The sequence below is a fragment of the Citrus sinensis genome, chromosome 5 (genome assembly GCF_022201045.2).
Source record: "Citrus sinensis cultivar Valencia sweet orange chromosome 5, DVS_A1.0, whole genome shotgun sequence".
Lineage (NCBI taxonomy): Eukaryota > Viridiplantae > Streptophyta > Magnoliopsida > Sapindales > Rutaceae > Citrus > Citrus sinensis.
The window spans coordinates 32,231,951-32,302,127 of NC_068560.1; the positions used below are offsets into that span (position 1 = coordinate 32,231,951).

Sequence of the window (70,177 nt, forward strand, 5' to 3'; positions counted from 1 at the left end):
CCTATGTACCACAAGTATGTAGAGGATAATCTACCATGAGAAGAAGGCTACCTTAAGGGGTAGAGTGAAAGCTCCTGACTATGGTTGAAAAAAAAAAAAGAAGAAAAAAAAAATCAAGTGCATGTGCTGAAAAAAAAAATCAAAAGAAAATGCACATAAAAGCCTGTGAGAGAAAAAAAAATTGGAGATCAAGATGATAAGATTAGTTTGACCTACTCTGTTCTTTGTTTGAGGCGAAGGCTGTTGATGTTGAGGATTTTGGGAATGGATTTGATTGAATTGATTTCACACACACACTACAAGAATCAAAAGAAAGGTGGGATTGACTATTGAATTAAAGTTAGAACTTTGCTAATATTTAAAATTTTCTTTGAGCTATATAATTTTTGCAATCTTTGAGGCTATTTTTCATGGTTTATTTAAAGTTTTTCGTTCTTTTGATTTAATTTAATTTATTATTATTATTTTTTTTAAATGATGTTTGTGGGTATCATCACTGAAGCCCTCACGAGACTACAACTCGTCCACTAGGGCCGCCTAGGGGTTTAAAGGCTTGTTGCATACGCTAAATGCAATCGCGATTACCTGCGAAAGTGGTTTAGTTAGGATTTACTTTTTGTTTCATTATTTTTATTTTTTTTTTAGTTTTAGTTTTAGTTTTGCTCGAGGACTAGCAAAATCTAAGTTTGGGGGTATTTGATGAGCATATAATACATACATATTTTACCATTAATTAAATAATTGTTAGTTATATTTATTTGTTATTTTTAATTAATTGAATTATTTTATTGAATAGGAAATGAATTGGAGATTATGGATAAAAAGAGCATAAAGGAGTTCAATTTGTAAGCATTAAAGATTAATTGATTTTTGGAAGGAATTAGACATACATGCATGTGGAAATCAAGCCAAGGAACCGAATTCAACAAGTAAATTCATCATGCACATGCGGACAAAAGAGAGAAATTGATTTTAGCTTTAAGAAGGGACCCCACTTGGCTTTTACAATTGGAAAAAGGAAATCCTAGTACAAGCTTAATTGATGAGCACGTGAGTGAGAGTAAAGAAAAATAAAAGGCCAAATCCTTTAGGCTTTAGGATTGACAAGGTGGGGCCCATTTTAAAGGCTATATAAGAAAGCTAAGCTCTTGGCTTTTGGGGAGAGTAGCCGCCAGTGGAGGAGAATTCGGCTTTGGAAGAGAGCAATCCGCAGCAGCAATATTTCGGCTTCCCATGGCTGATTTTACTTCTTTTGTTGCTCTCAATTCAAGTATGTCTAGTTAATTTTCTTACACTGAGGTTAAGGATGAAACCCTATTCAATAAAATAATTATCTTTTTATTTAATTAATTCCCTATATATGTTCTTTGATGATTATGGTTTTTATTTCACATGATTAATTGGATGTTAATAAAATCTTTTCATCAATTCTGTCATGCATTATTGATTGTTAGGATTAATATTCGATTAATTCTATGCTTGGATCTATAAAGTTTATACATGATTATCTTTGATTTTATGTCTTTCATTAAATTGTTTACATGGAGTGCTTAGGAAACTTTGACTCTTTGTTATTCAATATGTTTACATGAGATTCTTAGATGTCATATTACTAAGCAGAAAAAGAACCTACATTAGATTTAATTACTTGGGCGTAATTGTTATATTCATGAGATGACATAGATTGATTTCGAGTTGTCACTCTAAAATTGGGGATTAATTAATAATTAGATAATTACTAGTTGAATAGTGGTGGATTCTGAAACCTTGGTAATTCTTATCTTATTGAATTCTCCTTTATTTTAATTGCTTCTTTAGTTTAATTGGTTTAATTTTCTTAAAAACTCAATTTACTCAACTAGATTAGAATTAATATTAATTTTAGATTTAAATTAGACTTTTCAATTTATAACAATCCCTGTGGGATCGACCTCGTTACCACTATTCTATCTCTAGATTCGTGCGCTTGCGAGTACATTAAAATTTTCACAACAGTGCATGTTTGATTCATCAACCTCCCACTTTCTCTCCACTGAAATGAACTCCATAATGTGAAATCCCCAACCAAATACAGGTATTTTCATCAAACTGCTCTTAAGGATATACTTAATATATCCATGGCATCCCTTTCGCAATGCGAAGTCCCACAAATACATCCAGTCTACCTCAGTTCTGTGGTTTACAATAAGCAAAACACGCTCCTTTGCAGGAACAGACTCTCCACAAAAAACAACTTTAGTCTTGTTTATTTTTTCAAAGAGAAAAGGCCACAAAGCTAGCCAAGCACCAAAGAAAAAGGAGCTAATTTCCTGCTGTAATGTATGCTCAAAAGTCGCAACACGATAGCACTTGGAAAGCCACAATATATTATCATCGTAAACGCTGTTGAAAGCAGAACAAGTAAGCAAATTAGACCCCTGAACACACTAACTGGGGTCAATGAACGGTGCTTTTTTACATCCTTGGCAATTAGAGCACTTTTAACATCCATACGAACCAAAATCTGATTAGAAAAACTCCCCGTCAAAGAGCTGAACCTCACTCCGAAAAATATCTACTATAACAAAATTGTTCAAGAGACGAGCAAGCTCCCAACAATAGGGGTTTGTGTTAGAGTACTGAAAGTCCAAGTGCTTAGAAACCAAACATTGACCTGTTCAGCCAATTACGAGCTTGCCATAATGAACAAGAAACCATATATTCACCCTGCAGAATGAGAGTCAAGAAGACACTTAGAGAAATACTAAACGAAAGCTAACAAATGCGACGAAAATATCAGAATACAGATATGTAAGCAAACTAATAAATTAGTGAAGATAAAAGACTAGCTGTTAGCTTTGATCTTATGATTATTCTTAAAACAACCAAACAAACAAAAGCATTATACACTTAGCTACGGGATCCGAATCCAGGTATCGTGGTCAAATAACTAAATCAATGCCAGAAATGGGAAAAAGGAGCAAAAGCAAACAAATGTTTCTTATATACGGAACTGATAATGCAGCTAAAGTGCATGAATTCGATCTTCAGAAAGATTAAAACTGTCTTACATTCTTTTTTATTTTCTAGCATTTTCTCGGGAACCAAACAGAGGTTGGAAGGTTTTAACTGAAAATGAATAGAGAAAGGACCCTTTCAATAATTGCGGTTGAGTGTCTGAAAATGAGTGCTGTGCTGCTGGCTGCATCTTTGTTTGTATAGTTTCCTGTTAAGCGTGGGGGAGAGGCTTATAAAATTATATAAATCATTATTATTTATTCGTTTTATTTTTATCAAATTTGAAGAGTCTTCAAAAAGAGGCTTCTAGCAAATTCAAATTAATTAAATGCACTGCCACTGATTTTATTGATTTTGATGAGTGATGACCGCGTGGTTGGATCTTGGATGATTGTCAAAACTGCCCGTTTTCTATTAATGCGCAGTGAAATTGGTTGGGAGAAAAACTTAGAATTAAGAGCATAACCAAAAAATTATCCAAATAAGATTTTATTACTTATTTAAAGAGTCACATTAGTATTTAAAGTTTTAAAAAACATTTTAATTAAAATTCTTCAAATAAGAAATGATATTTTCTCTTCAAATTTGGAGAGTTATTTTCTCCCTCTTCAATTTATATTTTATTACTTTTTATTGGAGAAAGAAAGAGAGGTGATTTAATTACTATTGACTTTTCCTTTAAAAAAATAGTTATTTAATTAAAATAATAATAACTTATTTCTATTTGAAGAATCTTTTGAAGAATAATATATTTTTCACTCTTCTATTTGCCACATAAGTAAGCAAATAGATATTTGAAGAGTAAAATTTATAGGGTCTTTTGGAGATATTCTAAGATGGTCGGATCAGATATTAATAGGTTTAATTGTCCTGAGCGAGACATATTTTGATCAACTTTAAAAATATGACATGTTTTAAAAATATTCAAGTGCGTAATATTTCGTTAATTTTTATTTTTAACTTTAACCGGTCGAGAGTAAAATTAGAAAAAATAATTTTTTTCATAAAACAGAAGAAATAAAAATATTAGATTTATATATTGTTTTACAATTTATAAGAGATTTGCTTATTTATATTTACAAATCAGTTTGATAGAATAAGAAATTTAAAAAAAAAATTGTTTGATTTAACCAAAAAATTGTCCTGTTAATTAAACTTAGATTTAATTTTTTTTTATATTTTTCTATTTTAAAAATTAAAATAAGTGAGTAGGGACAAAATATGATTTTATAACTAGTTATATGGGTAGAAATATTATTTTGTAATAAATTATAATGGTAGGAATGTTATTTTGTAATTAATTGTAAGGGTAAAAGCATTATTTTGTGACTAATTTACTATTTCCGTTAAAATTAACAGTAAAAATTTACGAAATGTCAACCGCTCTAGTATTTAAAAAAATGTCACCTTTTTTAAATTTATCAAAACATGTGTTACCCAAAGGTAATTAACTCTTATTAATATTCTATTATCTTTAATTTAATATGTGAAATATAATACCCATTTTTATTTAAGAAGATGGAGTAGTGAGTTTTAAATGGATTATGTTTTAAATTTTTTTTTTTACAAAATATAAAGGTAAAGGGATGGGCAAAATCTAAATTAATTTTGTTAGCCCATGCTTCCCTAAATATTCAAACTTAGCTGGCACAAAAAAAAAAAAAAAATTCCAATACATTATCCCACAATACACGCAACTAAAATACAAATGTTCACATATGCTTAAAGTAAACATCTAAGTACACATGTACTTTATTTATAAAAAAAAAAGATACATGCACATGAAGGTTTAGTTTAAGGCATGTTTAAATTAAACATCTAAGTGCAAATATACTTGAATGTTTACTTTACAAGGCCCCAGCTACCAAATTCTACATATTTTAAAGTGCACATATATATACTCGTTATTAAACATATAAATACAAAAATTATAGAGGTACGATCACTGTGAATTACATGTATATACATTATATACATATGTATACATAAATTTGAAAGTAATAGTCCAATTGAAAACGTTACTAACATCGGGATGAGCGACACTGCCAAGTGATAATGGTGAATCTATAAAATAGGCCCATCTCACTCAATCAATCTCACGTCATATGCAATTAAAGCGCTTACGTATGCTTAAAGTAAACAACCAAGTACAACTTTTGTAGACTTGAAAGTTTATTTTAGTGTGTATAAATATTTCTATTTTAAATTTCAACTGTATGTAGAATGAGATTAACCGAGTAATAAATGTCTATTTCATAGAAGTAAACATAAAGTACCCATGTACTTTTGTACACTTAAAGTTTTGTTTAATGCATGTTTAAACTAAACATCTAAGTAGTCATATACTTGGATGTTCACTTTTAAGACGTAATGTACTGCACCTACTAAATGGATGATGTTACTAACATCAAGGTGAGCAACACAACCAAGTGACCATAGTAAATCTATGAAATAGGCACATACCACTCTTCATCTCACACTATATGTAGTTAAAGAATAGGTGTTGACATATACATAAAGTAAACATTCAAGTACATATACATCAAATGGAGATCCGTACGTAACACATAAAAAGCACAAAATTATTTACCTATCACAATTGTCACTTTCTCTACTATTTAATTTTCTACACAGATACACATCTGTTAACTCTTCTCTCTAACCTCTTCCCACTGTCTCTCCTGATCAGGAAGCTCACGCCAACCTGTAATTTAAAAATAACAAATAGGTATTGAACAATTAGAAGTGAAAATAAAGAGATAAACGAAAAACTGATGAATTAGATTAAAAAATTCAATAATCAAGGCATAATCATGGAGAACTGTCACGCGTAAAATATTCTTAACAAATGTCATCATACTAGCCTTCACGTGGATGACATAAGGCTCAGCAAGTAATTTACCATATCGTGCATCTTCTAGAGTAAACAACTTGCCCACTTGTGTGGTATAAGTCTCATCACCATAGCCGATGATGACCCCTGTCATGTGACTCGCCAAGTTAAGGACCTTCACAAATTGTTGCTGCATGTCGGCTTATAAATTGTCGAAGATTAAGTCGATTGTTCTTGACTTCACGCTCCATTGATGCATACGAAGCATTTGACATGGAAAACCCACACTCATTATTTCCAGTGTCAACGCACCAAATTGGTGGCACGGTATCACCCTCCGATTCTACTCTAATCTTGTCATCAAGATGTCTTGAAATGACTAGGGATCGCAAATATCCAATTATGGATGGATAATATCCATCCAAACACAAATCTATAATTATCCATAATGGATATATCCATATATATATCCAGTATTTAATATTGGACATGGATATGAATTTTATCCATATAGTTATGGAGATCCATGAATATTTTATTTTTATTATATAAAAATAATAATATCAAATAATTAAAATTTCAATATCAAATTTGGTTATTAAACTATTCATATTAATAATATATATATATATATATATAATAATAATAATAATAATAATAATAATAATAATAAAAATGGCGGTCCAGTAACTTTCCAGCGAAGCCGACGGTGATCCGGCGACCTTCTGGCAAGGTCCGACGGTAAATTCCGGCAACCTTCCGGCAATGTCCGACGGTGGTCCGGCGAAGTCCGGTGGTGGTCCGGTGACTTGCCGGTGGAGGTCAATTTATAATATTAAATCAATAAAATAAAATAATAATTATTAATAGTATTAAATAAGTTAAAAAATTAAAGAGTAATTTTGGAAACTATAGTTTTTAATAGAAGAGAAATTTAAATTTTTCACTAGTTAATATAAGAGAAAATTAGATTTTGTTTTTTTTTTTATTTTAGTTTAACAATATAAATTTTTTTAACTTTAAATGGATAAATTAATTGGATTTTGGATATCCATTAAATATCCATACCCATCCAATATCTAATTGGATATTTTTAAAAATATTCATATCCATATCCAAGAAGATTTTGGATGGATATTATCCAATCCAATTGGATTGAATATATGGATATTCAATTTGGATAGACCAATTTGTCATCCCTAAAAATGACCTCCCCTCAAGCCTTGAACCGTAATGTTTAAGGGTCTCACTGACCTGCACCAACCTACAAAAAAAAAAAATTAAAGTTAAAACATATCATTTGCAATAGAATAGTATACCAACCAATTTGAATTAGATGCACTCACTTAATAATGCTCGGATCATCAAGATCAGTCTCGTCTTCATGAAACAATTTTGACGGGTTACACAATTTCTCCAGTTTCTCATAAGATTGTGAAAGGAAGATTACGCATGGAAAGTTTACAATGTAGTGCCATAACATGCTACAAAGAACAACCATTGATAAAATAGTACTGAAAGTAAACAAATCATTAATCTTATCTACCCTATGCCATTAGCATAATGCTGCAAATATTGCCGATCAAAACCTTGTGTGAATGTTTATGTAAACAAGCCAAAAAGCACAGTCACACACAACTTAAAGGTATGGTTAATGCAAAACTTAGTTTATAATATGCACATGACAGTTGTTTTATTGGAGCATATGTTTGGTGTGAAATCTTAGAATGTAGAATAAAGTTCAATTGCATAAGAAGAAGCATTTGAATTTTCTAGAAAGGAATCTATAAACATAACCATGACCATTTTCATATGAAGCAAAACATTTTTATTGTTGGACCATCTTATTTTCACACAAATCTTGAACTAGATATGTTTAACCGCAAGAGTTTCAAGCTAAATGATACATAAATATCCCGAAAATTTTATTCATTAAGCAAGCACTTCTTCTAGCTTTAAAAATCTCCCAACATGTACAAGTCAATATGGACCAGTCAAACACCAAACTTAATATACGAAGAACAGAGAAAATCAAGTGAATAAAGTATTACAACAAAGAATAAAAAATTAAATAAAAGGAACCTGACTGTGAAGAAAAATAATGGAACCACTATCAAGGATAAACATAAAGTACACATGTACTTTTGTACACTTAAAGTTTTGTTTAGGACATGTTTAAACTAAACATCTAAGTACTCATATACTTGGATGTTCACTTTTAAGACGTAATGTACTGCAACTACCAAATTCTATTAATTTCAAAGTGCACGTATATGAACTCATAAGCAGACTTATAAACACATAAATTATAGAGATATATAACTATACATTACATAAAATATATACATATATAAGTACATATAAATATAAAATTAATAATATAATGGATGATAGATGTAAAAGTAATGATCTAATGTATGATGTTACTAACGTCAAGGTGAGAGACACTGTGAAATGATAGTGGTCAATCTATCAAATAGGTCACTACCACTCAGTTAATCCCACGCTATATGCAGTAAAATCTAAGTACACATGTATTTTTGTGAACTTAGAAGTGGTATATGCAGTAAAATCCAAGTACACATGTACTTCTAAGTTCAATGCATGTTTAAACTAAACACCTAAGTAATCATATACTTAGATGTTCACTTTTAAGACGTTATAATGTATTACAACTACCAAATTCTACACACTTCAAAGTGCACATATATGCACTCATAAAGAAAAATATAAACATATAAATTATTGAGATACACCACTATACATTACATATAGTTATACGTATATACGGATGTGAAAGCAATAATCTAATTGATGATGTTACTAACATCAAGGTGAGCAACACAACCAAGTGACCATAGTAAATCTATGAAATAGGCACATACCACTCTTCATATCACACTACATGCAGTTAAAGAATAAGTGTTGACATATATATAAAGTAAACATTCAAGTACATATACATCAAGTGGAGATTCGCACGTAACACATAAAAAGCACAAAATTATTTACCTATCACAATTGTCACTTTCTTTACTATTCAATTTTCTACACAGATACACATCTGTTAACTCTTCTCTCTAACCTCCTCCCACTGTCTCTCCTGATCAAGAAGCTCACGCCAACCTGCAATTTAAAAATAACAAATAGGTATTGAACAATTAGAAGTGAAAATAAAGAGATAAACAAAAAACTAATAAATTATATTAAAAAATTCAATAATCAAGGCATAATCATATAGAACTGTCACACGTAAAATTTAAAGCAAGAAATATTATCTGTCACGCGTAAAATATTCTTAACGAATGCCATCATACTAGCCTTCACGTGGACGACATAAGGTTCAGCAAGTAATTTATCATATCGTGCATCTTCTAAAGTAAACAACTTGCCCACTTGTGTGGTATAAGTCTCATCACCATAGCCGATGATGACTCATGTCATGTGACTCGCCAAGTTAAGAACCTTCATAAATTGTTGCTGCATGTCGGTGCCGCTCCAGAAACCCGCATCATACCTTTTTATAATCTTCTGGTTGGAAGGCTTGCTCTTCACAGTTGCTCTAGCGTGCCGCAACCAAAACGGAGTCGGAGGTGGGAATGACAGAGAGACAACTACCGCCATTGGTTTCTGACCGGTCTCTCTAACGATATACTCCAACTCTGAATTTAAGATAGCAGAATCTTCAGTTGCATCCATTCCAGTGAGCGGAGTGATAAATTGTCGAAGATCAAGTCGATTGTCCTTGACTTCACGCTCCATTGATGCATACGAAGCATTTAACATGGAAAACCCCCACTCATTACTTCCAGTGTCAACGCACCAAATTGGTGGCACTGTACCACCCTCCGATTCTTCTCTAATCTTGTCATCCAGATGTCTTGAAATGACCTCCCCTCATGCCTTGAACCAGAATGTTTAAGGGTCTCAGTGACCTGCACCAACCTACCAAAAAAAATTTAAAGTTAAAACATATAATTTGCAACAGAATAATATACCAACCAATTTGAATTAGATGCACTCACTTAATAATGCTCGAATCACCAAAATCAGTCTCGTCTTCATGAAACAATTATGACGGGTCACACAATTTCTCCAGTTTCTCATAAGACGTAATGTACTGCAACTACCAAATTCTATTAATTTCAAAGTGCACGTATATGAACTCATAAGCAGACGTATAAACACATAAATTATAGAGATATATAATTATACATTACATAAAATATATACATATATAAGTACATATAAATGTAAAATTAATAATATAATGGATGATAGATGTAAAAGTAATAATCTAATGGATGATGTTACTAACGTCAAGGTGAGAGACACTGTGAAATAATAGTGGTCAATCTATCAAATAGGTCACTACCACTCAGTCAATCCCACGCTATATGCAATAAAATCCAAGTACACATACATTTTTGTGAACTTAGAAGTGGTATATGCAGTAAAATCCAAGTACACATGTACTTCTAAGTTCAATGCATGTTTAAACTAAACACCTAAGTAGTCATATACTTGGATGTTCACTTTTAAGACGTTATAATGTATTGCAACTACCAAATTCTACACACTTCAAAGTGCACATATATGCACTCATAAGCAAAAATATAAACATACAAATTATTGAGATACACCACTATACATTACATATAATTATAAGTATATACGTATGTGAAAGCAATAATCTAATGGATGATGTTACTAACATCAAAGTGAGCAACACAACCAAGTGACCATAGTAAATCTATGAAATAGGCACATACCACTCTTCATCTCACACTACATGCAGTTAAAGAATAGGTGTTGACATATACATAAAGTAAACATTCAAGTACATATACATTAAGTGGAAATCCGACTTAAAGGTATGGTTCATGCAAAACTTAGCTTATAATATGCACATGACAGCTGTTTTACTGGAGCAGATGTTTGGTGTGAAACCTTAGAATGTATAATAAAGTTCAATTGCATAAGAAGAAGCCTTTGAATTTTCTAGAAAGGAACCTATGAACATAACCATGACTATTTTCATATGAAGCAAAACATTTTTTATTATTGGATCATCTTATTTTCACACAAATCTTGAACTAGATATGTTTAACTGCAAGAGTTTCAACCTAAATGATACATAAATATCCTGAAAATTTTATTCATTAGGCAAGCACTTCTTCTAGCTTTAAAAATCTCCCAACATGTACAAGTCAATATGGACCAGTCAGACACCAAACTTAATATACTAAGAACAGAGAAAATCAAGTGAATCAAATATTACAACAAAGAATAAAAATTAAATAAAAGGAACCTGACTGTGAAGAAAAATAATGGAACCACTATCAAGGATCAACCTTCGCCGTTGATGTTGAAGTTCAGTTTCTCCAGCACCACTAATGAAACCGCACCCCTACTTCCTCTCCTGCAATTCATATCCACATACGTCAAAAAAGTTTCTAAAAACTACAGTTTATTGTAAGCACACACATGCAGAACCATTTATTATAAGCAATTAAGCACACATTTAAATAAAAAAATTCATTAAAAAATATTTAATACGTATGCTGTGAAACATATGCATCAATCAATAATATTGGGCTGTGTGTCACAGTGCAAAAAGCAAGTGGCTTACAGCAAGTTGAAAAATTCACCTCAGGATAATAAATATATTTAAACAAAATTTTCCACTAAAATACTGAACTACAACTACTCGTTATAGCTTTGGTTATGGCAGCCCTCATCTAACTCCATTGGCAATGGAAACATGCCATTAATACCGTATCAAAATGTAGACAAGACAAGCCATTATATATAGTCACTTTGCACCGTTTATTCAACATACAAGTTGAAGTTAAGTGCGCACAGAAACAGCAGGAAATAAAAAATGAAACTAAAAATAGCAGAAAAATGAACCCAAAAATAGCAGAAAATGAACCAGGAACTTGAAAACAAAAAAAGAAAGCATTAACCGAGAACATGCGTCTATTGTTTATAATAACAATAACTAATAACAATAATAAAAAATTAATAAGTAACCCACTTAATGCATAGATGGATTGGAAGCGGTTGGAGGTGATAGCAGCGATGGAAGCGACGGCAGCTGGATCGGAAGTGAACGGGTGTCGGCGGAGTGAGTCAGCCGTGAGGTGAGTGAGGGTGTCGGTGGAGTGAGTCAGCCGTAAGGTGAGTGAGGGCGTCGACTGGACGGCTGAGGGCTGCGCTATGATGGAAGGCTAGGCGGTGACATATCGGGAGAGCAACAACAAAATAAAAAGGGTATTATATAGAGATGGCAATGGGGCGGGTTCGGGTCGGGGATCATGATCCCCGAACCCGTACCCGATTTAGAAGTAATCCCCAAACCCGTCCCCATACCCGAAAAATTATAATTGGGGATGATTTGGGTATACTCCGAAAATCCCCAAATTGAGTGGGGATTAAAACGGGCCTGATCCCCATTTAAATTTTTTAAAAAATTAATAATTTTAAATATTCAGAATTTCAACAAATTAAAGATTTCATATTATGTAGTTGGACCTAAATACATTAATCATATAAATTCATGTTAAACAATGAATGTTAAAGTAGATTTTGCTGCAAAATCTACTTTGAAAATATTAATTAACCTTATAATCATAATTAGGCATGGAAAATTACAAAATCCATCAATTTTATTGCCAGCTAATTAATAAAAATATTTGTATTATAAATAATCAAAGCTCATATCGTTTTATCTTGAATTTAAGTTATTTAACAGTCAAAATTTTGTGCATGTGTGCTTGTCGTTACTTCAAATTAATTATGATATCTCATTTTTCCCTGTTAATCAAATTCATGACTCGTGGATGGAAAAAGACAGCACTGGTGAATGAATTTTGAACTATTTTGTAAACATATGGACTCCGTTGTGCATGAAACCGCAGGCAATTAATTGGCCTTCTTCAACTCTTCTTATTATTTATTTTTTATTTCAGTTACAGTGATTTTATATGTTAAAACGCTGCAGAAAAAGGAAAAAAAATTACCTTAATTGATGAAATGACTGAGAAGGCGGTTTGGCCGTGAGTTAATGATCTAGAGTTTTGTTATATTTTTTTTATTATTTAAGTTTTTTATTATTTGATTAAATTAAAATATATTTTGATTGAAAAAATTAGTTCGGGTTTGATTTCGGGTTCGGGGTCCCGATAAAATCCCCAAACTCAAACCCGCAATATATTTAGAGTTTGGGTTAATTCCTGAAATAGATCCGTTTCTAATTTTAAAATTTTTCGGGGCCCCATACCCAACTCAAATTAATCGGAGACCTGTGGGTATGGGTCTCCACAGAAAATGTTGCCATCCCTTATTATATGTGTATTATGAATATGAAAATGAAAATGCTGCGTGGAATAGAGTACCGAAAGGGCCCTTAGACATTTGGAATCCACAATGGCATCTACTCTTTTTATTCGCCAGGAATTTTGGCTGATTCAATGGACCTTTTCCTCGTAATATCTAAACTATCCTCCCGGTAGATATTGAATAAAACTTAAGAGAGGGGTAATTCTGACTTTCTGCCTAATAGGAAATAAGGAAGTGACCTAAAATTCAAGTGACCAAGACAGAGTCCATATGTGATGCATATTTCTTATGTCTTTATTATTATTAATATTATTATTATTAGCTAAAAGCCTAAAGCGACCATAAAAATATTCAAAATTTTCAACTTTGTCTGCACAGGAAAGCATTTCCCATTTCCCGGCTTCTTCATCCAATTCCAACAAAGAAATATTTGTCAAAACCCGTCACATGATTTCTACTTCTTCAAATACCCTTTTCATAGTTGACCGTCATTTCATCGTTTTCGCCGTTTAAGGAGCCCCGAAATAATCGCTCTTGTTTTCTGTTGAGGATCCAATTCTCTGTCATTCAGGTAACCTGCTCACTGTTTGTTTTGAAGCGTTGGAAAAATATTTTATTTAATCTGTTATTACTAGTTAATCACTGACTTCCGTGTTTTAAAGAGGTTCTGTTTTGATCAGGTGAAGTATGTTGGGTTTGTCAAATTGAAGCCTGTGATTGATTTTACTCACTGTTGTTGATAACATCCACTTGTAGATTTTGACTGTTTGAATGTCGGAAAAAATGATAATTTTAATTCCTTGATTGACTAGCAGTATAATACATCGATCTTAACTAATTGTCTTAGTTTGACTTTCAGAAAAAAAAAAAAAGGACCACTAAGCCTATGCTTTGCTTTGGCTGAATGATCAAGCATTGTCAATGTGTATTCATTCTCAGTCTTAAGTTCGAACTAACGGTACTGGGGTGCCTAAATGCAGTTCAGATCTTGGCACTTTTGCTTTCGCTTGATTAGTTACCTTTGACTCACAGGAGAGTGATCATTGAGTATAGGAATTGTTTTAGTTGTACTCTATGCAGGCGTAAGGAATTCTGAGTTTCTGGTGTGGAGATGATATTGAATTGAATAACAATTACTTATCATGATGGACTTGTGAACATAAACAAACTGAATTCCAATAAATATATAAAAGATGGACAGAGAGAGAGAGAGAGAGAGAAGAAGCTAAAGTTTGTGTTCCTTTATCTAATTAAAAAATAAAGAAGTAGGGCACGGCTTATGTATTTGTATAATTTTTACAAGTTTAACTATAAATTGCTTTATCCTTTACGTTCACATTGTAGGTTACTTGTATGCTAAAAGTCGAATTATGTTGACATCAGTTTAACAGATCTATTGCAAGTTTCTTATATGTATTTTTGTTGCAAGACAATTGTGTGTGTTTCTCATAATTGTTGTATTTTGCTTAAATGATGATGGATTTAGTTGTTTTCTTTTTTAAGCATGCTTTAATCATCCTGTATAAAGATGAAGATGAGGAAATACTGAACATTGAGATGGTAACAGCCACTGTTGGCAGTAATACCAAAGGTGTGAAATTTCCAACTGTTTACCTACTGGGAGACTTGTAAACTATGAGTGCTGATGCAAATAAATCTACTACAAATGGGTATGAAAAGCCTTTACCATCGGAGGAACAGCAAAGAAAGGTATCTCTAGTTACTGTGCTGTCTCTATGTCACAAGTTCTTGTTCTGAAAATGCCATGAATGTTTCATGATAAGCTTTTAAGCTGACTTTTAAAATGTGCAGATTAATGAAGTGAGGAGGTTGCTTGGGCTGTTGTCTGGTAGATTGTCCATTTATTGCTCTGATGCTTCAATCGCAAGGCATTTAAGGGCACAAAATTGGAATGTCAAGAAGGCAACTAAAATGCTGAAAGTAACTCTAAAATGGAGAGCTGAATACAAACCTGAAGAGATTCGTTGGGTATGCAGTATGCTACCATCTATCTTGCCTGACATACTGTAACCTTCAAGCCAAATCCTAGGAATGTGTGCTAGGTTCAAATTCCTTATTCTAATTGGATCAAGTTTTCATTTTACGATACTTTTGAAGACTGTGCTGCAGGGTCATCAATAGTAAATGATGCCTGTCTTATATGTTGTCTCTGTCATTTTTTTCACTTTGTTTATGACCTTTCACAGTCCATTATAAAACAGCCTTGGATCAGGCTTAAAAGGACTCTACTGGAACTAAGATTACTAAGTTGAAAAGATTCATCTCGCGGAAGAATACTTGGGGGGTAGATCCTTCTTTCACCCTAGAGTCAAATATTTATATCAATGTCTGGGCAAAGGTGTGATGCTGGAACAGTTATCTGTGTCAAGTCTATTCATAAAAATTTTATCTAGTCAGTTTGCAAGTTTACTAAACCTTTCAGCCAGTGTGGTTGCCGGCCTGGTCAAATTTTGTTTACTTTGGGACGTTACATTGCAGAAAATGGTGTTTTATAACTTCATTTCTTTACTTTTGTGGCGTAGGATGAAATTGCTAATGAAGCGGAGACCGGGAAGATATATAGATTGAATTATGTGGACAAGTATGGGAGAGCAGTTCTCGTCATGAGACCTAGTTGCCAGGTTCAACGTTTATCTGAGAAATCTTCTCTCTCTCTCTCTCTCTCTCTCTCTCTCTCTCTGGATGTGTGTGTTTGTGTGTTTCCATGTGTGATGATTATTTATAATTAAGCTATTTCTTAATATTTTAAAGAAATTTGATCTGTGTAGAAACATCTTGATGACGTGCTCATATCCAATATTAAGAATACTTTCTAAATCGTGCGCTGAAGGATTTAGGAGTTCCTCCTCCTGAGTTTATGTATTTTTTTTTTTCACCTCCTCTTGTGAAGTCTATGAATCAGACAAACTAACTATCACAAATTTCTCATCTGATGGATTACTGTGTGAATTGTAGTTTTTCCTTTTCTGAGCACACATTGCATACTTATTTTTATGTGAAAGATAAATATTAGACCAATATTTGGTTCTACAACTAATGCATTCATGTTATGTATTGAGAGTAAAATTTTGGAGAAAATTGCTTAGGCTTAAATTACTTTTGGCTGCAGAATACAAAGTCAACTAAAGGACAAATTAGGTATTTGGTGTATTGCATGGAGAATGCAATTCTAAATCTGCCACCTCACCAGGAGCAGATGGTCTGGTTGATTGATTTCCAAGGTTTCAATTTATCCCATATTTCAGTGAAGGTAACGCGGGAAACAGCCCATGTTTTGCAAGACCATTATCCAGAACGCCTTGGTTTGGCAATACTGTATAACCCACCCAAGTTCTTTGAGCCATTCTGGACGGTAATCTACTCTAAACTCAGTCCGTGATTCCTTTTTACTTCTAAAGAGAAAAATGGTGAATTTTTCTTGTGTCAGAAATATATGACTGTACAATGTAGCAATAACTTAAAACATTCAATATTTATGTGTTTGTATACTTCATTATGCTTCCATGTGTTTGCTTTTGGTTTTATGTGCTATGTTATGTTACACATTGTCAATTTTATCACTGCAGGTTGTTAAACCATTTCTTGAGCTGAAGACTCAAAACAAAGTCAAGTTTGTTTATTCTGATGATATAAACACCAGGAGAATAATGGAAGACCTGTTTGACATGGACCAGTTGGAGTCTGCATTTGGTGGAAATGATCGTGTGGGTTTCAACATCAATAAATATGCTGAGAGGATGAGAGAAGATGATAAGAAAATGCCATCTTTTTGGGCAATGGAGACTACTCCCTCTGAAGCCTCACAACCTTCCTTGACGATGGCTACATCATCTGATTCTCCTAACTTGAATTCTGATTCTGATACATCTGACCATGAGAAGAATGACACTTCCTCACAGCGGGGAATGGAAACAGAAGCTGTGTCATCAGATGAGAAGGGTCTCACCATCGATGGTAGCAAGAACATCGTTGGGGAAGTACATTAGATTAGGGTGATGCAGCTAGGCTTTTGCCTAGTCCCCGTAGCTGTAAGAGTATGATGATCAGATGGTGTTAGCCATGCTGACTGTTTAATTAACATTATCAGTTTGAACACAAATCAAGAAAGTTCCTCTCATGTTTTAATCTAAGTACTGCATACATGAAGCATGATTTTTCCTCATGCAATTTAATCGATGGAGCGTTCTGCTTCTATTGTTTCTGTCGGGGCATGGTTTAAAGAAATTCACACAATTTTTGTTTAACCACTCTTTTTGGTCCTCGAAGAAAACTCTATGTACGAAGCTTGTGCCCCGAACAATACGTGCATCACTGATGGTATAACACCCGGCGGGGAATCTTCGCGACTGATTGTTTATTCTTCACAGTTTCAATAAGTCGTTTTATAATCTTATAATGGCAATACCTATCTTACATTAAATGTAAGATAAGGGGATCCATCTTTTAAAAGTTAAACTAATAAAATATTATTTCTAGAGAATATGGATTTCCACTTGCACTTGGGTTGGGCCTTAAAAAAAAAAAAAAAAAAATATATATATATATATATATATATATATATATATATATTTATAAATCTCTCCCTTGCTGCTGACGCACGCAACGCTCAATTCCAATTTCAAAATCCATAAACTGTCCGGCCTTCGACAATCCCCCTCTTCTCATCTTCTTTCACAATGACAGCACGACCCTCGTAGCACAGCCAGACGGGTTTTAGATTGAACCGAAATAAAAACTTATCGGGTTGCAATTTTCAACCCATTCGGATTTCATGTGTTAATCCAAACCGAACTAAATCCAAAATAAATTTCAAGTTCGGTTCGGGTAAACTTGATCCGAATGCCCACCCCTTTTACAGAAGTGCGTTTTTAATTTTTAATTTTTAAAAATTCTATTTTCAGCTCATAAATAGTAGTAAAATAAAAGAAATTTACGACCAATTTGTTATTTTTTACTGCCAAAATATAAAAGGTCAGTAAATACCCATTTTGACCTTGCAGCTGATTTAATTCCCTACAAAGTGGCAGTAAAGTTTTACTCATTTGCGAGGAGATATTTTTCAGCCACAAACATTCCCCACAAAAGGCCCTTTTGTCGTAGTGAGGGGTAGGAAAATTGGATTTCGGTTCAGGTTGCTTGGGTTTTGATTTGGGTTACAATCCGATTCGATTGGAAAATTGAATCCAATTGGATTTTCATTTTGATATCTCGATTTGCATCCAAATCCGTAAAATTTTTTAACGATTAAGATATGGGTAAAATCCGCACTGGATGCGGGCAGATATCTCGGATGTTCGGATCCGCAAATTTTAAAATTAAATAATTTTAAATATAATTTAAAAATTCAACAATTTAATTAATAATATCAAATAAAATTCAATTATAATCCAACAATTAACAATTTAACATAAATAACATATAACATCAACATAAATCCACAAATAAAAATATTACAACATAAATCAAACATAAAAAATAACTAAATTCAAGTGCATAACTATTAAAATCCACAAATAAAAAACATCACTAAATTCAAGTACACAACTATTAAAATCCACAAATAAAAATCCACAAGTAACATTAAATACAATCAAACAATTAACCACAATACCAAATTAGTAATCAGAAAAAAAATATGTTGAATCAACAAGAAAATTCAATTAAGCCAGCAACATTTTCAAGATTAAAAAAATTTACATTAGATTAAGCTCATTAAATACAATCAAACAATTAACCACAATACCAAATTGTTAACCCCCCAAAAAAAAGCCATGCATTTAATAGAAAGAATAAAAAATTAATTGAAATAAGGGAGCAAAATCTAATTACCGGCAAATTAATTCCAAGCACGAGAGGCTTGAACGCAACGACAAGGGTTAACGGTTAAAGGACAGGTGGACAGCGTCACATCGAGGCTTCGATGAGCACCACGGCGCTTCTCCGACGAGTATCGGCACCGCGAGGCTTGGACGACGAGGCTTTAACGAAAGATCAGGCGAGGCGGGCTTCGACGCGAGTCCCCAACGAGTTGCGACGAAGACAACGACTGGTCGAGAGTGAGATTGAAAGGTTAGGACTTACAGCTACTGGTGAGGTGAGTGTGTATGGGAAAATTGAATGAAGGAAGTGAGACTTAGGGATTTAGGGCTTAGATTTTTTTATTTAATTTAATATATATTTTAATTTAAAATAAAGACCGACCAGATTCGGATTTCTGATTTTCCGGATGCAAGTGCATCTGGATCCGGATCCGTGCGGGTTTTTATTTTTTAAATCCGGATTCGCATTTTTAAAAAATGCAGATCCAAACTTTTCGGATCCTTGCGGATGCGGGTTGGATGGGAATTTTTTTGCCATCCCTAGCCTTACAAATTGATGATATTCAATGTATTTTCCAAAATTGTAGCTATACTGTAATGTGTATTTTGGTTGAATGAAATTTTACAATTTTTTTCTTTTAACGCCGAAAAGGAGGCAAATAACAATATGCAAAGATAACAATTGCTTGTACAATGGTGCATGGGTTTTCTTCAAGGCATATTTAATTTTTTTTTAATTAATGATTTAATGGTAATTCATTTTTTATTTTTTATTTTTTATTTTTTATTTTTTTAATTAATAGTTTAATGGTAATTCGATTTTCCATTTTTCATTTTTTAATTAATGATTTAATGGAAATTCAATTTTCTTTGCACCTATACGAGTAAGCTTTGAACTTTAAATTTTTTACATAACATCAACGGATTTTACAAGTTAAACTAGTTAAATTTATTAACAACTGTAGATAGTCATGGGTAATGCAATGTTAACTCCAGGAATTACGGATGGTATTGCTTTGGACCCTGCACTTTATTTGCCTTGTTTTATTGTCTGCAACAATACTATTAAAATCAAAATATCAAAGTGTTTGATTAATACTTAAAATTTGGATTCGACACTAAAATAGATGATTTTTCAAAGTTATTAATTAAAAGTTAAGTTTAAAAAAAGTCAAACTTATACTCTAATCCATTGTCAACTACCATTTTCTTTCCACACTAATTGTGGAGTTTAGAAGGCACTAAACGACAAAACCATATGGAAACTTCTAATTTGATATGAATTACCCAATATTTCAATTATTAGTATTTCACTGGTAACGATTCACATTCCACTTTATAGTACATGTAACTTCAATCGCAAATTGGGGGGAAAAACCATTGACTTGAGACTGAATTTTCATTTATTAGCTTGCCAACGGCTAAGATTGTTGCTACTTCCATTGATTTCTTTCTTCGATTGTTTGATTGTTTTTGTGCCCCTACAATTATTTGATGTTAAATATTTATTTTTACAATAATTATTTTTAACACCGACATTACAATGGCATTTTTTTAGGTTCTACCGGGATCCAACTATGTTGCTCCTGGAGCAACATTCTCCCTAATTTGATTTTGCAAGGTCCAGCCGTTAGATTCTAAACACTTTAATCTAACAATTGATTTTAAATGGCAATTTTTGTATCATGGAGAATAGGTCAAAGTCGGTTATAATTAATGCTACAAATCAATAAGATTATATACACTGATTACAATCTAGGCAACATGTGAAAATGACATCACATGAGAATTGGATGAATAGCGTTACCCATCCTTTGGCATGAGACTTCAACAAATTAGGATTGAAGGAAAAAATGGGTATAATGGAAATAATTATTCTTAGTGGATAATAATTATTTACTTAATAGTTACGAAAGCCGTCAAATTAAATTTGCTTAAGGCTATGGCATTATTGAAAGATATTAAATTTGTATAAAGTTTTTAAAGCATTATCTAAAGGCTTTCTAATAAAAATTTTAAATAATTTTTTCTTTTTATTATTTAAAGAGTCATATAAGCAAAAATATTTTTTAAAAATCTTTAAATAAAATTTTAGTTATTATTTAGAGAGTCTTTTAAAGCCTCAAATTTGATATTATATTATTTTTTTCTCATTCTTAAAGAGAGATATATTGTAATTGTTATTATATTGTTGGAGAAAAAATGATTAAAATAATATATATTTTAAAGTAAACATCCAAGTATAACTTTTGTGCACTTCAAAGTTTATTTTAGTATGTATCAATACTTCTACTTTAACTTTCAAGTGTATGTAAAATGAGATTAACCGAGTAGTAAATGTCTATTTCATGTAAGTAAATATAAAGTACACATGTACTTTTGTGCACTTAAAGTTTAGTTTAATGCATGTTTAAACTAAACATCTAAGTAGTCGTATACTTGGATGTTCTCTTTTAAGGCATATGGTCTAACACGTAATTTACCATATCGTGAATGTTTTAGAGGCAACAGCTTCCCCACTTGTGTGTTATACATCTCATCATCATAGCCGAATGATGACCCCTGCCATGCACCTTGCGAAGTTAAGGACCTTCACAAATTGTTGCTGAATGTCGGTGCCGCTCCAGAAACCCACATCATACCTCTTTATGATCTTCTGGTTGGAAGGCTTGTTCTTCATAATTGCTCTAGCGCACCGCAACCAAAATGGAGCCGGAGGTGGGAATGAAAGGGAGACAGCAACCACCATTGGTTTCTACCTAGTCTCCCTAATGATATATTCCAACTCCGAATTTAAGACATTAGAATCCTCAGTTGCTTCTGTTTCGGTGAGCGGAGTGATAAATTATCAAAGATCGAGTTGATTGTCCTTGACTTCATACTCCATCGATGCATACGATGCATTCAACATAGAAAAACCTCACTCTTCACTTCAAGTGCCAATACACCAAATTGGTGGGACTGTACTGCCCTCCGATTCTATTTTGATCTTGTAATTCCATATATCTTAAAATGACCTCCCCTCAAGCCTTGAACCGTAATGCTTAAGGCTCTCAGTGATTTACACCAACCTACCAAAAAAAAAAAAATCAAACACATTTATCATTATTCATGAAATACCTACAAGACAAAAGAAATGTTCACTATAAAATATTTTTTAGTCTCTTACAAATTTTGTACAAAATATTGTACATAGATCATTATTCATAAAATACCTGTTGGATTTCACTAAAACTTTCCAGAATTAAATTATGATATTGAGAAAAAATATATTGAAATTTTCAATAATTCAATAATATTTGTCTGGTGTTCTAAAAGATCAAAAATCAAAGTGAAAAAAATGTCATTTGCAACATAATAGTAAACCAACCACTCGATCAATCTCACGTCATACGCAGTTAAAGCATTTACATATGCTTAAAGTAAACATGCAAGTACAACTTTTGTGCACTTGAAATTTTATTTTAGTATGTATCAATACTTCTACTTTAACTTTTAACTGTATATAAAATAAGATTAACCGAGTAGTAAATGTCTATTTCATATAAGTAAATATAAAGTACACATGTGCTTTTGTGCACTTAAAGTTTAGTTTAATGCATGTTTAAACTAAACATCTAAGTAGTCGTGTACTTGGATGTTCTCTTTTAAGGCATAGGGTCTAACACGTAATTTACCATATTGTGAATGTTTTAGAAGCAACAGCTTGCCCACTTGTGTGCTATACATCTCATCACCATAGCCGATGATGACCCCTGCCATGCACCTTGCGAAGTTAAGGACCTTCACAAATTGTTGCTGAATGTCGGTGCCGCTCCAGAAACCCACATCATACCTTCTTATGATCTTCTGGTTGGAAGACTTGTTCTTCACAATTGCTCTAGCGCGCTACAACCAAAATGGAGCCGGAGATGGGAATGAAAGGGAGACAACAACCGCCATTGGTTTCTGCCTAGTCTCCCTAATGATATATTCCAACTCCGAATTTAAAACAGCAGGATCCTCAGTTGCTTTCATTCCGGTGAGCGGAGTGATAAATTATCAAAGATCGAGTCGATTGTCCTTGACTTCACGCTCCATCGATGCATACGATGCATTCAACATAGAAAAACCTCACTCTTTACTTCAAGTGTCAACACACCAAATTGGTGGGACTGTACCACCCTCCGATTCTATTTTGATCTTATAATGACCTACCCATATATCTTAAAATGACCTCCCCTCAAGCCTTTCCTCAACAACTCTAATTTGCAATCCTTCCCCAATCAAACCCACTGGGAACATGCTTTCAAAACTAACAATGCTGAGAATTTGTCAACAGAAACCCCATTATCAAGCATTAAACAAAACATAACCAGAGCTTATTTTGGGTCGAGCCCATAAGAAAAAACAGAGAGAAACTAACCATAAATAAACAAAAACAAAACCAGAAAGTGCGACAAAGACAGAGAGAAAAACTAACCTTAGATGGCAAGCTCGATTGCGGCTGACGGATGGCGATGGCAGGCTCTGTGAGACCCAACGGTTGGCTATGTAAGACGCGATGGCGATGAGGATTGTGAAATTTGAATAAGAAATAGGAGATTTGTGAGTTATGTTTTACTCGATGGTGATGGTTTGGTTGTTAGCTTAATCTCAGTTCGGTTTTGATTTTCATTAATCCCACCTAAATCGAACCGTCTAATTCAGGTTATTAGACAACCAAATGAATTATCAAACCGAATCCGATAAAACTGAATAGAACAGGTTCGATTCGATTCAGTTCTTTAATTTTCTGCCCACCCCTACTTTAACTTAGGTGAAAGAAAGTGCAGAAATTTTTTTTTTTTTTATAAGAGATGAGAAAATCAATTAAACGACACCTTTTTGTACCTCAAAAATCGAAATTGCACGTCTTAGAATTCGCTCTTGCTGCCGTACTGCATTCATGTGTCGCGCTGCAATCGCTGCTGGTGCTTAGTTCGACACATATTGGGGTCGCGGCTCGCGTGGCTGCCTATTGCCTGCTGCAGTGATTTTCTAACTCGCATGCAGTGTGTTTGGCTCGCGACGATTGGTGGCGCCGATGGCTGTAAGGCATAGCAGTCAGTTGTTGACAGTTGGCGGCTCGTGGCTAATGTGGTGACAATGGTGTCTGCAATGCTTATGCTTTTATTTTACTTGATTTGTTTAGGGTTAGGGAGAAGGGAAAGTAGTAAACGATATTAGATTTTAATTTCCTTTAAATTTTTTTTAATTTAAATTTTTATTTTATATAATCAAGGCTCGGGCTTGTTACATTAAGCCCATAATCAGGCCCACTATGTATGGGCTTTGAATTTTTTAACCCACATATCCTTAAATCTGTTGTATTGGCTAGGCTTAAAGCCCGTGGACCAGGCCGAACTGGGCTTGGACCGACCCGGACTTTTTTGCCAACTTGCACTAAGCAAACAACTTTCAGGGTCGCATATATTTCCATGTTTGGTTCTTTTCTGTTAAATTAGACAGTTATTTAAAAATAGTCTATTAGTTGTTACAACATTTAGTGGAGAACGTGATAACAATACTAATCGGAAGGAAAAGCTTCTGTTTCCTGTCAATTCTTATTTCTTCAAAGTATTTGCATAACTCCATTACAGACATACAAGAAAATACAGCACCCAAAATTCTCTTAGTTCAGTCCCTCTTATACATATCTTTCTTTCAATCTGAAACATACATCTATCTCTTAGCTCATGCCAGAGAGATGTTGGATTGATCAACTACTGAAAAAGTACAAAAGGCAATAGCCACTACCCAGCCTTCTGACCCACTATCAAGAACTACATCAATACATTTCCTGAAACTAGCTTTTGCACATGTGCGTTTCATTCCCTTGCAATCTAGTAATGAAACCAGCAGGACAGCAGAAGTGAAGCAATGGGAATCGGGAGGTAAGCCCCTGAAAAAACAATGTCATGCGTGAGCATATCTGATGGCTTATAAGCAGAAGAAAAAACCAGGCTGAAGCAGATGACAGTTGCTAGAAATTGGAAAATTACCTAAGCTTCAAAGATGTTAATGCAACATCTCGTCTAACTTCTGTCTATATTGAGCTAAACGCTGCAATTCAAGCAACACATTGTCAAAGACTCACACTGAGGATTATAATTCTAGAGAATAAACTTAACAAGAAAACAGCAGCAGTAGTTTGCGCTAATACTACTTTAATCATTTTCTAAAAGAGAAACATACTCTAAGAATCTATTCACTTTCTTTAATCCAACACATCAATAGTGTTCCCTAAGCTCCTTTCTATCCTCATTCTGTTAATAACTTTAAGCATTAGCGAACAACACAAAGATTTTGTCCTCGTTTTTCAGCTTTTGAAGTAGTTGGATACCATTAAGATTTAATAGCTTGATGTAATCATGCTCATGAGTTTATGGATTGCATACCCGTGTATAAGCATAGACTCCAGCCTCCGCTGGTCCCGCTGGACTTCCCCTTCTAATGAACTTTCCCTCTTTGAATATGTAAAGCATGGGTATTCCAGTTGATAGTTCTAAACTGATCACCTGTTTAAAAATTGAAAATAATATATAAATAAATAAAAAAGGAACGATGCTTTTATACAAAGAGCATGCCACCAAAAAAAAAAGCTGTTGCAATGTCAAGACAAAAGGTCTCACCTCTTGGGAAGTTAATTTGTCAAGATACATAATGATGGACCTCAGTGAATTCCCATGGGCAGCAATCATTACATTCTTTCCTGATTGAAGTTGCGGTTCAATCTGTGAAGTTACATTTCAGCAGTCAGATGCTAAGGGATGATATATGGTCTCTTTAACCTTAAAAAATAAGTCCCTTTATGGATTTATACGGTATGAGAATCATCATAAATTAACTCCTAAAAAGATCAGAAAGAAACTAGATCTATGAAAGTAGTCGTACATACCTGATCTTTAAAATAAGCAACGGCTCTTTGAGCACACATTTCCAAGCTCTCACCATTTGGTGGAGGAATGTCATAACTCCGACGCCACACGTGGACTTGTTCCTTTCCATATCTATCAGCCGTTTCCTGCTTATTTAGACCCTGTAATTCCCCATACCTAAAGAGAGCAGAGTTCAGAGCTTCTGAGTGAAAAAGGGTGATAAAAGGGAAGAAGAAAGATCAGAAAAGCAAAGGAAAGTTGATTACATTCTTTCATTCAATTGCCAAGCTGTTACAACGGGAATGGACTGCTTCATGGTGTCTTCGCTGAAGATCTGACTCCAGGTCCTTGCCTGTTCACTTTCATTATGCATAATGATAGGCACCTGTGACGGATCGCTAATAGGTTAGCAGTTAAAGAAGGCACTGAATAGTGGAAACAGTTCTCCTTGGAAACAAATCGAAAAGAAACTCTAAGGCAGTAAAAGCCACAGTGTTGTTGACATCTAAACATGCAAATCTGTTTTAGTTGCAAATGAGTTTCAGGCTTTCTTGAGGAATTAAAATTGCACCAAAAAAGAATAATAATAAGGGATTAAATTGAAACTGTTCAGCCAGTTTCATCCACAATTATTTAAAGATATTCAACACTGTAATTCACAATTTTCATCTGCTAACAGCTAGTTCTACGATTTCCAAATTACCTTCCTGCGTCGGTGCTGTGTCATGGCGAGCATAGCAGTCATCTGCGCGCGAATTAGTGCTGATGTATATATCATGTCGACAGGTATGTTGCTTATTCTCTTTCCAGCTTCAATTGCCTCTTCTACACCCTTCTTGGTTAATGGCACATCAACACAACCTGTAAACAGGTTCTTTTCATTCCAGAGAGACTCACCATGTCGAACCAGTATCAAAGCTGCTTCATCTGAAGGAGAAGGAAATAACAATTAGAATATTTCAAAAAAATGAACTCTGGGCCGAATATGATGAGGAGATTCCAAATATATTAAAGGATTTTGAGAAAACGGGATCATTTCCTAATTGAACAAGAAGAAAACTTTCTACACACGCACTCTTAAGGGAAAGACTTTACTGAGTCTAGTTGAAGTTTGACCATCTGACACATTTGCAATCATCAACTCTACACTAACTATATATCAATCTTGACAAGAATGAAAATTATTTACTTGATTTCTTTTTGGAGTCACTGGTGTCGTGATTTGAGGGAGATGAAGCAGATTCAATAACTGAAGTTTGAGAAGCTGTGGCCTGAATTATGCCAAAATTCTTCTTCCCAAATCTAAAATTCCTGTTTCTTGACAATTCAATATTAAGCTTGAAACTTTTTGGAATCAATTGCACCCTAATATTTCCAAGTTCATGGTGAGTGCCAGAGTTATTAAGAAGTCGATTGGATTGGAGAGTCCCCATAGCTTGGTGAAATACCTGTGCAGACATTCTGAAAACCAAATATACAGACAGATTACAATTTACATTGCAGCAAATAATAAAGTAAATTTCAAGCAGTAAAATGGAAAAACATTATAGAGCAATCAGTGTTAACTCAAGCAGCATATGAGCATCAGAAATATCTTTTTCATGGTCTAACAAAAGAAAAGAAGGTGAATTAAGAAAAGGAAAAGGTAAAATTAAATAAATGCCGAGCAAACAAGGTCACAATCACATTATAAACGGTATCTTTGCATCTACATTCAACAACGTTTGCATTAAGCACAAAAAGCTCCTATAAAATTTAAACATGCATGTGGTATGCTACAAATTCCAAAACATGATTACCATTTAAAAACATCATGCTTTAACAAATAAACAGATTTCCCCGCCACCCAAAAAAAGAAAAAAAAATGCAAAAAACCGGTTATAAACAGAGAATCAAAGATATACAGATCCAAATTGAAGACAACCATCAGAAGCTCAAAGTCCAGAAATGCCCCATATGTTTTATTCAATTAACGAAATTCAAAGATGCAATAATTAAAGAGCAAGTACTCATAAATATGAAAAAAATCAATCAATATCATAAGACACAAGATATAAACAAATCAAATACATGGAACAAAACATACATGATCAAAGAAGAGAAAAACGCAACAACCCAGAAACAAGAAATTGATTAAAAGCAAAATGCAATAAGAAAGTAAATTAATTTGGAGAAAATGGAGAGGCGAGATTGCACCTACTTATATAGACGGGAACCGAGCGAAGAAACCGAGGCAGGAAATAGCAAATGAGACTAATAATGAAGAAAGTTGACGGAGAAGAAGATGGAGGTGATTATATAGAAGTTGGAATTTTACATGTCCATTTTCAACTGGCAAAAATATTAAGTACTAAAGTGCAACAAACACAAGGCAAGAGGGAAAGCGAAAGTGAAACCTTCGTTCCTCCTGTATCGAAGCAATCGTTGGTAGTTGGGCCATTTTTTAATTATTATTAATTTTTTTAATTTTTTTTTTTTGTATTTCAGATGTTGCGCTTTTTATTATTTGGCAAGCAACAGTATCTTGACAAAGTTTATATTTTCTCCAAGTTGACAACACGTTTTTAAAAGCCCAACAAGTATGAATATTTATTATTTGACGGCTCTCTTTCTCTGACTGGCTTTTATTTTTGTGTAATTTAAAATTTTCTTTTTAAAATAATTTCACGTGGGTTTAATTAGATTAATTTTCTGCATTTTAACTGTATTATTTTGACATGAATATGATACAACTCAATTACTCAAATGTGTAGAACACACAACCATGTCCATGTGTGTCGAAATGAAAACAATTCACACGAAATCCATTTCTTTTTTATCAAAAAAAAGTAAGTGATTTAGTGATAATTAAAGAATGTGTCTTACAAATCACGCATATTTGACAAATTTGCTGTCGATTCAATATAGGAACACCAGTGGCCGTGGCCTAGAACAAATTTTCTAAACAACCTTTCAAAAAATAGTGGGACCAAATTTGGGTAACTTGGCCACTCTAAATTAAAGAAAAACACCCGAAGAAGCGGCCTTACAAAATCATCAATAAACACAAACTACTTAACTCCCATCTTATATTAAGACTGGACATTTATAATTCATTATAATATATAATAAAAATAATTTATAAATTTAGTTATATTTGATCTATCACTTGTATGACAAAAAATCTATAACATATTTATTATTTTTATTAAAATATATTAATTATACACTATTAACTTTTTATTTTTTAATTATTAATTATTATTTTTAAATTACAATACCTCAACACCGAATACGCCGGGAATCACCTACTTCGCACCTTCTATTTAACACGTGATTAGGTCAGCGCAGAGGGCTTTAGCACCAAAAAATGGACTCCCACCTAATCTTCTAATCTTTCTTCTTTCCTTGAAATTGAGAAGATTTTACTGGGCATTTTATTTTATTTTTTGTATTGTTGTGTTGGATTGGTGACAGGTGGGCAAAAAAGCTACAACAGGATTAATTAATTAATTTATTGTGCTATTGTCCAAAAGAATATGCTCTCAAAATGTGCTGCTGCTTATGTTACCAACTCATTTGTCTTCTCTGACTAGATATCATATCATTTTCTTTGGCAATATAAAATTTAACAGGAAATTAATGGGAGGTGATGACTTTGTAGTTCCGGCTTGGCAGGCGACAGCCATGTCCTTGTTCTGGAATTTCTTGCAGATCTAACTTTGGATCAATGCTATAGGCTATAATAATTAAAATGGAAATCATTTGTCAACTCTGCCAATCAAACTAACGTTTTCTGCCTCATTCTAGACTCATAAAACAGAGATACAAAATTTCATATGGTAAACTGATGTGACATATATATTAAACACCTATATAAATCATCTCATGACAGTAAAATAATGTGATAAGCAACTGTAGAACAAGACGATTGGTAACTAAATAACATCAGTTGGCATTTAAACTTAGAGATCTAAGGTTACAGCGTTCTTTATGCCAACAATAATCCGCAAAAATCTATGCTAAGCTTTCACCGCGAGCCATGCATACTCGCCGGGGACCAGAAGGCCCAGAATTGAGTTTCCTCTGTCAAGCTAATCCAGGTAAAATGGAGGCCTGACAGAAATCAACTGGAATGGAATTGTCGCGAGGCCATTGGATCACTTGGATTTCACCTCAATCTAGCGCATGTGAACCATCGAGGCATCCAGTCATCCACAAACAACGGGGAGTAATAATAATATTTTTAACTCCCTTAATTTATTTAACCAACTCCCCACTTTTCAATTTATTTTATTTTTTTAATCTCAGTAAACAATTATTGTTTTCTATTTTATTTTATTCTCTCTTTCCCTACTCTCTTTCTAGTAGAACCATCACTACCAATACCTATCTTCATCGTCACCATTACCTCCACCAACCATTACCTCCACCAACATACGATGAATTTCAATATTAAATTTTTGTTAAATTTTATGACTAAGTGGTAGGTTTTATTATTATTGATGATATTGGTTTTGATTTTAATGTGGTTAAATAAGATTCTATTTAACTTTAATTGGAGATTTGATTGGAAGTTAATATAAGATTTAAATTGTAAATCAATTGGACAGAAAAAAATGAGAAGATGTGAGAGATGATCTATTGAGAGCATGACATACTATTTTTCAATAAGGGTAATTTTAGAATGAATAATGTTAATCGAAAAATAGATATTAGTAAGATAAAATGAGGAAGGTAAAAATCACGACTGAACAATAGGCCACGTAACCCACGTTAGAACCACTTTCGGCCTAGTTACACGCGGCATGGCCACGAGCCGAAGAAGAAAATTTGTGCAACAATGTGATAGGGACTTGGGGTAGAACGACATGTCGTCTCTCTTAATTGTACCGAACAACCGAAGAAAAGAACAAGGAACTGTTTCACAAAATGCCTATGCACTTTTGGCGTGTGATCTTAACTGGTGAAGGCATCCTTATAAATGAGCCACAATCAGGCATGCCAGGCTGCCACTACTAAATTCCGGGAATAACATTTGTCAAACAGAAGAATACATTCTATTCAGCATTCAGACCCGATTCTCTACAATATCTTTTACTTGATATAGCGTTCTCATTTTTAACGTTAGTTGTTAGCTGAACCTAGCAAACCCTGGAAATCTGTAAATAGCTTAAACTAAATCACACTGCGGCCCTCAATTCCAGAGTTTTCAGCTAATGTTTTAGAACTCATAAAATTACAAGAGGAAAAGTAGCGGACTAGCTGAAGTCCATAGCTTCAAAGGCTGGAACAGATTTATTGCAAAAATAAATCAGGCATTACTAGCGATAAAACACATCTCAAAGCTAGAAGCACCAGCATATAAATAAATTAATAGCGTACGCGTCCTTTAACAACAAATTAAGAATTCTCTAAACATAGAAACAACACAGCCATCCGGGCACTACTAATAGAAGAGACAGTATAAGGCAACACAAAGCTTAAACAAATGGAAAGCGATAGAAAAAACCATGCCACACCATTCTCTACACATCCTCCTCCTGATATAGCCTGAGAACCTCAGCACAGCCAGACATGGGCTCTGCCTTCATGAAGCCCATTGAATTGGCATATCGGGTTTCAGAAGAAATGCCGTTGTAACTGGTCAAGATCACACGGGAACGCTCACGCCCTGGGGCAACTGTTTTGCAGTCATTCTGGGGGCTACTAATGAGGACAGCATCGCAAAGTTGATCCTGATGGTCTTCTGAAACGAGGATCTTATATGTTCCAGTTGAGTCTGTTTTCCCTTCCCTGCTATATACTACTTGCATTGACTTCCTGTCTTTGCATTCAACCTTAACCTTGGCACCTGGACACAACAAAAGATGATTAACAAAAGAATACAATTATTTCAATAGGCAGCCGCACCTCAACGGAGCAACATGTTATATAAAAACAAAATAAACCCCCCATATAGACAATAGCTAAGAGGAATTCAACAAAACACACTACCTCAATACAACACACCGACACTGTCATTACTTCCATTCTTTCTATTTTGAAACCATAACTGCTAACGTGTTTGGATAAAGCGGTCAAAAAAGAACCACTGTTCCTCCTTCCCAAACTGAGTCCTCAATGTGTTACATCAGGATACATTTTATATTTTCGAAAATATGAGACAAGAAAATGAAAATGTTTCTGGTTGGGGTTTTTAAAACTTGCAATTATAGACTTTTATCAGTGCTTTCAATGAAATTATACCAGGATTGCACTCAAAACTCCAAGACACTTTCCTAATATTTAAACTAACTAAAAATCAATAACCAAATGCTCCCAAATATTTCAAGGAATTAATCGGACCGTGACTGGAAGTTAGTATTCAAATTACATTGCTGTGATATCAATTAGTAGTAGTTCTAGAAAAGATCTAAAGTGCGAAGTTGCTCAAATCATCATGAGTGATACTGCCAGGCGGCGCTGTCTGTGATCCACAACTGCATCCCCATCCCCATCCATGAGATGTTACAGAAATAAGCCATGTGTTAATTCTAATTTGGGGATTAACTGCTCAAGTAATTATTTCTATCGGAATGTTTTTATCATATCACACAAACTCAAAGACGAGCAAACACCTAGTAGGTCACCATATTTAGATCTCATTGAGTCAATAAAAAATGAGCATGGTTTATAAAATTAATTAAAAGTCGCCGTCACTTAACGTGAAGGCGTCAAAACTTATATGCCGTCATGCAGATCTAGCAATGAAATGTACGGATCTGAAAGAGAAACAGTTAGGAGAAGTGAATGTTAGTGAGTTACCGGCGATGTAGGTGGTAGCGGGGGTCTCAAAGCCGGCTTGGCAGGTGTCGCAGTACACGCGTCCTTCAACCGAGAACGGTTTAGTGTTGGGCCGGACCGCGCTCACCAGAGCCGGCAGCACGCAGAGAGCGATCAACAACAATGTTCTAGCCATTGTCTTATGGGAGATGAAGGAAGCTGAACAAGATTGAATATTGAGAGCAAATGAGTGAATTCTAGACAGAAGCGGACCACGCACTGAGGGAGTGATATAAGGCAGTTCCAATTAGCAAAATGTGAGAAAAATAAAAAGACACAAAAAGATTGAGAGTAATTGAAGGCTTGAAGCGCGTGGAGTAATATTCTTGTGTTTCTGTTAGTAGTCGGATGCTCATGGGCCTTTCCACGTGTCAGTTTATGGAGTAAAGTGGACTCGGTGGCTATAATTTGAGGGTGAGGTGGCATGATATAAATGGATGGTGGTATCAGATTTTAGGGAACGGAGTGTAGTGGATGTGACACGGCGTGATAAGGGGCAGCTGGCGCTGTCGGTGCTCACATGGGGGATGGGGGCCAGGTGCTAGCGAGAGGGCAGCGTGTGAGGATTTCGGTGCTAAAGCGGGGCAAGTGGAGTGAGGATCAGCTGTATTCCAGCCTATGCGAGTGTAAATTCATTGCCAGTTGCGGTGGATGCGCGTAATTAGGTTGACTAAACGATTACCTTCGCATGTGGGCACCTAATGAATGTTCGTTCGTTCGTAAGTGACGTAAAGCAAAAGCAATTCTAGAATCATATGATCATTTTGATGATAGCAATGTACATAAATAAACCCACAGTATAAAATAAATTATATCTTTCTCACACCTTGGAATTAATAAGTTATAGTTGATGAGAAAAAAATTATAATTAGAAAATAAAAATATTATAGATTGTAATAAATATTACTTTTAAATAATAATTTTAAGAAAAGTAGTAAAGATATTATAAATTTTTTATCCTATTCTAAATCATAAAAATTAATATTCATCAAATATTTTAGTGTTGACCCAAATTCAAAGTCAAATGAGACTCTAATGGCCAATATCTTGTTGAACAAAGTTAAAGTAGCTTCTAAAATTGTTATTATTACATCTATCAAAGATTTTAATTAATTTCATTGCGCAGGGTATGAATACGAAAAGCATAAGGAGGCCAGCCACGAAACAAATTCCGGTTACGCTACTACGGACAAGAGCCCAGAAAAACCAAAGAAATAGCAGTGAGCCCACAAGCCAGATTGAAGAAGAATAGCGATGGGCCTTAAGTAGGTGGATGCGTAAGGTTATTAGAGTTGGACAAACCATTAAGATTTGGGGTACACGTTGTGCTGGACTTCGGCTTGATGTCGCCCACCAACAGTAACCTAGCAACTTCAACTTTCTTAAGGGTGTGTCCGACTGATTATTTTTTAGATTACATTATTATCCGTACGCAAAATTATACGGATAAGTAAAGGTAGATAATCTATGCATAATTACAAAATCTCTGATATAAGTATTGGTTCTCTTTTTTCTGGTGTGGGGGAGTGCGGTAAGTGGGGAATCGGATTCAATTTGAGCAACAGTTTAGTGATTGTGGACGAACGAGAAAATGCTTTTTACTGTAAAGAACTGACGGCAATTGCAGCCAGTTTGAAGGTGGGTTGGAAAGTAGAGGGAATCAAATATCGTCACCCACACAGAAACGTCACAGGGAGGAGGCAACACCTCATTGGAAGCACTACTTACTGGTCTCCATATGAGATGAGAATAAGCAGATAACGATCACCAAATTGCATTTACATATCTACGTGTGAATTGATGACTTCCCAAACCTGTTTAGCCTCCAAGCTAGTTGAGAAAAATATTGTCAAGGTCCATCTATGAAATAATCACCAGTTCACACCTACCTGAGGGGGGGCATCGAATCAGTAATTGCCAAGTGGCCTCCAATGTAGCTAGGCATAATAAATTAATAATGGACTTAATCGATGGCCAACTTACATTACAAGCCGAGCAATGAGACAGGCTATTAGCGGACGCTTCAATAACAATTGATCCAATGAAATATATGATGCGTCCAGCCAAAAGATTTTGCTTCACTTTAAAATGATTCTTGGAAATAAGAAGTATCGATCAAATTCATCAATCTGGTGTGTTCCACAATAAAACAAGTGGGTTTCTACTTAGCATTAAGTTGATGTCTCCACTAACGCCATGATTAATTTAATCCCCCAATTTTGGTTTTTCCCTTTCAGTTCAGCCATGCCAATTTGCTAATAAAGCCAAAATAATGCTGCAAATACCGAGCTATACATATAGTCTGGTCAACTTCTTAACAGGTTAATAAAATAATAAGCATTCCATTGAATGAGTTCTACAATCTAGAAGTTAGGCATTTAAGCTTATGACCAATTGCACGGCCTCTAATTATTCATTGATCGCGGCTTGCTATAGAGCTTACGGCTTTTTGAGGTCCTATTTTTTTACTCAACAACACACTTTTATCCTTAACAATATGCAATAATTGAAATTCAGGTCATCAAGAGTGCCAAAGTAAGAGTTTATATCGTTATCTGACCTTCATCAGGGGTACATGCTGTAGTTTGTTAAATGTTCACGTTTTCTTGAGAGCAAATTCAGTGCAGATATAGTTATTGCCAATGTTATTTTGACTGCCAAATGGATTCGCGGAATAATCAAAGTAAGCTGCAACACGTGTAATCACTATTTCTTTTACGGATATTAAATGAAATGAAAAAACAAACAGTTGAGATTCTAAGAAAGAACTTTCAACTCCTCTTATTTGCCAGAGTTTCTGGATGTTGACTCCGGCAATTTCAACCCCCATTGTGTTTTGTGTGTTTTGTGTATATATATGCACGTGCAGTCCTTGCAAGTGGCCTGCGTGGGAGAGCTAAATACAAACAAGAACCACTATCAAATGGCTATTATGTTCTCAACAAAGCAGCTTTTCAGCATATGCATAATCTTATCTTTTATGTTATCATTTTCTTACGGGAGATCACTGAACCCCGCATTTCGAATTAAAGCAGTTAATCTTGGAGGTTGGCTTGTAACCGAAGGCTGGATAAAGCCTTCTCTCTTCGATGGCATCCCCAACAAAGACTTTTTGGTCTGTGTAATTAACTCTCGATTAATCGAGCTCTACCACATTGTCTTTCGTTCTGTTTCATAATAGTATTCATCAAACATTATTAACCTTCGTGTTGGTTTTTCATATGTGTCTATCAGGATGGAACACAACTTCAGTTTAAATCGGTTACTGTCGGCAAATATCTTTGTGCAGAGAACGGTGGAGGCACGATTGTTGTTGCAAACCGGACATCTGCATCAGGCTGGGAAACATTTAAAGTTACATATTTACTTATACATCTGACAAGTGTACAGATTATCAAGTTCAGTGATATAATGATGTTGTTTCTTTATTTTCTGGTATAGTTGTGGAGAATCAATGAGACAAATTTCCATTTTAGAGTCTTTAACAAACAATTCATTGGACTTGACACCAATGGGAATGGAATTGACATAGTAGCTGAATCAAACACACCCGGTAGCTCAGAGACTTTTGAGATTGTGAGGAACTCTAACGATCTGAGTCGTGTTCGAATCAAAGCACCTAATGGGTTCTTCTTACAGGTGACTTTAAAGCTGCTTGGTGTTTGCCATATGTTAAATTATATACAAGTGGAAAAGCATGCAACAAAGAATAGACAAGGCATCATTTATTTTGTCAATGGTGTTGACAAATCTTATGACCTTAAATTATAGGCAAAAACAGAGGAGTTGGTGACAGCCGATTATGAAGGGGCTACTAGCTGGGGAGATGATGATCCATCAGTATTTGAAATGACCATTGCTGGGAGGATGCAGGGAGAGTTTCAAGTAACTAATGGCTACGGGCCGCAGAAAGCTCCACAAGTCATGAGAGTAAGGACATATTATATAGTACTAACAAGCTCATAAATTTAAGTTCATGGAAACAACTACTTCAGGTCATTCTAACATGCATTGATGATATACTTGCTTATCAGAAGCATTGGAGCACATATATAGTTGAAGATGATTTCAAGTTCATAGCTGGAAATGGACTAAATGCTGTGAGAATACCTGTTGGCTGGTGGATGGCAAGCGATCCAGCGCCTCCAGCACCTTATGTTGGAGGGTCCCTGCGAGCTCTAGACAATGCCTTCACTTGGGCACGGTATGCATTTTTTCCCTTCCCGTCAGACATCACCATTTCTGTTTCTACTTCACAAGACCTCACTATCATGGGTGGTCCTGTCCATAATACACCAAAGTATGGGGTGCCTAAGCCTATGATGTTATGGTCACAGCATCAATGCCCCTAGATGTCACTTTTTTTCATTTAAAACTGCACATGATTTGTTACATGGTCCATACACTGTACATATGGTCCATACACTGATGAACAACTGCTACCAGACTAAGAGTTTAATTGAATTGAGTAGCTTCACCATCAAACCTGTTGTGAGTGAATAGGGTAATTATGAGATTTTATCATTCTACAGTCAGTCTATATTCCTTGAAGATGAAAATTTATCCTTTATCTTACTGTATTCTATCTCACAGGAAGTATGGACTGAGGATCATAATTGATCTACATGCTGCCCCTGGCTCACAAAATGGTTTTGAACATAGCTCTTCTAGAGATGGTTCTCAGGAATGGGGCTTAACAGACGATAACATACAACAGACGGTTGCCGTTATAGACTTCCTAACTGCCAGGTCAAATAAATATACTGCATTTCAAATCTCCTGAAATCTTTGTGCTGATTTTAAGTTTATGCTACTAATGAAGTCCTTTCAAATTTTGACTTCATGCAACTTTAGGTATGCAAGGAGTCCAAGCCTTTATGCAGTTGAGCTTATTAATGAACCTCTCTCACCAGGAGCATCTCTAGAGAGTGTAAACAAGTATTACAAAGCTGGTTATGATGCTGTACGAAAACATTCATCCACAGCCTATGTGGTGATGTCTAACAGGCTAGGACCAATGGATCCCAGAGAGCTTTTCCCCTTAGCAAGTGGCTTAAGAGGATCTGTGATTGATGTTCATTATTACAATCTCTTTTCTGATATATTCAATAGCATGACTGTGCAACAAAACATAGATTTCGTCTACACAAATAGAAGTGCACAGTTGAATCAAATCACCACATCAAATGGCCCTCTCACTTTTGTTGGTGTGTGAATGTACCCGTAACTTTTTACCTGTCATTTTGACTCAATCGATGCCTCAGAATTGCTAGTTTACTCTATTCAGTTATATTGTTTCAGGTGAATGGGTGGCAGAGTGGCAAGTTTCAGGAGCATCAAAGGAGGATCTCCGGAGATTTGCCAAAGCGCAACTAGAGGTGTATGGTAGAGCAACTTTTGGCTGGGCTTATTGGACACTAAAGAATGTGAACAATCACTGGAGTCTTGAGTGGATGATCAAGAATGGCTACATCAAGCTTTAAATTGTAACATTATCAGTTCAATGACCTGGAAATGCAAATAAAATTCCATATTATGCCTTCCAAGTCTACAATATTGCATGTAATGTTGGTAAGTCTTTCAGGATTAATCAAAACTCATTGGAAACGGCAAGAATCTCTTTCTTTTCTAATGAAAAAGCTTGAAAGAATCAATGGATGCAAAGCGCTTGAGTGCCTGGTGTCCATTGGAAGTTAACTTGATGGAGGAGCTTTTAGATGCTACCAATCCAACGATGTGGGCGCCAAACTTTTTTACCCAATAAATGCGACTCAAAACGAAACAATCTCAAGTGGAATCCATCGTAGATTGAAGTGACACTCGAACCTTTATGCACCCATCACAAGCTTTTTGTCCACGCCTGTTTCAGTGAGAAACATTCATTATGATAACATCCCACATAAAAATCGACTTGCCGTCGCTGTAATATAAAACGTAATACAACTTGTGTGTATATATATAACGTAACATTTATGCCATTAACATTGGTGATCGATCTATAGTTCTATTTTATATATATACAACCGGACATGTTGCATCAGGGGCTATTTTTCTGGGATATTATTGAAGATGTGTTGCTTGTTACTAGTCGCTGTTGCAGATGCAACTTAAAATCTCATCTACTATTTGTCAACTTGTGGGTGCAAGCTTAGCTCCTAAGCAACAACTTTTGGTTAACAAATTCTTTAGCAAATGATTGGAGACTACTTTAAAGAGAAGAAACAATTTATCTTCAAATGTGCGGACACTGGACAGCTCAACACGGACGTGTATTTAAAGTAGTCTGGGATTGGACCATTCATCAAATGGGTCCAACTCAGGAGACCTCTCGAGGATCAAGTTCAAATGTTCAATATTTGCCATTTGTGAGAATTATTATCTTTGACATTGAATTGAATGGAGCAATGGGGCAAAATGATCATTAGAAAATTTAATTAAAAAAGAAACCACCAGTTGGGCACATGAAGCCAGTCATGATCAGTAGAGCTGCAAAAGCAAAATGAAAAAAAAAAAAAGGCGAAAATGAATATGGGAGAACTTTTTATATGGTGTCAAAATATTCGTTAACCAATTATGTTAACATTGTCTTAAAAAGGATCCTTATGATTGAACAATAAATTGAAAATGGTTCTTCTTCGTAGCAGTTATAAAATTCGGATTCGACATTATTTATGCTAAATAGCAGTTTATGTACAGCATTAAAATCCGAATTTTTGTCAAAGAAATCCTGATATAGGATTAATTTATAATTTATACCCATGAAATTTAATTCATTCATTCTGCATATAAGCTTTTTCAGACATAGGAAAGACATAAATGTGAGTGATGATGAAATTTGATGCCTGATAAGTACAACGGCAAACTTATTTTAACAGGATGACAAAGCTTGCAGGACTCGTAAATGGCATTGTGTTCCAAAAAAAGAAATGGCTCTTTCGATCTTCTTTGGATCGCTTTCTTAGGTCATCCTCCATTTAATTAGAAGTAGGCAACCTTTTATTTATTTATTTATTTATTTATACTATGGTTTTAATTTTATCAGGCTACACTCCAAAATACATGTCCAATACAAACGAGATTTACCTCACAATTAAACGTAATTATTTTTTGAAAATATATGTATAATAAGTCTCCCAGAAAAGCGACTGGTACCTACTGATTCCATTCGTTAAAAGAGAAGAGTCTTTGCCAAATCAGGGGCGGGCATCTGGCAAAAGTGGGCATATTTTAAGAAGAAAATTGACAAACTTAGGTTAAAAGTTGGAATATATTGAGCTTAGGTTTTGTAGCATATCTAATTGGAAAGTGAGCACAGATACCAATTGTGCTTTAATTTAGAAGACAAGCCATGCAATCAAAATCTTATGGAATCTCATAGATGTTACAGATGCTAGTTCCTATAATTTGCTCAGATTTAGGGCTGGAATAACTCCGCATCTATAGTAAAATAATCTCTTCTTTATGATAAAGTTATACACGTATAACTCCGCATTTATAGCAAAATAATCTCTTCTTTATCATAAAGTGTGTGTGTGTATATATATAATGTGATTTTATTCTTCTTTTATAATTGTTCATATTCAGATTAACCATTGAATGCTTTTTCTTTTTTCTTTTTTTAAAATAAATAAATATTACTTTGTAACATCAGATTTGATATTTGTTATATCGTGATACATATAAATGAAGGCTTACTCAAACCTTCGCCTTTCCACTTCATTCCTCTAAGAGTCCATTTGTAATTGCTTTTGAGAGACTAAAAAATAATTTTGAAAAGTTAAAAGATAATTTTAGTGTTTAGTAAATTTTTTTAGAAATCACTTTGGCAAAACACCCAATCTTATGGCAGCTTTGGAAAGTAAGAAATGAGTAGTTTTTCAAGATTTTATTTTGAGAATCACTTTTATAGTTAATGCAATTTCATATACATCCTCATTTATATTATAAAAATCTAAATTTATCCTTATTAATTAATAAATAAAATTATTAATTTTAAAGAGATTATTATTATTATTATTACTACTACTACTGGTTATATTAAGATAACAAAACAAAAAATAAAATCAATAATATAAATATTTATTTTAGTCATTGATTTTATTATATGCACACAATAAAAAATATTGTATATACATGTTTATAAGTGTTTAAATAAATTTTGTTTAACATTACATCCAATTAAAGTCGTTTATATTCCTACAATAGTTTAATAATAAGATTTACCAAACACATACGAGTGCTTTTAAAACTCACAGCACTTTTAAAAATAAATTTTACCAAATATTTAATTAATTTTTTTTTACAATTAATTATTTTTACAGCATAACTAGTAACAATTATTTTAAAAGTTACAGTACTACCCAATTCACCCTAAATCTTGTTAGTTGTTTCTATCGTTTACTATAAATTTCCAATCAAGTGTTTATATGCTGAACGTTTCTTAATTTAATCAGTTCTAAATGGTCATGATATGATAGTATATAAAGATATTTTAACATCATAATATGATAAAGACTTTTATTTATTTATTTATTGAAAGAAGAAAATTGGTACGCAGTTGATTTCATTAAGATTCTAACAAATAATTGTTTAAACCGTAACCCCCGGCCAAGAACATTAAAGAGAATACTATGGCTGTGACCATATTAATAATACCACAATATGGACTATGGCTGTTTTCTACAGAATGGCTCTGTAACTGCTAATAAATTAAGGGGATTAATTACTTGATTAAATGGTTGGATTGCGAGGGAATAAGCAGGCAACTGCACGTGCAGTGAGATTGGCACTGATTCTACTAACAACTTGAAATATTGTGAGGGTTTAATTTCCATGCATAGCAGCAAGTGGGCAGACCAGGGGGATGATCCCACTTCCCTAAATAATTGATGCTCTCACTGCACACAACCGCTGGAAAGAAGACTCATCACACAGCCGGATCCGGATCCGGATTTGTTGGCCCCAAATGAACTGCCTATGAAAATTACATAACCATTCATATCATAGGCGTGGGCGATTCTATTTTCAACCTATATTTAGAGTTGATTTTTTAGGTTTTGTTTCGGTTGATTAACCCGAAAATTTAATTTTGTTCAAAACCTAAAAGTTTAATTTTTCTCTATCTTAAAAACCGAATCCTACCAAGGACTAACTTTGATTATTTTGGATTCACGTATTTTCAAAAACTTAGAATTTACTCTTTCTTTTTTTTTTCTTGTAGATTAAAGTAGTGCAATAGAAGTTTACAATTAAAGAATAAATAGATGTGATCTAAATATGTTTTACATAAATCTAGATCTTATGCGTGTCGTCACACATGTTATGATGCATGATAGAACGCATGTTGATAGTTTATTGACAGGATTGTGAGATCTACAAAATAATTCGACTGATAAAATCTTGATATACATCCTATCGTGCACCAATTAGATTTCATCTTGCATAGGTTCCTCTTCAATAATGCATATGCAATTTCAAGAAAATACAAATAACTGCAGTAGACTTAATAGAACCATGCTAAGAAATTCACTGCTACATTATTTAAAGTGCATTTGGGATTGAGGTGCTGTAACTTAAAAATTACAGCTGTTGTGAAAAAAAAATTATAATTATAAAATAAAAATTAGTAATATATAGTAAATATAAACTTAAAATAATAATTTTGATAAGATTATTAACGATATAATAAATTTTTCATTATACAAGTGAAAAATCATATCAACATATCTTTCAAGTTACAATAATTAGTATTCACCAAACACTTTAATACTGTAACTTAAAAAATATAACTGTTCAATCTCAATCTCAAACGCACCGTTAATCTTGAGGGTCGGAACCTATCCCTCATCCTCAGTCCGAATGCACACCAAACTAGCACTCGTGCGGGTGGGTCAAATCAGCTTTTTCGCAAAAAGCACTTATTACCGGGAAGTGCTTACCTAGGATTTCATTTCATTAGAACCTAGGCAAACACTCACCTTACATATTGACTACGAAGATTGTAAGAATCTTATTTAATTAGCAAGTTTTTTTGACAAAATGGTGAGGGTAGGCTTTCTCATACAAAAACAAAACAACATCAATTCGTCCTTTGATGGTAACGTTTTAAAATTTTTCTTTCTACTTTTTTATTTATTTGGTGATGTAATTAATTGGTGACGTTGGTTGTAACAATTTTTTAGTAGCTTCCAAAGTTCAAACTCAACTCAACACAACACACAAAATTTGACTGCTGTCATCATGAAATGGATAGATAATGAAGAAGAAGGGCATCCAAAGCCTTCTTCTGTAAACAGAATAATAGTACCGTCTACGATCTACTGTCCACGTCAAAAAGGAGAAGGAAAATTAATTTAAATAAATTAGTCATTAAAAGACAAAGAAAGCTGACATGGATTTCCTCCTATAATGCAATTGCAAGCAGAACTTGGATCACTTGAAAGTTAAATAATAAATAAATAAAAATAAACGGCCCAGATTCGCTGTGTACAGTTACAGTTGCGGTTCCCATCCTAGCTGTCTCTTGTTTCTTTCTTTTCTTTTATATTCCCAATCTCCACTTGCTCTTCACTTCTCCTTCTTCCTTGGCCTTGGCCTTGCCTTTGCCCTCTCTCTCTCTCCCTCTCTCTCTGTGAAAATCTTTCTTGAATTCCATTAAATATGTTGCTGGGCAAGAGGCCACGTCCACCCATGAAGAGAACAACAAGCTTGAGTGAAATCTCCTTTGATCTGGATGGTGGTGGTGATGATTCATCATCAGCAGCAGCCTCGCATCAGCAAAAAAATCCCACCGCCGCACTGACCAAGCACCCAGGCTCCGGTGGAGGTGGGGTTGATGATGTGGATCAACGGTTCTTGTCGACGGTTTCATCACCTAGAAATAATAATAATAATAATAATAGACATTCAGCTGATTTTCTTGAGACCCCTCACTTCTTGAGAACTTGTGGCCTCTGTAAGCGTAGACTGGTGCCTGGCCGTGACATATACATGTACAGGTAGGTTAGGGTATATGCATGCTAAAGCTTTTATCTATCTATCTATCTATATATATATATATATATCAAGATTAACTAGTTAATTGCTAATTGATGATTTGCTCAGATTGTTTTTGTTGATGTGTTTTTGTAGGGGTGATAGTGCGTTTTGTAGCTTGGAATGCAGGCAGCAACAAATGAATCAAGATGAGAGGAAACAGAAGTGTACTTCGCATGGCCATGCGTCGGCTTCGGCTTCACCTTCAGCAGCAAAGAAAGAAGCTGCTGCTGCTGCATCATCCACTGCTGCCAGATCCCAAGTCTCTTCCAAAGGTGAAAGAGATACTGTGGCTGCAGCTGTGTAGGTCAAATATTATATCAACTTGGTAGCCAATATTAATGTTATGCAAAAATTAATGGGACAAGTTTTGGTGGTGGTGGCGTTATTATTATGACATCTTATATGTGAATCTGAGAAGCCAGCACATATTATATGAATTAGTTTGTGTTCCCTCTTCCCTTCGATCATCTGTTTCTACTTTCTAGTACCTAAGAAGAATTAAGAATTACAGATTCACAAGGGTTTAGTACTTGGTTGATTGATTTTGTCATCAATTATTAATTTATCTAATTAATTAATTCTCTTTAAAAAGTGTGCGTCTACATATATATATATATATATATATATATATATATATAAAGAGAGAAAAATGATTTAGTCTGAAATTTTAAAGTGTGTAAAAATTTTAAAATTGCATGGTTTTAAAAGTTTAAAACTCTAAGTCTTTAAAACTGTGTAATTTTAAAAATTTTTTGAACTTTTCCCGCACTTTAAAATTCACCAAAAAATTAATATATATATATATATATTAAAATTAAGAATAAATTAAAAAATAAAAATACATAAATTTCAATACATCATACAAGGACTCTATATATAAAAAATAAGAATCGCTGGTTCATTCAAGTGGAAGAAATTAATGGGCCAATGGTTTATGGTTTTGGTTGGATTTGGAGTGTGATGGTACTGATTTTGAAGATATTCCCGTGGTTTTCTCTAGTGCCGCTGTGCCACCACCTGCCTTTTTGTTACTCAACCTCATCCACATGAATTGCTCTTGTAAAGAAGAATAATTCATTTTCCCCAAATGGGTGCCAAGTTATTTCTCCCTATAACTATTAGTATAACATGTTCATGAAGTCCAATATCTGCTTCAATATTTCGTTCCCCATGGCCGAGCCAACTGTTCAAGTAATCAGTAGCACCATTTACACAAATACATTATATTAATCTTTATATTTGCATAAAAGAAGATTCAAGAGCTTGAATTGTAAGTATGGTCTGGTCTTTTTAGGAAAATATTATAACAAATTTGATCTACTCTTGGTCAATGAACACGTACGTATGCTGTATCCTGATTGTACCATTACATAGCTTGGTTAAGCAGGTGGTTAAAATAAAAAGAGTAAGTTAAGGAATAATCTAAATCTTATCAAATATCAATAAATGAATAAAGGCTGTGTGGATAAACACTGAAAAGTAAAAATTTGTCATTGATTTAGTGCTATTCACATAATTTATCATTGATTTAGTATATAATATTGAGATAAAAAAGTATTATTTATATTACATTCTTTTAGAGTATTTTCAAATAGTTTTTTTTTTCACCATCCACGCGTACTGAATGAATATAGAGACTAAAAATGAATCCCAAATTAATAATGACTCAAATGAATCCATAAATTAATAATGAAAATTGAGAAATAACTGTAAATTTGGGATGTTGCAGTTAACATTTGGTTATGAAAGGAATTTGGAGACTCACATGGGGCCCAGTCAGGCTTGCAAAGAGTAGGTCCCATTTTGCACAATACAAGGAAAAATAAAAGAAAAATAATTGGAAAAAAGATTTCAATTGGCATTTTAACTTACTAGCGATTCTAGCGGTGGTGCATATTTGTGGGAGTGGGACCACAATAAAATGAATAAGATGTCCCCACAACTTTTTCCGGTGGGCCCCATGAATTGCCTCCACATGATTTCTCTCTTTCGATTTTTAACTCTCCCTCTTTCCTCCTCTTATTTGTTTTAATTGTCACAATTAATTAATCAATTGAGAAAGTGATGGACCGGTGATAATAATTCATAACCAACACGAAACATCACCAATTATTTCATCTTTTAAATTATTATTTATTTACTTTTACTTGATAAAAAAAAAGGGTTTGGTGAAATCTTGATTATTTTCGTCTGGGTTTATGATTTCAACATGTATTTTTATGAAATTCAAACTGACCAAAAAAAAAGAGAAATTTATAAAAATAACTATAAAATTTTTGTTATTTTTACAATTAATCCTTTCAATTTTTTTCTATCAACATTAGTCAAACACACACTTTTCTCCCCAAATTATCATTCTTTACAAACCAAAAGCAACTTTCTTTCTCCCCTTTCGTCAAATCAAAAATAGCTTTCCACTCTTAAATCATCAACCAACGACGACGGTAAAATGCAACTATAAAAGTGAAATCCGATCATAATTTATCCAGATCCAACATTAATCGGCATCACATAGTGGTATGAGTTATTTTCTGAACTTGTTCGAGAGTTTCAGTGAATCTGACGACAAGCAGTCTGTCGCACCAATCTTCGGTTTGGGAAATTGCTCAACACATGAAGGGCAATCAATAACTATTTAGATTCATTTAAAGGAGCAGACAACCACCACAAAACAACACCACCACCATTATTCTCAAACTACAACCACTATTATTCTAAAATTTCATTTTAAATTAATGAAATATAAATAAAATGGCTAACCTAGTTTTGTTGAAGACTGTAGATGGTAGATCGGACGCTGATGAGGGATGGAGCCGCCGCCGACGAGGGTTGCAGCAACCCGCCGACAAGGGTTGATGTTTCTTCGGTTTGGGAGAGATGAGTGAAAGAGAGATTGTTGGGGGAGAGATGAGAGAGGGGTATTTTGGTATCAAAGGTTTTTTTATGGCTAATGTTGATAGAAATTTGTTTGGGGGGTTAAGATGGAAAAAGGAAAAAGGTTTATGGTTATAGGTGTAAATTTCCAAAAAAAAAAAAAAAAAAAAATTAGTTATCAAGACTAGTGCATGTTTACCAATTCCAAGTCGCTCACTTTATATACCGAGCGACTGATTGCAGCAAGAAAATATCTCTTCGCACTTTACCATTTTGGTAATAACTTCATGATTTTATTGTGAAGTTAAGAGACGTACCATTTGAAATTTGTCACTCATTTTAATGTTTTTCAATTACCGAAGTATTTTTTCAACAAAAATAAAATGTTTATGCTCTGCTTATTGTTGGATCAATTCAACACAACTTCATTTTCGGTGTACAATAAAAAGCATGAAGGGACGAAGGCAACACGAATTATCCCTTTCAAGAGCATTCTAAACGAGCCACATTTTTATTATTTTGACTTTTTGAGACATTAAAACAAAGATATTTATTCATATTTATTATCTTGTTTCTCCTTATAAAAGTAACGAGTAATGACGATATGTTTATAAATAGTCAATGACCATCGTGTGTTAGTCTGTTAGAAAAATAATATATTATTTACATTTCAATTTTTTTTTCAAATATAGTTTAAAATTAGTAGTGTCCAACAACATTAAATTATTTCTTTTCTTGTTATAATAAATCAGAATTCCCTCAAAATTATTTGTAGCCAATTTTAGTTGTATAGTTTTAATGTATCGTAGTTGTTCAAGAGTTTTTTATTGTCAAAGTTAGAAGTAGGGCAAAGCTGCATTTTTTTTTTCTAATCCTTGTTTCCCTCAAAATTCAAAGTTGGGTGCCAATAAAAAAAAAAAAAAGTTGTTTAAAGACCACTCAGATCTAATTCCCAAGGACATCATTGTTTAAGAACTTACTTTCTATATATGATTTATTAGTTGATATTTCCATATTTACCATGAACCGAAATTCAAATCTTGATAATCTTCCATTTTCTAATAAGAAATTGGTTTAATATTGCTTTCATTAGAGGTTCTGGGCGGGAATTTTCACCAAATTGCACCTTCCATTGTGCTCAGAACGAGGAAACTATTATCGTAATTATTCACACACACAAAAAAAAAAAAAAAACCCCACTTTTAGAAGATACTTCTATTGTAAGTTACTTCCAATTCTTGCTTGAACAGAAACAATTTTCTAATTACATCATTAATTTAGACAGACACCCACTTGCCCAAGTGGGCATATGTGTCTGCATCAAAACCCTAATTAGCTCTCATCAACCCACACTTAATTATTGTGTTTATTTTGCCATCAATTAATTTAAAAAGAATATCAGTCAAGTCATTTTGATGGGGTCAGCCACCAGTGGCGAGCCTGATTTGCCACCTCAATGGCTGGTGTCATTTTGCATTAAAAATATTAATAATAATTGCTATATATAATGCTTAAGATTGTGTTAATCGTTTGTAGAATTTTGTTACTATTTGGGGAAGGGTCAATCTGATTCTGTACTGTTAATTCAAGATGTGACGATTTCTAAGAGAATTTTAGTATTAATCTATCTAAAGATCATTGATAATTATTGGCACGATTGACGATCCTCTTTTGTATCGACTACTCAGCATCCTCCGGAATCTAATTGTTATGTAAATAACCAAAAGATTAACAACAAATTCTGGTTGATATTGGCAGGACGCTAATTTTTAATTATAAATAAAGACATGCAAGATTCTTATACGCTCATTACAAAATAAACAAGTAAAACGATCACTGAAGCATCCATTTGTTATTTCATCAAATTATCGGTGTCAACACCCCAATGTTTATTGTGAATGTTGAAAGGGGAAAAGAAGGGGTAATAAAAACCTCATAAATTTATGAGAAGTTAACATTTTTACAGAAAAGATGATCATTGAGCAACAAATTGGAAGCACAGTCGTTGTCGAATTGTCAATTTTGAGGCTGTGTTTTTTTCATTTGCATTGTTGTTTTCTGGGGTTCCGACTTGTTTGGAGGATATGCCCCATAAAGCTTTTGATGACTTTTCCCGATTTTGAAGAGGTTTTCTTTGGTCGATTCCCCACTTCACTACTTGCAAAGGAGGGTTATAAGAGTAAGTAATCGAAAAAAAAAAAGCATAAATTCCCTCTAAATTTGATTGGTTACTGTAGACGAAGAACATGCAGCAGGCAATTGTGATATGTAATACTAGTGATTTTTCAAATTTAATTAAATATTGTTGTTCACCATCGTTGGAAAATTATATTTTGATTGTCATTTTTTATTCTTTAAAAAAAAAGAATTACATTTATTATCATTTTGGAAAAAGAACTAACAAGAAGCATTCTAAGTATTATTTTTCTATTTTATTTTGAAGAGCATTCCAAGTATAGATTATTTAATTTCAAAAAGATATAAATTAAAAAAATAGACGACGCTATCACCTTTTAAGTATTTGAAAATGCCCTAGCTAACTAACCGATATTTTAGTTTAAAATGATGGATGGAATAGAGAACTCTTTCAATTTTATACTACTTATAAAGACATAGGAGCAGGCTTGTCAACAATCAGAGTGGCGCAGCGGAAGCGTGGTGGGCCCATAACCCACAGGTCCCAGGATCGAAACCTGGCTCTGATAAGAGTGGCTTCCAAAACGTATGTGTACATATTTTTTAACCGCATCGTTCGTGCTAGTAATAATGGGGTCCCGTCTCCTAATTCGGGCTATTACTAAATATATTCTTTTGTTCCATGATATATTTCAGGCAAGTGAATCAGTCGTATTATTATTGTTCAGATTGAAATGTGCGGAGTGGGTCAATAATGCTTGAGACATGTATTTATTGTGAGTACCTATATTATTTTCGATTGGTATTTATGGCTTGATTACGAGTTGAAATATGGTTCAGACATTGATGTGTCTTGAAGTTATAATAATGCATTATTAATCAACATTGTAACGTTCTCTGATTTTTTTGATAGTCATCAATTAAAAAGAGATATTTTTTCAATTTTTTGTTATGGCTATTGCATCTGTTGAAGCAGCTATCATATTAGTTATTATTTCGTTAGTTTATTGTAGGGTTGGCAAAATTTGGGTTTGGGTATTGTGATACCCGGTCCGGATGTAATTTTTAAATATCCGGGTCGGCTTTTTAAGCCCCACATCCGGGAACCCGAATTTTATATTTTTAATATTATATATGTATATATTTTTTTATAATTTATAAGTTTTAAATTTATTTCAATAAAATTTGACATGAAAATATAAACTTTAAGTGTTTAAAACTTTAGATATATGTAATAGATGAGTCACATAAATATAAATATTTAAAATAATATATTTTATAATTTTTTTTAATAAAATTCAGGTTCCGAGTTTATCAAGTGATGTCCAAAATCGTCTCGACTTCCTACCCAACCTAAAGTCTGGGTGCAATTCAGGTCCGAACTGAGCCGTACGAATATTTTTACCACCCTAATTTATCGTAACAAAAAATCGACCCGTATCAATCAATCACTTTGTTGGGTCCGATCTTCCATGCAATGCAATGCAACTTTCAAATAATTATAACATCTGTGAAATCTTGTGGCTTGTATTTTGCATGCATGGAGATTGGAGATTGGGACAGTGCAGCCAAGCCAACCAAGCCAGGACACTGATTGTGTTGTGTCCCATGCATATACATCAATGGAGAGGGCAGTAGCTGGTTGGGAGCAATGTTAATTGGTCCACAACCACAAACAGTAGGGAATGACAGATATGATATGAGAGCTTGTCTCTGCTCTTTGAAAACAAAAACAAAAACAAAAAAAAAAGGACTTGGGAAAATGTCTTAATGCTATGATTGCTTTGCTTTGCATTATTTGAGCATCTGCCGTGCTGCTTCTCTCTGGCGACATCTGCAACACACATGATCATCTCAGGCAAATTTTGCCCTAGCTTTACAACCATGGAAATGCTTTCCAAGAATGATATAGAGCTTCTGTAATGCCACTGTTTAGGGCTTTAGGCACATTCATTTTGAATAAAAAATGAGAGATAGTACACTTGAAAGTGGGGTCGAGGGCCCCAGCTTGAGACCTTAATTAAGGGCACTAAAAAATTAAATCCACCTCTAATTAATAAATCCGGGAGGAAAGATGTGTTGAGATAGATTTATCTTCTTAAGTATGGATAAAAAAATTATTATATCTTCTTAAGTAATTAATGCAAAGTATTTTTATCAATAAAAGAAAAGTTCGCTCACTTACTACACTTCAAATCTGGATTAGTCGAGGTCCAATGCGGTCACCGAAAATTGGATGGTTTAAATAAAAAAAAAAATTCACTCACTTAGCTTACAAATGCGTAGCTCATTTGCGCTGGCTTCTCATTTATATATACTAAGGTGTTTTGAATTAAATAAGATCAATTCGCTGGAATATATTTGAAGTTTGAACTAAATTCATTATAAAGTTAACTATTATTTATATTTTGGAATATACAAAATGTGGAGATTTATTTTTGAAAAAAAAATTAAACTTAGACAGTGAGTTCTCTCGTGTGATGAGTTTCTTCTGATTTCACCTGCGTGATTAATAATTAATAGATTAAAATTACAAGAGTATAATTAAATCACAATTGATCACTAATAGCTATGAACACGTGGCACAATATTCTACTCTACAGTAACTTGTGTTGGATGACAGAACAAATTGTTTCTTGTTTTATTTATAATTGTGGGTATATATATAACACGAATTACAATATTGTCACAATAAATAACATAGTCTGGATCAAATACAAATCAAATAAAATTCTAATTAGCCAATGACACGGTAGTGGGTATTATCTGCACTTTTTTTTTCAAATTTAAAAGTTTGATAAACAAGAGAGAAAGAGTTAGATAATGATCAGCCAAAAGATCAATAACAACTCTTCCATTTAAGAGGGAGTTTTTTAAGTTCCAAAAGAGAGATAAGAGGAAAGTTTTAAAACTGGAACTGAAAAATGTTATCTGCCCATTAGCCTTTATTTAAAAACCGCAAAACAGGACTTAAACAAAAAGCCCCGAAGAATTAGACTAAAAAAAAAACTTGGTGGCTACATTCCATCAACATTTGTGCTGACTGAAATGGAAAAAACTGCCAGAGTTTTGTTCATTGCATGCATTTTGGTGGCATGGGGTGGTGGTGCTGTTACAGCCTTAGAGACATCATCACCTTCCGCATCCCCTGGACCTCAACCCTCAGGGGACTGCTCTGAAGTCATTTATAACTTGTCTGATTGTTTGGATTTTCTGAGTAAAGGGAGCAATCACACGAAGCCAGGCTCTAATTGTTGCTCTGGGTTTGAATCAGTGATCAAATCCAATTTTCACTGCATCTGTGAAGCCATAAAGAGTAGTTCTGACTTGGGTTTGGATTTGAATTTGACTAGAGCCTTCACTCTTTCCTCTGATTGTGCCATTTCTGCTCCTCCCCTTAAAAAATGTGGCGGTAACTCTATCTTATATCACTTGTTTTCATGTAGTCATTTTCAGTTTCATGGGGCCCGTAACTTATAAAGTGTCAGTTCAAATAGGCAATTTATAATTAAGTTAATTTTGTTTACTAAAAGATGGTAATCTGTTTTGTTCATGCAGTTCCTGCTCCTCCAGCTCCTCCAGCTCCTCCATCTCCTGGTACATATGATATGATATAGTATACTCTACGCAATTCTTGTTAAATTCAAAGCATCTGAACACCAATATTTAGTTTCATATTTCACTTCTTCATACAAGTTGAAGCAGCATTGCATTATTATATTTAATCAACCTAAAGCGTTATCATCTTATTTGCTTGTTATATATATGCTGCTGGTGCAGTTACGCCCCCATCACCACCAAAGAAATCTCCAACACCATCCCCATCGCCACCAAAGAAGTCTCCAACACCATCACCGTCGCCACCAAAGAAATCTCCAGCTCCGGCGCCATCAGGTGGTGACACCCCAGCTCCAGCCCCATCTCCGCATCCACATAATGGAGCTGCTTGTGGCAAGGCTGCTGCATCCTTCACGGTTGTTGTTATCAGCATGCTTTTTGCTGTTGCTTCATTCAGCATCAACTCAGTTTAATAAATTAGGGATATGATATGATTATTAATTTCTTCTGTCAGTAGTTTTGGTTTTATTCGTTAGGTACATTGCCTATGTTTGGCCCGTTAGACGCTACTTCTAGTCACTCTTTATTTTCCATTTTCTTTAGGTAGCATCAGGTTGTGTGTTCTATTTTCATCTCTCTCTAAATGCATATTCAGTCGGTACCATAAAACATCGTGCTGGATTTTATCTCCGGTGTATAGACAATAACCATTGTTGGCCCAATGAGGCAAAAGAGGGAATCGGCCCGTGTTCCATTTAAACTTTTCCTTGAAAGAAACTGGGCCTTGTGTGAAATCTGAAAAGTGGTTTTGTATTAACGATAACGACTCTCATATGCAGTCAAGGTCCCCCATTTGAGGTCACCTCGTTATTGAATTCCATATTTTTTTTTTTATTATATTACCATTTCGTAATATTTTTATATGCGGTATGGAAACGTCCGTGCAGATAAATGAAAGAAGTTAGCATGTAGCTTTGCATAGATTTGATGATTATAATTTCAATGGTATCAAAAACAACGTTAATAGATGTCGAAATGTGATTGAGGGCAACGGTTTAGGGTGGCCGCCAGTGGGTAATTATATTTTTATTTATAAAATTTAAAATGATAAATTTAAGAAAAATAAAAATAAAAACTTTTAAGCTATTAATAATTTTAAAAAATTTAATTAATATAAAGTATTATTAAATATAATGCTATAAAATGTAACACCCAACTTGTACATTATTAAAAATAATACAATACAATTGCAATACAACTTAATTCAATGCATTCTTGCATTAAATAATGTAATATAATGTACCAAATATACCATTAAGTTATTAAAGTAAAGAATAAACTAAAAAACAAGTTAAACATACATTTCAATATAGCGGATTTTGTCTAGTAACATATTGAAGTGTATATTTCTCTTGTTTTTTTTAACTAATCACTTACTTTAATAATTTAAGGGATCCCTCATTGATCCATGAATAACAAATTATTCAATATATTGATATGTGATTTTTAAGAGCTCTATTTTCGGTCTAAGGCACAAAATGTCCTCCAATTAGTTGCAATATTTTGGGTGATATAAATAACCAATGCTTGAGAAGGCTGATTAAAGCTTATGCTAAAAAGAAAATAAAAATATAAATGCAAACGCTCTTATATATTATGTGACTACTGAGGCTGTGACTCTATCTTATATACGGCTGCCGGTTGGTTTTACTGCTAAGTGAAATGAGGAAGCGTTCCAAGCGAAATTAGACTTGCTTGAGACAATGGCGGATCTAAAAAAATAATTTACCGGGGGCTAAATTAGATAATAGTAAAATATAAAAAATTAAAATTTTGAATATATAAAATATTTATAATTAGTCTCTACGCATTTTTATATTTTAAAAATGTTATGCAATAGACTTATTATCAATATTATTAAATTTATTATTTCTTATACAGACAACCAAACTATCACTTATCTCATCTGATTCCAAAGATGATCATTCATGAGTTTTATTACTGAAAATGTTCGTTCTACTATTATTATATAAATTGGAAGAATTAACCATATTTTTTAGAATATAAAATATTTTGAGTAGTTGGCTATCATTATTTTTAATTAAAATATATATTTTTATATTTTTTTAAAGTCAAAGTTTAAATTTTATTGGTTTTACATTTTATAGTGACTATTTTAATAAATTTAATAGGGTTAATTAAAAAATTAAAAAAAAATCTTTTATTTTTAAATTTTTTTTTTTGGCCAGTGGGGGCTTGAGCCCCCACTAGTCATGTGCTGTATCCGCCTCTGGCTTGAGAGGGCTTTTCAATGATTATAAGCTTTCGTGGAAAGAGTTTATAATTTAATGAGAAATGAAACAATAAAGTTTATCCAGAAAAAAATTGAATGGCGCAGGAGAATAAAGTTTATCTGAACACTAAGGTTCATTAAAACTAAAATATGTGAATAAACAAATAAAATACGACTTATTATGACTTATTATGTATTGTTTGGAAGACAGAATAAACAAATAAAATACGAATTTGAGTATATATAATTTTTTGGTGCTTACCAAACACCAATTATTACATGCGTAGGAGTCTATATCTTAGAACAGATCGGTCCCCGCCAAATAATGAATGATTGAACATTAATAAAGACTATAATTAACAGTCTGTTAAGAGAGATGGCAATTTGAGAAGCACTGGCGACCTCATATTAAGAGAGATGGCAATTTGAGAAGCACTGGCGACCTCATACGAATATGCACAAGAAAGTGAAGGCTTGCCGTGTTCATGGCCGCCACATATTTTTGTTCACACGTGTGTTTCAAGTTTCATAAATAAGCGTGCACGAATAAATTAAAAATTTTCTTAGCGCAACGCAGGGCGATGCCAGAAAATGGGAAAGCTCTAGGGAGACAAAGTTAAAAAGCTTTAGGCTTTTCTTATTTTAATGGCGTCAAAAGAATCAACATTATGCTTGAGAGGTCAGGTGCCGATATATAAGAGCTTGAAACAGAAGTATGAAGATTATACATAGCAGTTGACGAACTTGCAAGATTGAGGATGAAACATTGATCAGAGGATGCGGCCTTACTCATTGTAGCAATTGCAATTAAATTAGGAGAAAAAAAAACATGAAATTGAAGAGATGACTAATCTATTGGCTGGTAGAGATGAGAGCTGATGAAGCTAGAAATAGATGAGGACGTAACATTTATCTCATCAAGTTGTCATGCAGAGCTAAATGAGAAACTAATGTATTAATGAGTGACGCATCACTTAAAATATATGCTATATATCGTGATGAGGGTGAGGATGTGGTTTTCTTCATTGCCCGTTCCTTTTGATTATTGACCTTAAAACGAATTTCTGAGCTCTCGTTAATCTTTGATCAAACTTTTTCACCCCTCTGTGATTTGCTCAAACCTTACGGGGGAGCAAGGGTGAATGGGCTTTAAGGGTGTTTCCGGCTTCTCTCATCCGAGACCAAAATGGCAGCTAGACTGTTTGGACCCTGGAATTCCCAGTCCAAATTGCTAACGTGCGTTAACTTGCGATAAAGCCACCACACTTTTCACCACAAAATTCCATTTTGATAAGCCACTACCAAACATACACCTGTTCGAGTCATAACACAATTTTAAAATAAGGACGTGTTGTGTTGTGATAGTTTCATGAGTTTTCATTGAAGAAAAGGTAAAGGACAAGAGCATGAATTAATTAATTATACGACACAAATAGGGAGCGCATGTATGGACCTAACCTCCAACCATAACCGAACCCCCCCCCCCCCAACTCATTCTAAATTAATTGATTTCTGTATATCAAACACCTTCATCGACACATCTTATCTCCAATCAGTCCATCAACCATTTAAACAATCCTCATCACCTAGGTCATATCACTTGAATGGGCTTATCCACACAAATCACCTATATATATTTTTTGACATTAAAATTAAAATTTTCTAGTACACTCTCAATGCAGCAATCCTGTGATTGATTTAATTCTTAGTCACGTAATACTTGCATTTTTTTGGAAAATTCATAAAATTCATTGTCAATAGAAATTGTTGACTGTCTACTGCGGCAGACATGATGTCCACTATGCGAATCACACTTATGTTGGACTGTTTTTGTAAATTGACTGACTAGTTGGGCCATTTCCGTAAATTTCCAGGCAGAAGTCTTCTTATAGACAACAGCGAAGTAATTGATTGATTGGGACCCAGAGTAAATGTCACTCATCTCATCTATAATAAAGAGGGAGAAGGAAAGGAGGGGTTGGTTGGCATTTGGCAAGTCACAAATGGCACACCATCTAGCTCTCAGTCAATGTACACACACACTACACGACAAGCAGCCGGGTCCCAATTAGAAAAATGGATTCGTACAAGAAAAAATTCCGGATTGGGCTCTTGATTCTCCAATGAACCTTTGGGTAGCTGGGAAGTAACTGCGTACGAATTACACCGCTTCATGTTGTTGTCGTATGAGAGAAATGGCATTGGCACTTGGCAGCCGGCAGGGCCGCAGGGGTTAGTAAACAATTGAGGAGAGAAGAAGAGAGGAGCGGTGAGGGCAGGTACCACGTGCAGGGTTGTATCATTAAAGGCCGTTAGAAGTCTTCGACATTGAAAAGGCCCACCACCTTCCCCCAACTCAAACCTACCTCTCAAACCTACTTCCTTCAATTCAATTTCCTTATAAAATATAAGTAAACTCAACTAAACAATACTTGTTAGACTCATCATTCCAACGTTTCTTCACGTAACGCAACAAACAACATTTTGACTTGATCACATTCTTACGTAGACACAGGAAAGTCAATAAGTAAGTAATTCCATTGGCGTGAGCTGCTGGTTCTCTTAATGCCACAATCCATATGAGCTCTCTCTCTCTCTCTCTAATGCTTCATACCCAGATAGGAATTTGAGGCCACTTTGATCCCAGCTTTCTGAATTTTGCATCTTCTTTCCAGGTTTCTCACTTTTACATTCTGCTCTCCCTTGGGGTGTGATTCTGAATTGGTTTTGAACCTCTGTTTGATTAAACTTTTCTTTGACTTTGATCTTTTTGTTTATACCCTTTGTACTTTTACGTAGTTAATGGGGTTTCAAGTGTTTGACTTTCTTTTCAAAGTGGTGTCTTTTTGGTGTAAATCAATTTTTATTTTCATTTTTTTATGATCCTGCATCTTAGGTACCATACTTCACTAAGGCTGCTTTTGGTTGCTTGGAAGTGGAATTGGACGCTTTAGTAGTTGGTGTCAATGGATTTGGAATATAGTTGTGATTGTGTGTGTACAAAGTGTCCATCAGCAAGTTCGATGGGTGCAACAGGCTAATTTATATCACTGAATCCAAATTCCATTTCTAAATGCAACTAATCAGTCTTATTGCAATGCCTTGAATTTTTCTCGTTCAAGTTCAGCTTTGTTTATGAACTTTGCTTGATTTTGATTGGTTGATTCTCAGTGCCATTTCTTGATCAAGTTTCAAGAACTTGATCCTTTTTATTTTAGATTAAATGCCATATGTTTCAATGATCAAACCGAATAAGAACAACTCGATTCTACGGTGTAACTCTCTACCCGCAGTGGTGTTGACTGTACCATTTTTCTCCTTGCAGCATGTCAGAAGCCCAAAGGAGATCAGCAATGGCTGGTCTTGGGCGTGGCAATGGGCACATAAATGGTGCTGTACCAATCAGGAGCCCTGCTGCAATGTCCGAAGTTGATGAATTCTGTCGTTCCCTTGGAGGGAAAAAGCCAATCCATAGTATTTTAATTGCAAACAATGGAATGGCGGCTGTCAAGTTTATACGAAGTATTAGGACATGGGCTTATGAAACATTTGGCACAGAGAAAGCAATTCTATTGGTGGCCATGGCTACTCCTGAGGATATGAGAATAAATGCAGAACATATTAGAATTGCTGATCAATTTGTGGAAGTTCCTGGCGGGACCAACAACAATAATTATGCAAATGTCCAGCTCATTGTAGAGGTCTGTCTATTAAAGTTCATAAATTTTGTGCACAATTTCTATTGCTCCATAGACAATAGGCATTTTCAATTTTGTCTTTTGTTTCTGACAGTTTATGCTTGTAACTATGAAACAGAAAACCCAACTCTGTTGAAAAGGCATTTGAGCTAGAAATTCGTAATTACATTTTTCATACTCTCTTCTACTACTATAAGTTGTGAACCTAAGGGTTTTAGAACAGCAGAAACAAGTTTTATACTGAGGTTTATGGAAGCTCACGATCACTACTTTATTATCTCTTTGAAAATGTGAAAAATTTCTTGGTATATATGTGGTTTTCTTTTGACAGTGTTAATTTTTATTTTGGCTGTCAGCACAGTTCATTACATTTGCTTGAGAATTGCAGTTGGATAAATGAATAACCTCTGCTTATCTTTTAATTTTTATTGTCATAATTCTTGGTTAATCAGATGGCAGAGATGACGCGTGTTGACGCGGTTTGGCCTGGTTGGGGCCATGCCTCCGAGATCCCTGAGCTCCCGGATACGTTGAGCACAAAGGGAATCATATTTCTTGGTCCCCCAGCTACATCAATGGCAGCATTGGGAGATAAGATAGGATCATCATTAATTGCTCAAGCAGCCAATGTTCCCACCCTTCCCTGGAGTGGTTCACATGTAAGTATTCTTTCCTCTTTAATTTCCCCTTCCCCCTTATTTTTACAGGTTGTCTGACATCTTATATCCCAATTTCTCTCTTCCAGGTGAAAATTCCTCCAGAAAGTTGCCTGGTTACCATCCCAGATGATGTATACAGGCAAGCTTGTGTATATACAACAGAGGAGGCAATTGCAAGTTGTCAAGTGGTGGGTTATCCTGCAATGATCAAGGCTTCTTGGGGTGGTGGTGGGAAAGGCATAAGAAAGGTTTGTTTCATACTTAAAATATGCATTATCCTAGGGATGGATATACCTCTATACTAATATGCCATCGAGTTGTGAAATATTGTTAACTTTTTTCTCCTAATTTTTATTTTATAAATTGGCTACCTCCACGTTGTAGTTGAGAAAGTCAGATTGTTAAAATTTCTTGTCTGGCTGAGAACTTGGTTTGGACCACCTTTCTCCTTAGATATTTGGTGATTTGAACTAAGCATTCCGGTTTGCTAGGTTCATAATGATGATGAAGTTAGAGCATTGTTCAAACAAGTTCAGGGGGAAGTTCCTGGCTCGCCTATTTTTATAATGAAGGTTGCTTCCCAGGTTAGGTCAAAATAGTATATTTTGTTTTGAATGAAATGCTTATTCTAATTGCTATATTTGATGTTATTTTCTAATGACCTATTTGGATTTATTGTAATCAGAGCCGGCACTTAGAAGTCCAGTTACTGTGTGACCAGTATGGAAATGTTGCAGCTTTGCACAGTCGTGATTGTAGTGTTCAGAGGCGGCACCAAAAAGTAAGTTCAATACGAGGATTTATTTTAAAATTGGTTGGAAATTAATGGCTTTCCTTTCTTTTATTTCTCATTTTTGTGATATTGACATTGTAACACCCACAGCCAACTCCTTGCCAAAGAAACATGGTTTATCTTGAATTTTCCTGCTCTTTTTCCTTTAAGATTTCATATGGTATCATACTCTGTAGATAATTGAGGAGGGTCCAATTACTGTAGCTCCATTGGAGACAGTGAAAAAGTTGGAGCAGGCGGCTAGAAGGTTGGCCAAATGTGTAAACTATGTTGGAGCAGCTACTGTTGAGTATCTGTACAGTATGGAAACTGGAGAATACTATTTCTTGGAGCTCAACCCTCGGCTTCAGGTTTGTGTTGTGTTTCTTAACTTGATTCTGCACCATGCAGCAGATTCTCATTAGGCAGTCATTTTGCTGGTTGTAGGTTTTTATATGATCTCTTTGAATTTGTATTAGGGAATCTATGCGTATTTTCCTATATCCAATCTACTTAATTTTTTCTCAAAAAATTTACACCTATTGTCATAGTGTTAATTAGTGTGCAAATGTGAAGAAAATAAAGGTGCATTGCATGCTCAATATCATTGCAAAACTGTAAAATGTTTGTTTATGTGCTGGCCTGGTCTTTTTTTTTTGTTCAATCTAGTAGAAAATTATTCACCTCTTTGTCTTGAAAAGTAAATCTGTAAGCATGTCCTAAGTCACCGACAAAGCTGTATATGCTATTGACATTTTACCTGATTATGTTTTGATTTAGTGTCATTTATTTCTTGATTACAGTGTCCTGCTTTCTCCTTCTTGATATGTCATTCAGTCACTGAAAATATGTGGCTTATTGGAAAATAGGTAGAGCACCCAGTCACTGAGTGGATTGCTGAAATAAATCTTCCAGCAGCCCAAGTTGCAGTTGGGATGGGTATTCCTTTGTGGCAAATTCCAGGTACGGTTTTGCTTGTCTCAGTATCTCTTTCAATGCTTTTTGTATAGCTATTGGCTGAATATTTCAACAATATTCTGTTGTGTAACTCAATTAATCAGAAATAAGGCGATTCTATGGAATGGAACACGGTGGAGGGTATGATGCTTGGAGAAAAACTTCAGTTATTGCCACACCTTTTGATTTTGATCAGGCAGAGTCCACTAGGCCAAAAGGCCACTGTGTTGCTGTCCGTGTAACAAGTGAGGATCCTGATGATGGTTTTAAGCCTACAAGTGGGAAAGTACAGGTCCGCTTATGGTGCTTCATGAACATTGTTGATTGGAAGCATCTAAAATTCACGATGATGATGAACTTGTATTGAATTTAACCACTTTGTGCAGGAGCTGAGTTTCAAAAGCAAGCCAAATGTGTGGGCTTACTTCTCTGTTAAGGTAACTTTAGTTGTAAAATTTTGTGTAAAATTAATTCTTAAATTTTCAAATTTAACAGCATTTCACATTATTATTTGCAGTCTGGAGGAGGCATTCATGAATTTTCGGATTCTCAATTTGGTAAGTTTTAGATGGTAATATGGAATTTATGTATGATTTAGCCTACTGAAACAGATAAAGGGGTGCATGGTAGCTAGGGGAAAAAAAGAAAAGTAGGAAAAGGTGCTTCTTTTGGATACATGATGCCTAATGCCCTTTTCTGGACAGATGTCTCTATGGATTTGCAGTTGCAGTTGTTTCTGCTAAAATAATTTGTTGCATCTTACCTCAGGACACGTTTTTGCATTTGGAGAATCCAGAGCTCTAGCTATTGCAAATATGGTTCTTGGGCTGAAGGAAATTCAAATTCGTGGAGAAATTCGTACTAATGTTGATTACACAATCGATCTTTTACATGTAAAATTTCCTTACTTGGTGGCAACCCAAACCCGTTTTAATGGATCCTTTTTCCTTGAAAAAGTTTATTCCTTTCAATGAAACTAAGCCACTTCAAAATATTATTCAGGCTTCAGATTACAGAGAAAATAAAATTCACACGGGTTGGCTGGATAGTAGAATTGCCATGCGGGTTAGAGCGGAAAGGCCTCCGTGGTATCTCTCTGTTGTTGGTGGTGCTCTGTATGTAAGTATCTGCTATACTTGCTTGCATGTTGGTGTGCATGTCTGCATGTGTGTTTGACATGACTTGTTGTCTTTCATTTGCTAATTTCAGAAAGCATCAGCTAGTAGTGCAGCTATGGTTTCAGATTATGTTGGATATCTTGAAAAGGGACAAATCCCTCCCAAGGTACTCATAGCTTCCTATTTATGTCTCTGCAAAGCAAGTGTTTATCTTTTTTCTAATAGAATTCAAGTTTTTATCTAATGCAAGTTCATCCTGTTTGCAGCACATCTCACTTGTCAACTCTCAAGTGTCTTTGAACATTGAAGGAAGCAAATATAGGGTATGTGTTTGTTGATTCCAGGGTGCTATATTATACAGGGTTCTTCAACTGAATGATTTTCTGACTTGCAGAGTTTAAGAATGTGTCCTGTTAACATTTTGGTGAACTGTGTTTAGATTGACATGGTCAGACGGGGACCGGGTAGCTATACATTGAGGATGAATGAATCAGAAATTGAAGCAGAGATACATACCTTGCGTGATGGAGGTTTATTAATGCAGGTAAGCATTTATTGATTTTGTAACACTTTCATTATTATTGGATTATGTAATTCTTCTGTGTATTACTTATTTCATTTTAGATCTCCATTATGAATATATAAGTTATGCTAACAGAATAGGTAGACTTTACTAATATCATCACGTCAAAATCTGTTTCATAATCGTGGTTAAGACTTAATATGCAGTATCGGTCTGGATCCTAATGGTTGGGACCTGGCACGAGCACCATCATTTCTTTAAGCACTCTGCAGGCATGCTATGTTTCTAGACTATTGTATGAGTGTTTGTAGGTTGCAATGGCATGGATCTGTTTTTTGATTTGTAGGAGTGCTATCAGAAATGGGGACCATATTGCTTCAAATTTTGAGATCTTAAACTATTTTCCCACACATGATTCTCACTTATGATGGTTGAAATACCTTCATTCCAAAGAAGACATTTCAGGGTGTATGGTTCTGCATGGAATTTAATGTATGCTCCCAGTATGATGACTCTCCCGTAATGCTGATTCAGTAACTCATGAGTCCTAACAGTATATAGGGTTCTTGTCTCAATAATCAACCATACAATTTTTACTCAGCCTTAATATGCTCTAATCCATGTATTTTATATTGGTTCAACTTGTCATCATACTCAAGCGCGAAAACAGTTTGTGAGCCTAAAAAACTGAATTAAGTTGAAATCAGTTTATTTTATTGGAACATTAATTTGGTGGATGCTGTGCTCACAAATTAATCATCAAATTGCATTCCTGTCACTTGAGAGAGGTTTTCAATGAATGTGGTTGTGTTGTTCAAGTTGTCTGTAATTTATGCCCAAAACCTAAAAAGATAATTATTTACTCAAATTGTATTGCAGTTGGATGGAAATAGTCATATTGTATATGCTGAGGAAGAGGCAGCAGGAACTCGCCTTCTCATTGATGGAAGAACTTGCTTGCTTCAGGTGCCACCAATTCTTTTTCTTACTTTTTATTCTATGTTCTATTACTTTAGTTGGGTAAATTGGTTAGTTATCTTTGTTGTATCCAGAATGATCATGATCCATCAAAGTTAGTTGCGGAGACACCATGCAAGCTGCTGAGATATTTGGTTTCAGATGGAAGTCATATTGATGCTGACACTCCATATGCAGAAGTTGAGGTCATGAAAATGTGTATGCCTCTTCTTTCACCTGCTTCTGGAGTTCTTCAATTTAAGATGGCTGAAGGTCAAGCAATGCAGGTAAATCATTTTCCTTATTTAAAAGTATGAATTTTCTATATCCAATGGAAATTAAGAATTCATTCCTGTGTAGGCTGGTGAGCTCATAGCAAGGCTTGACCTAGATGATCCTTCAGCTGTAAGAAAAGCTGAACCTTTCTATGGGAGTTTCCCAATCCTGGGACCTCCAACAGCAATTTCTGGTAAAGTTCATCAGAGATGTGCTGCAAGTTTAAATGCAGCCCGCATGATTCTTGCTGGTTATGAGCACAATATAGAAGAAGTAAGCATTTTCTTGCCTATGTTAATCTTAATTGGAGAATTTAAAGAATACTACAGTAATTCTGTTGTGTCTGTGATTTACTAAGTTTTGGTCTTTTTGACTTGCAAATATAGGTTAACTGATTGCCACAGTGGGTTATTTTTAATAAATACTTGTAATTAAAAAAAAAAATTTGATTTGTCTTCTCACATATTTGGCATCTATTTTAGGTTGTGCAAAACTTGCTTAACTGTCTTGATAGTCCTGAACTCCCTTTCCTTCAATGGCAAGAGTGCATGGCTGTTTTGTCAACCCGCCTTCCCAAAGATCTTAAAAATCAGGTGAATATCTGAACCCTTATTTTTGCTCAAGTAGTGGCTTTAGGCTCCTATGTTCATCTAATTCGTTGACCTGTTCAATTTTATCAGTTGGAATCAAAATTTAAGGAGTTCGAGAGAATTTCAAGTTCCCAGAATGTTGACTTCCCTGCCAAACTGCTGAGAGGTGTTCTTGAGGTGAGTTCTTTGTCTGTCATTCTTGATTTTCTAAACCATCTGTCTAGAGCTTTAATACAGTCAGGGTATGTGCTTTTGCTGCAGGCACATCTGTCGTCCTGTACTGACAAAGAAAGAGGATCCCAAGAAAGGCTTATTGAGCCTTTGATGAGTCTTGTTAAGTCTTATGAGGGTGGAAGAGAGAGTCATGCCCGTGTAATTGTTCAGTCTCTTTTCGAAGAGTATCTGTCAGTCGAAGAATTATTCAGTGATCAGATCCAGGTAATTTTATTTCTACCAATTGCAAGTTGGTAAATGATGTTTTCATGTGAATGAGATATCTTGTCTTGATTATTTGGGATTGCCAACACCCCTTTTGTTGATTCCCTGACAGAATCAGGATTTCTGTTAAAGTATGATGGATATATTAGATGTTGTTCTAGCTTAGAGTTAAGTGCTCTACTTTAGTTCTTCGTCTTTCTAAAATTTGTTCTACCTAGATATTTCTGACCAACGCTTGTCTCTGCTTTCCAAGTGGGAGAAACACCTGTTTTTGTGGTTCCATTGATTTTACCTCGTAGGCTTTAAAAATCCATTCATGGCTGATGGATATATGTTTAGAATGATTATAGTGTCATTGTTCTGTGTTGAATATTTTACAGGTCGTTCTTTTTTTTAGACCTTTAATTAAATTGTGTATTATCTTGTTGGTTGGTCCTTCTACTCTTTAAAATCGTATTTATTCTCTAGGCTGATGTCATCGAACGTCTTCGACTACAATATCAGAAAGATCTGTTGAAGGTTGTGGACATTGTGCTTTCTCATCAGGTATAGAATTTTATGGAAAGCTTATTGACAGGCCTTCTTCCGGTACTTTTTTTTTTCCTGGACAATTTATTTTGCACAAGAATAACATGCGTTTATTGGCTTGCAGGGTGTCAAACGTAAAAATAAACTGATCCTACGACTGATGGAACAACTGGTGTACCCTAATCCTGCTGCATACAGGGATAAACTTATACGGTTTTCTGCACTCAATCATACAAATTATTCTGAGGTTGGCAATTGCCCTGAATGATTCAATTGAACTTGGTTGATCAGAATTGGTTTTCCTCTTAATTTTCTTTATTATTCTTCATCAACTCTCTTTTCAAGTGCCACATGAAACTGTCGTGGTGAAGATTTTAATCTCTTTTTATGTTTATCTATTCCTCATGTCTTTTGTGGAGATTAGGTTTTCCTTGCTCAACTTATTGTCACTTTTTGAGATTCTAAAAATCTTGATTTCAACATGCTTATGCAGTTGGCACTAAAGGCTAGCCAATTATTGGAGCAAACCAAACTGAGTGAACTTCGATCCAGCATTGCGAGAAGCCTTTCTGAATTAGAGATGTTTACTGAGGATGGGGAAAGTATGGATACTCCCAAGAGGAAAAGTGCCATTGATGAACGAATGGAGGATCTTGTGAGTGCTCCTTTAGCAGTTGAAGATGCACTTGTAGGTCTCTTTGATCACAGTGATCACACCCTTCAAAGGCGGGTTGTGGAGACTTATGTTCGTAGGCTTTACCAGGTATTCCAGCTGAAACTATAATAAGTCTTTCATAATTCCAATTTTTGGAGGTTTACTCCCTTTAATCTATTTATTTTTGTCGTCAGCCCTACCTAGTAAAGGGAAGTGTCAGGATGCAGTGGCACAGATGTGGTCTTATTGCATCATGGGAGTTCTTGGAGGAGCATATTGAGAGAAAGAATGGGCCTGAAGATCAAACTCCTGAGCAACCATTGGTTGAAAAACATAGTGAGAGGAAATGGGGAGCCATGGTTATAATCAAATCTCTTCAATCTTTCCCAGATATTCTTAGTGCTGCATTAAGAGAAACCGCTCATAGCCGAAATGATTCAATTTCGAAAGGATCTGCAAAAACAGCTAGCTATGGAAATATGATGCATATTGCATTGGTGGGCATGAACAATCAGATGAGTTTACTTCAGGATAGGTATATGACATGTTCCTGCCTTCTCACTTGCATTAATCTTCAGTGACAAATTACTGAACTTTTCTGTACCTAGGATGACATTTTGCAATCTATAAGTTGTGTAGAAACATACTGTATGTTTAATTTGGTTTATATCTGATAAAAAATAAAAGATATTAAATTTCCTTACTTTGCTGCAAAAGACAAACCAAATTAATCAACTCTCAAAATGTCAAATTTAGGGAACAGGAACTCTGATGGTAATCATGTCCCTTTCCTTACAAGCATTGTTCTTTGGTTCTTTGCAGTGGGGATGAGGATCAGGCTCAAGAGAGAATAAACAAGCTGGCCAAAATACTTAAAGAGCAAGAAGTAGGCTCTGGTTTACACTCTGCAGGCGTTGGGGTGATTAGCTGTATCATACAAAGAGATGAAGGGCGTGCTCCTATGAGGCACTCCTTTCATTGGTCGCCAGAAAAGTTTTATTATGAGGAGGAGCCTCTATTGCGTCATCTGGAACCTCCTTTATCCATCTACCTTGAACTGGTTTGTTGTTTGCAAACCTGTTTCTTTCAATTCCACCTCGGAAAGAGTAAAGAAGAAATTAATTATGTACCCACAATCTGACATTTCTTGACATTTGTTTTGATCCAGGACAAGCTTAAAGGTTACGATAACATACAGTATACTCTGTCCCGAGATCGACAGTGGCATCTATATACAGTTGTAGACAAGCCACTGCCAATTCGGAGGATGTTCCTCAGGACTCTTGTCAGGCAACCCACATCAAATGAAGGATTCATGTCTTATCCAGTATCTGATATGGGAACAAACCGTGCTCAGTGGACTATGTCATTTACTTCAAGGGGTGTTTTAAGGTCCTTAATGGCTGCTATGGAGGAGTTAGAACTTAATGTGCACAATGCTTCAGTCAAATCTGACCATGCTCAGATGTATCTTTGTATTTTACGTGAACAGAAAATCAACGATCTTGTGCCTTACCCCAAGTAACCCATTTTCCATTCTTCTTTTATTTCTTATGGACATTTTTTTAGAGTTAAATGGCAGCTTACATTGGGTTTGTTGCTTCTAGGAGAGTTGATGTGGATGCTGGGCAAGAGGAAACTGCTATTGAGGCACTCTTGGAAGAGCTGGCTCGTGAAATACATGCAACTGTTGGTGTGAGAATGCATAAATTAGGTGTTTGTGAGTGGGAAGTGAAGCTTTGGATGGCATCTTCTGGACAGGCAAATGGTGCCTGGAGGGTGGTTGTAACAAATGTAACTGGTCACACCTGTGCAGTGCATGTAAGTGTGCTTAAATAAAGATCTTCAACCTAAACTCTTTTCCGGTTAGAACTATTTAGGTCTTGCTGACTATCATTCAGTATCCTATCAGTAAGCCTCATGTTTTGCAATATAAAGTTATTTTTGGTTTCTATTTAAGTAGAGAATACTTTCCATGCCTCAGTTTGCATATTTGAGACTTTTATACTATTCTGCCAGAGATCTCCGACACAAATTAATTCCGATCCCTATTACTTTTCTCCAGTAGTATCATTGGACCACGGCTCTCACTTTTTGCCATATAGGTGTTTCATAGACATACAGGACCATGCTTTCCAATATGGTCCTAATCCTCTCCTGGAGAACATTTTACTCAAATTAACATCCTTTGCTTAGTTCTTATGAATGAATAAAATGCATGCAGGAGAAATCTGATATATATAGGTTGGAGAAAATTGCAAAATGAGCATACTCTCCTTCATTAAAAAATAGCTCCTGAGATGGCATGACTAGTTAGGACTTCTAGTTACTAAGCCTACATGATGCGTAATATTTACTTTATTGGAAGCTATCCTTATTAGTTGAAAAAAGTTGATTAATGTGTTGGAAATTATATTTACTACTGTTTAACATAACATCCAGATATATCGAGAGCTAGAAGATACCAGTAAACACACTGTAGTCTATCATTCAGCTGCTGTGCGGGGTCCGCTGCATGGTGTAGAAGTTAATTCTCAGTATCAGTCTTTGGGAGTTCTTGATCAGAAACGTCTTCTTGCCAGGAGAAACAATACTACTTACTGCTATGATTTTCCTCTGGTGAGCACTCTGGCATCTACTTGCTGCAATATCAGATCTTTTTTTTTTCTTCTTTTAATCTTTCCATTAGCCACTGCAAATCATGTTCATGCGAGAAATGTTACTTGCAGGCATTTGAAACAGCCTTGGAACAGTCATGGGCATCCCAGTTCCCAAATATGAGACCAAAGGATAAGGCTCTTCTCAAAGTTACGGAACTCAAATTTGCTGATGATAGTGGTACATGGGGTACTCCCCTTGTCTTGGTTGAGCGTTCACCTGGGCTTAATAATATTGGCATGGTGGCCTGGTGTATGGAAATGTTTACTCCTGAGTTCCCATCTGGAAGGACAATATTGATTGTAGCAAATGATGTGACTTTTAAGGCTGGATCTTTTGGCCCAAGGGAGGATGCATTCTTCCTTGCAGTAACTGATCTTGCTTGTGCAAAGAAACTGCCTTTAATCTATCTGGCGGCAAATTCTGGTGCCCGTATTGGGGTAGCTGAAGAAGTCAAAGCCTGCTTTGAGATTGGTTGGACAGATGAACTAAATCCTGATCGTGGTTTTAATTATGTATATTTAACTCCTGAGGATTATGCTCGGATTGGATCATCCGTTATAGCTCATGAAATGAAGCTGGAGAGTGGAGAAACCAGGTGGGTTGTAGATAGCATTGTTGGAAAGGAGGATGGACTGGGCGTTGAGAACTTAACTGGAAGTGGGGCTATTGCTGGTGCATATTCCAGGGCATACAAGGAAACCTTTACTTTGACATATGTGACTGGAAGAACTGTAGGAATAGGTGCTTATCTTGCTCGGCTTGGTATGAGATGCATACAGAGACTTGATCAGCCCATAATTCTAACTGGTTTCTCAGCATTAAATAAACTTCTTGGTCGGGAGGTTTACAGCTCCCACATGCAACTTGGAGGACCTAAAATTATGGCAACTAATGGGGTTGTTCATCTGACTGTTTCAGATGATCTTGAAGGTATTTCAGCTATTTTGAAGTGGTTGAGCTATGTTCCTCCTCACATTGGTGGTGCACTTCCAATCATAAGTCCCTTAGATCCTCCAGACAGGCCTGTTGAGTACTTACCAGAGAACTCTTGTGATCCTCGTGCTGCTATCTGCGGCTTTTTGGATAATAATGGGAAGTGGATTGGTGGTATTTTTGACAAGGATAGCTTTGTTGAAACGCTAGAAGGATGGGCGAGGACAGTTGTCACAGGAAGGGCAAGGCTTGGAGGAATTCCTGTAGGAATAGTTGCTGTTGAAACACAGACAGTAATGCAGGTAATACCTGCTGACCCTGGGCAGCTTGATTCCCATGAAAGGGTAGTTCCTCAAGCTGGACAAGTGTGGTTTCCTGATTCTGCAACCAAAACAGCCCAAGCATTGATGGATTTCAATAGAGAGGAACTACCACTTTTTATTCTCGCTAACTGGAGGGGCTTTTCAGGTGGGCAAAGGGATCTTTTTGAAGGGATCCTTCAGGCTGGATCAACCATTGTTGAAAACCTTAGAACATACAAACAACCTGTTTTTGTCTACATCCCTATGATGGCTGAGCTTCGTGGTGGGGCATGGGTGGTTGTGGACAGTCGAATCAACTCAGACCATATTGAAATGTATGCCGATCGAACAGCCAAAGGTAATGTCCTTGAGCCAGAAGGGATGATTGAGATTAAGTTTAGGACGAAGGAGCTTCTGGAGTGCATGGGTAGGCTCGACCAAAAGCTTATCGATCTGAGGGCTAAACTTCAGGAAGCCAAGAACAACAGGACCCTG

The 70,177-nt window shown here is 34.9% G+C and overlaps 7 protein-coding genes and 1 non-coding gene across 12 annotated transcripts in view; 6 read left to right on the top strand and 2 right to left on the bottom strand.

The window, feature by feature from the left end:
- Nucleotides 1-13,493: 13,493 nt before the first annotated feature.
- LOC102616184 (uncharacterized) lies at nt 13,494-17,396 on the top strand. Of its 2 annotated transcripts, none has more exons than XM_006472570.4 (6): nt 13,494-13,745; nt 14,678-14,884; nt 14,987-15,163; nt 15,718-15,816; nt 16,305-16,547; nt 16,762-17,396. In XM_006472570.4, the coding sequence occupies exons 2-6, from the start codon at nt 14,810-14,812 to the stop codon at nt 17,179-17,181; spliced, it is 1,014 nt and encodes a 337-aa protein (XP_006472633.2). In that variant the 5' UTR covers nt 13,494-13,745; nt 14,678-14,809; the 3' UTR covers nt 17,182-17,396. The 2 variants fall into 2 exon arrangements, with proteins under 2 accessions (XP_006472633.2, XP_006472634.2); XM_006472571.3 differs by having other exon boundaries at nt 14,742-14,884.
- A 7,167-nt stretch (nt 17,397-24,563) lies between these two features.
- On the bottom strand, nt 24,564-28,362 carry LOC102616660 (2,3-bisphosphoglycerate-dependent phosphoglycerate mutase 1). Of its 3 annotated transcripts, none has more exons than XM_006472572.4 (9): nt 28,114-28,362; nt 27,103-27,374; nt 26,617-26,840; nt 26,180-26,298; nt 25,934-26,090; nt 25,668-25,769; nt 25,434-25,553; nt 25,038-25,098; nt 24,564-24,937 (listed from the first exon to the last, which is right to left on the bottom strand). In XM_006472572.4, exons 2-8 carry the CDS (start codon nt 27,371-27,373, stop codon nt 25,054-25,056), a joined length of 1,038 nt encoding a protein of 345 aa, XP_006472635.2. In that variant the 5' UTR covers nt 27,374; nt 28,114-28,362; the 3' UTR covers nt 24,564-24,937; nt 25,038-25,053. The 3 variants fall into 3 exon arrangements, with proteins under 3 accessions (XP_006472635.2, XP_006472637.2, XP_006472636.2); XM_006472574.4 differs by having other exon boundaries at nt 28,110-28,362; XM_006472573.4 differs by lacking the exon at nt 28,114-28,362 and adding an exon at nt 28,000-28,065.
- Nucleotides 28,363-31,225: 2,863 nt separating this feature from the next.
- On the bottom strand, nt 31,226-32,978 carry LOC102617362 (pollen-specific protein C13). Its single transcript, XM_006472575.4, has 2 exons — nt 32,700-32,978; nt 31,226-31,746 (listed from the first exon to the last, which is right to left on the bottom strand). Exons 1-2 carry the CDS (start codon nt 32,851-32,853, stop codon nt 31,421-31,423), a joined length of 480 nt encoding a protein of 159 aa, XP_006472638.2. The 5' UTR covers nt 32,854-32,978; the 3' UTR covers nt 31,226-31,420.
- Nucleotides 32,979-35,515: 2,537 nt separating this feature from the next.
- On the top strand, nt 35,516-38,389 carry LOC102618122 (probable glucan 1,3-beta-glucosidase A). The gene is made up of 8 exons (XM_006472578.4): nt 35,516-35,832; nt 35,952-36,071; nt 36,159-36,356; nt 36,489-36,647; nt 36,752-36,921; nt 37,311-37,466; nt 37,572-37,924; nt 38,019-38,389. Exons 1-8 carry the CDS (start codon nt 35,575-35,577, stop codon nt 38,198-38,200), a joined length of 1,596 nt encoding a protein of 531 aa, XP_006472641.2. The 5' UTR covers nt 35,516-35,574; the 3' UTR covers nt 38,201-38,389.
- A 4,844-nt stretch (nt 38,390-43,233) lies between these two features.
- On the top strand, nt 43,234-44,215 carry LOC102618405 (FCS-Like Zinc finger 6-like). The gene is made up of 2 exons (XM_006472579.4): nt 43,234-43,714; nt 43,848-44,215. Exons 1-2 carry the CDS (start codon nt 43,377-43,379, stop codon nt 44,056-44,058), a joined length of 549 nt encoding a protein of 182 aa, XP_006472642.2. The 5' UTR covers nt 43,234-43,376; the 3' UTR covers nt 44,059-44,215.
- A 5,046-nt stretch (nt 44,216-49,261) lies between these two features.
- Nucleotides 49,262-49,333, top strand: TRNAM-CAU (transfer RNA methionine (anticodon CAU)). The gene has a single exon. It is a non-coding gene; the product is annotated as a tRNA-Met (tRNA).
- Nucleotides 49,334-51,812: 2,479 nt separating this feature from the next.
- Nucleotides 51,813-52,795, top strand: LOC102620993 (non-specific lipid transfer protein GPI-anchored 11-like). Its single transcript, XM_015528613.2, has 3 exons — nt 51,813-52,176; nt 52,323-52,361; nt 52,545-52,795. The coding sequence occupies exons 1-3, from the start codon at nt 51,813-51,815 to the stop codon at nt 52,793-52,795; spliced, it is 654 nt and encodes a 217-aa protein (XP_015384099.2).
- Nucleotides 52,796-56,826: 4,031 nt separating this feature from the next.
- LOC102618682 (acetyl-CoA carboxylase 1) overlaps nt 56,827-70,177 on the top strand; it is a 14,256-nt gene continuing 905 nt past the window's right edge. Inside the window, exons 1-31 of one of the 2 annotated variants that reach the window (XM_052441724.1) lie at nt 56,827-57,142; nt 57,941-58,316; nt 58,766-58,972; nt 59,059-59,220; nt 59,464-59,556; nt 59,658-59,753; nt 59,942-60,115; nt 60,614-60,707; nt 60,806-60,993; nt 61,088-61,138; nt 61,219-61,258; nt 61,470-61,594; nt 61,704-61,820; nt 61,911-61,985; nt 62,086-62,142; nt 62,259-62,363; nt 63,222-63,308; nt 63,395-63,586; nt 63,660-63,848; nt 64,058-64,168; nt 64,256-64,342; nt 64,427-64,603; nt 65,072-65,149; nt 65,256-65,378; nt 65,625-65,894; nt 65,981-66,321; nt 66,609-66,846; nt 66,955-67,307; nt 67,394-67,607; nt 68,229-68,405; nt 68,516-70,177. The exon at nt 68,516-70,177 is cut by the window's right edge and continues 489 nt beyond it. In XM_052441724.1, coding sequence (XP_052297684.1) covers nt 57,942-58,316; nt 58,766-58,972; nt 59,059-59,220; nt 59,464-59,556; nt 59,658-59,753; nt 59,942-60,115; nt 60,614-60,707; nt 60,806-60,993; nt 61,088-61,138; nt 61,219-61,258; nt 61,470-61,594; nt 61,704-61,820; nt 61,911-61,985; nt 62,086-62,142; nt 62,259-62,363; nt 63,222-63,308; nt 63,395-63,586; nt 63,660-63,848; nt 64,058-64,168; nt 64,256-64,342; nt 64,427-64,603; nt 65,072-65,149; nt 65,256-65,378; nt 65,625-65,894; nt 65,981-66,321; nt 66,609-66,846; nt 66,955-67,307; nt 67,394-67,607; nt 68,229-68,405; nt 68,516-70,177 — 6,258 coding nt within the window. In that variant the 5' untranslated portion in view covers nt 56,827-57,142; nt 57,941. Of the gene's footprint in view, nt 57,291-57,940; nt 58,317-58,765; nt 58,973-59,058; nt 59,221-59,463; nt 59,557-59,657; nt 59,754-59,941; nt 60,116-60,613; nt 60,708-60,805; nt 60,994-61,087; nt 61,139-61,218; nt 61,259-61,469; nt 61,595-61,703; nt 61,821-61,910; nt 61,986-62,085; nt 62,143-62,258; nt 62,364-63,221; nt 63,309-63,394; nt 63,587-63,659; nt 63,849-64,057; nt 64,169-64,255; nt 64,343-64,426; nt 64,604-65,071; nt 65,150-65,255; nt 65,379-65,624; nt 65,895-65,980; nt 66,322-66,608; nt 66,847-66,954; nt 67,308-67,393; nt 67,608-68,228; nt 68,406-68,515 lie in introns of both variants that reach the window. The other variant, XM_052441723.1, reaches the window with a different exon arrangement.

Excerpts from the sequence above, each read along its gene's own strand:
- LOC102616184 (XM_006472570.4), top strand. The coding sequence starts at position 14,810 with ATGAGTGCTGATGCAAATAAATCTACTACAAATGGGTATGAAAAGCCT. Across the intron at positions 15,164-15,717 it reads AACCTGAAGAGATTCGTTGG|GATGAAATTGCTAATGAAGC; the intron begins GTATGCAGTATG and ends TTTGTGGCGTAG. Across the intron at positions 15,817-16,304 it reads TCATGAGACCTAGTTGCCAG|AATACAAAGTCAACTAAAGG; the intron begins GTTCAACGTTTA and ends TTTTGGCTGCAG.
- LOC102616660 (XM_006472572.4), bottom strand. The coding sequence starts at position 27,373 with ATGTCTGCACAGGTATTTCACCAAGCTATGGGGACTCTCCAATCCAAT. Across the intron at positions 26,841-27,102 it reads TGACTCCAAAAAGAAATCAA|ATGAAGCAGCTTTGATACTG; the intron begins GTAAATAATTTT and ends CTTCTCCTTCAG. Across the intron at positions 25,554-25,667 it reads ACAAATTAACTTCCCAAGAG|GTGATCAGTTTAGAACTATC; the intron begins GTGAGACCTTTT and ends ATTTTTAAACAG.
- LOC102617362 (XM_006472575.4), bottom strand. The coding sequence starts at position 32,853 with ATGGCTAGAACATTGTTGTTGATCGCTCTCTGCGTGCTGCCGGCTCTG. Across the intron at positions 31,747-32,699 it reads CGCTACCACCTACATCGCCG|GTGCCAAGGTTAAGGTTGAA; the intron begins GTAACTCACTAA and ends TGTTGTGTCCAG.
- LOC102618122 (XM_006472578.4), top strand. The coding sequence starts at position 35,575 with ATGCACGTGCAGTCCTTGCAAGTGGCCTGCGTGGGAGAGCTAAATACA. Across the intron at positions 35,833-35,951 it reads TCCCCAACAAAGACTTTTTG|GATGGAACACAACTTCAGTT; the intron begins GTCTGTGTAATT and ends TGTGTCTATCAG. Across the intron at positions 37,467-37,571 it reads ATAGACTTCCTAACTGCCAG|GTATGCAAGGAGTCCAAGCC; the intron begins GTCAAATAAATA and ends ATGCAACTTTAG.
- LOC102618405 (XM_006472579.4), top strand. The coding sequence starts at position 43,377 with ATGTTGCTGGGCAAGAGGCCACGTCCACCCATGAAGAGAACAACAAGC. Across the intron at positions 43,715-43,847 it reads CGTGACATATACATGTACAG|GGGTGATAGTGCGTTTTGTA; the intron begins GTAGGTTAGGGT and ends GTGTTTTTGTAG.
- LOC102620993 (XM_015528613.2), top strand. The coding sequence starts at position 51,813 with ATGGAAAAAACTGCCAGAGTTTTGTTCATTGCATGCATTTTGGTGGCA. Across the intron at positions 52,177-52,322 it reads TCCCCTTAAAAAATGTGGCG|TTCCTGCTCCTCCAGCTCCT; the intron begins GTAACTCTATCT and ends TTGTTCATGCAG. Across the intron at positions 52,362-52,544 it reads TCCAGCTCCTCCATCTCCTG|TTACGCCCCCATCACCACCA; the intron begins GTACATATGATA and ends CTGCTGGTGCAG.